The 65,131-nt window shown below is 47.9% G+C and overlaps 2 protein-coding genes across 3 annotated transcripts; one reads left to right on the top strand and one right to left on the bottom strand.

Moving 5' to 3' along the window:
• Window positions 1-4,528: 4,528 nt before the first annotated feature.
• Window positions 4,529-39,541, bottom strand: ABHD2 (abhydrolase domain containing 2, acylglycerol lipase). The gene is made up of 11 exons (XM_074155963.1): window positions 39,489-39,541; window positions 29,121-29,198; window positions 28,042-28,242; window positions 17,893-18,068; window positions 16,191-16,358; window positions 13,780-13,963; window positions 10,068-10,160; window positions 8,221-8,331; window positions 6,890-6,959; window positions 5,916-6,000; window positions 4,529-4,896 (listed from the first exon to the last, which is right to left on the bottom strand). The coding sequence occupies exons 3-11, from the start codon at window positions 28,233-28,235 to the stop codon at window positions 4,700-4,702; spliced, it is 1,278 nt and encodes a 425-aa protein (XP_074012064.1). The 5' UTR covers window positions 28,236-28,242; window positions 29,121-29,198; window positions 39,489-39,541; the 3' UTR covers window positions 4,529-4,699.
• Window positions 39,542-53,167: 13,626 nt separating this feature from the next.
• Window positions 53,168-64,113, top strand: MFGE8 (milk fat globule EGF and factor V/VIII domain containing). 2 transcript variants are annotated; one of them, XM_074155700.1, is made up of 10 exons: window positions 53,168-53,293; window positions 56,932-57,057; window positions 57,330-57,455; window positions 57,988-58,101; window positions 58,550-58,731; window positions 58,985-59,140; window positions 59,848-59,992; window positions 60,886-61,070; window positions 62,421-62,576; window positions 62,698-64,113. In XM_074155700.1, exons 1-10 carry the CDS (start codon window positions 53,221-53,223, stop codon window positions 62,839-62,841), a joined length of 1,407 nt encoding a protein of 468 aa, XP_074011801.1. In that variant the 5' UTR covers window positions 53,168-53,220; the 3' UTR covers window positions 62,842-64,113. The 2 variants fall into 2 exon arrangements, with proteins under 2 accessions (XP_074011801.1, XP_074011800.1); XM_074155699.1 differs by having other exon boundaries at window positions 60,868-61,070.
• The last annotated feature ends 1,018 nt before the right edge of the window (window positions 64,114-65,131 follow it).

Here is a 65,131-nt window from a genome sequence, read left to right as displayed (position 1 = left end):
GGCATAGTATTTCTAAAAGAAACGCGGAAGCAATCCTGGTGACTAAACTGTTTGGCAATTAAATCCTGAAGTTGCTACTCTCTGCTCACTCTTTTTAGATGTAGTCACTTAGGCAATCTACCTCCAGCTATGCTGCTGGAGAGTTAACAGACACAAAAACTTTGGGATTTTAAGGTAACAAGTCACATACTAAGCAAAGCAAAACGTCCTGTGACTCAATCCCTACTGCTAGAGGAGCAGAGAGCTGAAAATCATCCACTGCTTATATATGTTATTTTAAGCTTTGAAAAAGACCAGCTAGTTGTAGGCTGCCCACAGAGGTCCTTTAAGTCAGCACACGCTTGTACAGCGTACATCGCCAGAGCCGTCTCACTACTTAGTGTCTGAAAATTCACTGACTAAAACACAAAGCCCCCAAAGCTCGACAGAGCTGTTACTGAAGTCTCTAGATATGCTGATGTCAAAGGAAGAGGAGAAAAAGGGCAAGGCACCACGTGTCAAAGGGCTGTGGTCTAGGAACTTGTGACAGACCCAGGATAGATGACACAGCTTAGCTAAATTTAGTACTGGAGCTAATAGTTCCCAACATCTTTGCTTAATGCCCCATCTTTGTAACATATCTTCATGAACAGAAACTGCAGAAAAATGCTCAGGAGAAAGACTGCAGGGAAGCTAAAGTGTCTGTCTTTCCATTGCAACTACAACACCGCCAGACCCACCTGAAAACACCTTCAATTTAGAAGCTAACCAAGGGACCATTAAAAATGCTGGCAGATCTGATGTAGTGGAAGCTGCAAGTTCCTTGTGTTCAATAAGAGCAAGTCCTGGCTGCTCACCTACCATCTTCAGATCTCTCCAGACACTGACAAAAGTGATGGTTGGACCAGCCTAACCATCAAGGAGTAATAGTTCTGCAGCTTGATATCTGATTGAGAGTCATTGGGGTTTATGTTCAAGTGCTACTTGTATCCAATGAGGAGAAAGTAGTGTGTATACTGCGAGACTACCTGTGGAAGAGCTCTGCTCATGCTTTTTCTAATTCCAGTTTGAAACTAAACAGAGCACACGACAGACTCATCATGCTGTAATCTTGAACTGCACTATCAGACTATACCATAATGATCTACAAGTGCACACTTCAGCAGCCTCATGTGTCTTGACAAGCCATGAAAAAGATGACTTCACCTCTAAGACTTAGAAATTCAGATTGCATTTAAGGTTGAGTTCACTGGGCAAAAATAAAGACCACCTGCCCACATCACAAGATTGGTATTGCCTTATTTTGTGAGAGAAGAGATTTTCAGATTAGGATCAGACAAAGTCCCACACATATTGGGGTAATGGCACTAGGTATCAGCAGCTTAAACTTTCTCCTCTCCCACTTTCTCTTTAAGTTACCGCTGCAAGTCTGACACCATGAGTCTTGCTTTGAAAGCAGCATCAAATTGGGCAAGATGAAAAGAACAGTTTTTTCCCTCCACTGCTTCCACCTACAACAAGCTTGATAAGCTGAACCTCAGGCTCCAGAAACCTTGCAGAAACAGGCCACAACAAAAAATTCTTCTCCATAAGAGTCTACAATTAGTTGGTCAAGTCACAAGTGGTTTGAACAGCTGCAGATGCAAGTGCAAAAACAGGTCAAAGGAGCAAGACAGAGACTCATATTACTTCTGTAGTTGAGAGTTTCAGAAAGTCCACAGCATCAGTACTTCTGAAGTATGAAAGCTTGGGTTGTGAGGCAGGAAGGAGTATCCCTCAAAAATAACCTCCAACTTTAAAAATCTCTTTATTTGATTAGACAAAGCTACAGCTCCTGCTGCTTTGAAAATTGCCCAGTTGCTCACCTCATTTTAGAAGACTTGCTTAAAACTGGGTCTTTGATTGACTGGCCATCTGCTGTAGTGAAATCAGTTTGAAACAAAGGTACATTTGACAAGAAGGTATCTTCCTCATACCTCAGAAACAGAAAAACCCGTTTGAAAGCCTGGTCCATCAAGAATGATCTTCTTTACAACATGGAAGGAGGAAAGTTTTTTTTCAAGAAACAGATTCCCAGGACAAAGCTCTGCTTTCGGAGGGACTGACATGACTTGGCCAAAAAGCAGGGGCAAAACACTTGCTTTGCCTCAACATTAACCTTCCCAAAGAGAACCCAGGGAGTTCTCAGCCTCCTGCCAGTCTGGGGTCCTGGGGAGGAAGGCAGAGCTTCAGTCACCTGTGCAGCTAGGCAGAGCATCCCTGCTTTTGATAAAGCTCTCAAGTTGAGGAAAGCAGATATTTTGCTCTCAAAGGATGACAGACACACGCTGACCTTTCTTTCATAGGTATCCACATGTTGGGTCATATGATGGGCCCCTCGCTTCAACAGTGGTATTGGTACCAAGGGCAACTTCTGTTCCTCTAGAGCTATCTGAAGCTGATTCTCATCTCAGCACAGCAAAGGTGGATTGAGGAAAGACACATGAAGCACAGGAAGGGCAGTTGTGTTTCCTCAGGGCAGACAGCCATGACCTGTGTAAGCTACAGCTGCAGTACACTATGAAAGTCAAAACGCTTCTAAAGTTGTAACTCACTGGAGATAAAAACCATACCCCTCACACACCTAAATTTATACTATATCTATTTGATGTGTACAAGTGTTGTTTACGCTCCACTTCTGTTGAGGTGAGAAGATAATTTAAGTCATATCCAATGAATATTACATGAACAGTTAGTTAAGCAAAAATCTGAAATGTCTTATGACAGATTTTAGGGATATACAGATGCAGCATGAATAAGAAGATAACACAGAGACAAGATCTCCATCAGCTAAGAATATCCTTGCTAACTGATGCCCTAAAATAGTTCTTAAGGAACAGCCACAAGCATGGCCAAGTCTTGCTATAGCTTTACTTGGTCACATCTTTACCTTGAAGCAAAAAAAGGAAACCTGGATTTACTAAAGAGGAGGATGTGCAGATATCCACAGTTCATTGTAACAGGCCAAGGTGTCTGGCCTAAGGCAAATAAAAGGAATTTCCTGATATGATAATGCACCTTTGCTACAATAGTTAATTATTGCTTTATTAAAACAAAAACCCACCTCTCCAACCTACTGAAGTTCAGGGACAGGGCAGTCCAGAAGGCTTGTTCCCCTATATTACCAGACTGAAGTCTTGCAGCTTGTTTCACCCTTAAGCTATAAACTAAAGTGCCTGGAACACAGACCAAGGCTGAAGCAATAAAGTGCTAATTGATGTGGGAAGTATGACAGGAAAAGAACTTCACTGACACTGTGATAAAGAAGTCCTAAGGATGGATTAATGAAACTACAATATTGACAGAACAAACAGTAAAAAAAGAGTTTTGACCACAAACTTTGTCTTCAGATTGCCATGGGACAACTTTCCTTCCAGGGGAGAGACTAGAGTCTTTAATAACCATCTTGGCACAGGCTGTAACAGCCACTTGAGGGAAAAGCACAAGTGAGTAGGCATCTTTCCTGCAAACAGCTTTCACACTTTGCACATTAAAACTAGAAGAGACTGGGTGTGGAAAACGAATTCAAGCAAGGAAGGGCCCAGTGTCTTACTGGGGCCGGTAAGTCTACAGAGTTTACATAAGATATGGAAATAGCCATGCAAAGTTACCATTTTAGTTGCACAGGGCTAGAGACATCCAGGTCCCCATCAACTATAAGGCAAGTCATGTGTCTGAAAACCATCGGATGCTTTGAAAGCTCAAGGGAAGAATTTTGGTATAATTTACCCAACATAAAGGGACTAAGTCTAAATAGATACCTTTCCCCCTCCCAGCAAATTAATCCCTAATAGAGTACATCATTCGCTATTAAATATTCTTAAAAACAGACTGAGCTCACAGAAAGATCCTGCAGATTCTGAATCACTGGTTTCTGTTTGGAAACCAGAGCCAGCTTTAAAGAGCCCTGGGTCAAACAAAAAAAAAATCCAATACTAAAAAAAGATGACTATGTTTAAAAAAAAAGGCAAAAACGACAAGAAGGTGACTGATCTGGTCTTGGTACGAGAACATGTTCACATAGAAACATTAACTGATATTACCAGCCTGCAGCTTTACTCTACTTGGAGTCCCAGCACAAGGACACCCCAATCCACAGACAGCTGAAGCATGGAAAAATTAAGTATTTTTAAACTGATTCACTTGTGTAAGTGCATTCCTAGGAACTAAAAGGCTTCCCTTGAGATGGTGAAGGGCTGGAACTCCACTTGCAGTCAAGCATCTGTTTTTCCAAGCCATGTTTTAGAGACTTACAAGACTGAATCACTCACTGGCTTGTGGCTTGGTACAGGATTTTTCCAGCACCGGGACAGAAGATATTTACCCTGTCATCTACACCTAAACAAAAGCTGCAGATCAAGTTTTTGACCAGCAGGTGAAGAGATTTTGACATTTGAAACTTCTGCGAGCAGTCTTTAGCTCAATAGCCTTATAACAAGTCACAGTCAGCAACCTAATTCTTCAAGCAGAGCAGTAAGTTACAAACCCAAGTGACTATATATGCAAAGTTGCTCCAACCAGATATTAACCTCTGCTTTAATTCCAACTTTGGAAGAAAATATTGTGATCAAAACCCAACCATAGAATATCAAGGAGAATGGAAACCTGAAGCAGCAGGTGAGAGAACAAGATGTTCCCAAAGGGGGAGATATATTGAAATGATCCAGAGTCTTTGGGTCAATTACTCCTGGCCAGATACAGCCTGCTCTGTGTCTGAGCACTGAGACTTTGTCTTCTCCCACTGGCAGATGGCGTTGGCATACTGTACCACAAGCTTATCCATCCAGGTAAGAGGTTCCGGGAATAGTACAGACCCCTCAAAAAATCCCAGGTGGCCTCCATGAAGGGGCAGCACATGCATGACATTTTCCCTCTTCTCTGTAAAACAAAAGGAGGCAGAAAATTCCAGAAGGTTAACGTCTTGGAGCTGAGAATGAAACCATTTTAAGTTGTGATAATCAACTTGACCCTCAGCATAGCATCTAAACTACAGGAGTGTAGGAAGCAGAAATGCATTGACAAAGGGCACGGTTACTTTGAAGTCCAAAGCACATAACCCCAGAATTACAAGAAGGTTGCCCAAGAAATGCTGCTGACTGAGCCCCTACAGCAATATCTGTATTGCCATAATAAGCTCATTCTTTAATGAATGGGCATCTTTAACTCACATACACTGGAACTAGGACTATTAGCATCATATCGAGCTGCACTAAGCTCTGACAGTACATCAACCACCTTGTTATATGTACAGGGAGAAAATCCCTGTATTTGCTTCTGACTGGAAGCAGCTGTGGATAAATTCTCTGCTCACAGCTCTCAACCAGAAGAAGAATGAACCCTGCTTCCCTCCCTGTGCATCCAGTATCTGTGTGACAAAGCAGCAGCCAGCTCCCTCTTCTGAGCTTCTAAAGGTAATTTGCCTTATTTTTTTTTTCCTTAGCTGAAGATAGCCAGCTTGCAGAACTCCTTTTCTAGTCCAGTACCAAACACCACAGCCATGCATGTGCCCCCCACCCTTTTCATCAGCAAAGGGGGCTGTTCATCTGTACTTGATCAGGCTATCACTAGAATAGCCCACCTTTTTACTAAATCCCAGTGAGGAATGAAGACAGGAAGCAGCATTACTTCATTCAAGAATGTAACCTGAATGTACCCTGCTGGCTATAAACACAGGCCAAAACAGCAGAAGGTGCCTGAAAGGACTCAAGTTCTTCCTGCTCAAGGTTAACCCTTGTTAGTTCTAGCAACTGGTGATTTAAGGAGGCTTATTCCACCTCCCACAGGGCTACAGATATAAAGGAGAAAAGTCAAGCTGCTTTGAAGTCATGGATCATGATGTGATAAGAAATCTGCAGGTACACAAATATGCACAGCTGGAGGAGACTGCTTCAACATACCTGAAAGAGCTCTTGGAATTGATAGAAGACTCTCATGCACAAGAGGGTCATCAGCAGCATTAACCAGGAGAAGAGGAACATAGATCTGCATCAAGAAACATGGCATAAAAGGTAAAAAAAAAGCCCCCAAACCAGTAAAGGGTCTGTATTTGAATTTCAGTCTACCAATCGTAAAAGCATATTAGCATAACTCAATCAAAACATCTTATTTCAGATTTGCTGTGTATGTAGAGAAGCATCAGAAAAGCAGAAATAACTGGTGAAAAGCCACCAGTCTTAATTTTTGATTAAGTACTCTGCAGTGCTGGATTTTTTTAATTTTCTTTTGACTCAATTGTTTCAAAAGGGGCAGGGGTGCATCAGAGCAAATACAGATTGAGTCACAGATTTTTCCCATTCTCAGAATTCAAACAGCTACACCCTTTCTTGCTCTGCATTGCTTTGCACATGAGGCAGCTAATGCCAGCTCTGTTATGGACACCTTGGTTTAAGTCCAGGAAACTCCCTTGGAACATCTCCATCCTCTTGCTGAGTAGATCAAGTAGGAATTAATCTTCCAGTTCCACTTTTGCACAACTTTGGTCTGCTTAGCATCTGCCTGCCAGATAGCATCCTGAGTGTCTTCCACAGCACCTAGTAAGCCTTTCTTCCTTGAAACTGCAGGGCCTACACCACCACTCATTTTCCACCTTATCCTCATGCACTCAGAACAGCTCAGCTGAATGTGTGGATTTATCTAGATCACTTGGGTGCAACTTACCTGTCAGTTACAAGCTCTTAAGGGCCCAGAGCATTTAGCCCTAGTATTAGAGGTAGAAAGAAGTGAAATCCCACTCTGATGTACTGTGTCTGATTATTTCTGAAAATCCCAGTTAGGACAGTTGTGTCTAGGTATCAACAACAGAAAACATGGAGCATTTTCTCTCCAATAGGAAAATGAAGGTACAAGAGCAGTCTCTATTGCAAGAGCTTACCCTGTGCAAGTAATGCAGGCAGCTTTCTTCTTCATAGTATTCCTTCAGGGAATTATAGCCATGGAACTTCCTGAAATAGAGAAAACTGTCATTGGAATCATCTGCTTCCAGTACCAATGGGACTCTTACTTTCAAGTAAGGACGTATATGCAGAGATAGGAAAAATGCCTCAATTTTCACGGACAATGCTTTTTTTTCTGCCCAGTCTCTCTGCAAAACTCACCTTTGGCAGCACATCCCATTATGCTTTCTGTGCTTACTCGAACATTGTGAACAAGTTAAACACACATGTGGAAGTTTAGCAGCCTTCAGGGCATTTCTTTTAAAGTATCCCAGTTCACTTAACTAATTGTACTTATGGAAGAAAGAAAAAGTTACGATTTTGTTCATATTTACCTGAAAGCCTTTTCAAATACAAACCTACCAGTTTACAAACCTCAAACATACTGCACAAAGCCTGCTTACAAGCCACCCAGAATTCACTGTGGTTCCAGTTCTTTGCCAAATTCTTAGCACTCCATCCCATACCAAGAATTCAGTAAAGTTATACTCAAGTGCTGACTTTTTTTTTAATATAAAAGACAACGTAGCTGTTGGCCCAAACTAGGAAGGCTTCAGGGATGATGGACAAGTAGGGAGATTTCCCCAGGAATGGCTTTTAAGCAGCAGCCGGCAATACTCCCAGTCTGCCAAAAGTGTCATAGCTGTACAGCTAACAGTTACAGCTTCATTTCGGAAAAGTGTCAATGCCTGATACAGAACATGCCATGATATGAACACTACCACTGAAGAAAGTGCTATGTTGTTTTCAAGATCACAGGCAGTAACAAGCTACCACTGAATAAAGCAGAGAACTTAATTTAGGTGTTAGTATGACAAGTTAAAAAAGTTGTATTATCTCAGCCAACCATAATGTTTATTGAGAAGGCAGTAGTGTTTTTTGAGGAGAACTTTGTTTCCACAATTCAGGATGTTCGTGAATTGTTCACACTAAGGATGTTCATGAGCAGTTCTGAGCTGCTTTCCACATTCTGCACTGTTTTTCACTAGAGCTTGCAAGCAGAGTTGGCCTCTTCCTACATTTATTGAAGGCTGCAGGTTCAGATGTTACTGATAAATAAATGCCTCCTAGATGATTTTACAGGAAGCTGTAACTGTCAATAGTAAGTTGGTTTTTTTTCTGTTAAGTTTTATTGAATGTGAAGGTAAGGAATAATTTGTAGTTGTGGGCAATGTATTTCAGTAGATTGCTAGAGCCAGAGGAAGGAGCATGCAAGAGCAACACTTGAAAGAGAGGGTACTTCAGTTCCACAGAGGATCAGAGATCATACCTCATAACGTTATCATCAATCTGCATAAGGGATGTTGCTGTATAAAGTTTGCTCAGGTCAGCATCTGACAGGTTTTGTGGCTTCTTCATGTTATCTCCAAAAAGAACTTGTCTGAAAAAGTAACATCAAGAAAAACATCCAAATAACATAAGGGCAGCAAAGCCATGACCTGTTCAAGGACAACTGAGTTTACCAAGTCTGACAAGATAAGACTAGAAGTGGGCTACACATACTTGAGGCTTTCTTGGGAACAAGCACAGCCTACTTGTCCACCTCCCATTGCAGCAAGGCATAACAGAAACCTTAGCAGCCTCTTGATAGAAAAAAAAAAATAATAATGTTTTCCTGTTATAGCGAAAAACTGCATGAGAGGCCTCTAGAAAGAATCTTCCCAGAACAGACATCACTAACAATATTTGGAACAGAGGCTGCATGTTAGAGGGAGGGTCCTTTGGCTTCAGACCAAACCCGTGGGTGGCTTGGGCGAGACCACTAGGAGTCTGGGGCACAGCATCTCCTTCACCATCTGGTCCTAAAGTCTCCCCAGCACAGATATTAGGTTAGCTCACACAGCAGAAATTACTTGGGGCATTACCTCTGCAGAAAGCTATTTACTATGGACACTTGTCATAATTAGTTATTGCCCTCAGGAGAGGATGTGTTTCTTTACCAGAAGAAACCGCTCCCCTAACAAATAGAACAAAACCCACAAGTTGGAAAGGGTTTTTTTATTCCCTTTCAGAGGCAGCTGCGGGGCAGATTAGGAGGGAGGCTAGGTTCGATTTGGGGGAGTTGCCTTAGAGCACAAGTGATTATGGAAAAAAGTTTACTTAACAGACTTGCCTTCAAGCCAGCCCTGGCTTTCTCTGGGTTATGAATTTAAGTACCTTTTAATGAGGGTTTACCTAACTTCACATGTTAAATTTGGTCAAGTTGTCTAAATATTTATCAATCTGGAATGAATTATGTGGATCATCCTACACATCAGCTGCCCTAATTCCTTCTACTCCTTCTACAAGAGTTTCATACTGCACAGGAGTATAAACAATGAACCAAAAGTCAGTCTGCAAGCGGCACATGCCCTTAATGGAATGGGGTCTTAGATATTCCCCTCTTTTTCCCCCTTGAGTCAGTCAACTTCAAACATACACAAATGAGGTACTTACACAATTATTGCCCTAGAAAGAAGCACCTAGAGAACCTTTTGATGGACAAAACAACAACACTGAGCATGTCACCTGTTTAACACACACATTCCTTTGCTATGCGAGAGCCACTGATCCAAACTGAAGCACAGGGATCCTACAAGTACACTTGCACTCCAGGAAGAGTAACACTAAGTATTTTGCTGGCTACATGCTCTATTCTATAGGAACAGCTAGAAGCCAGAGCTACAGTTTGACTATTTGCTTATCTGATAAACAGCAGCCCCATACAGCAGATCTTGATGATTAGTCCTACCTCAGGTAGGTGGCAGAACAAGAGGCTCCTTGAATAGGGAATTCTTTGGCTAGAAATGAAACAGATGCAGAATACTCCACTTTGAAGTGTAATTGCAATATTTTTCTGTGCACCATCTTGTTTATTCATTAAGCAAGTTTCCTCAGAAGGCAAAAAGACAAAGCCTGCTTTCTTCTAAGATGACGACCAGAGCTTATTTGTATATTTTACATGGTATGAATGAGACTGACATGGGCTCCCCTTCTCTGTTGGTTCATCTAAAGACCACCGAACAAGGAACTGGTGCATAGTCTTTTAGGAATCCTATTTTAAAGGACCGAGAAGACAAATCCAATATTGCAATTGACCCAATCAATACTGTCAGTCTAAGTGATGTACTGCAGTACCTGTGAGAAAGGATGATCTTCTTCATGTTGTCTGCCATGAGAAAGTTATAAAATCTTCTACATTGATCCCACTGCATGAAGGTTTCCTGTGCCCTAGAAAAAAAAACAGCGCAGAACAAAGCTGTTAACGGGGATCTTGAAAGACCAGATTAATAAGCTGTAACATCTTATGGCAGCCTAGAGGCTATATAAAAAAAAAAAATGTCCAGGCCTTCCCCGCCACAGCTTAACCTTTTCCAGGAAATGACTTCCACTTTGATAAGTTTGGTAGTATCAGAAAACAGATCTGCAGTATCATTTTGCACAATGCAATTAGCAGTTTTGATCACCGCATTTAAAAGCCATCAATCAGGATCTGCAACACTGACAAGACGATTTTAGTCTCCCTTTGCTTAAGTTGAATGTAATTTACCTAATTGGACTACCAAGGAAAGGACTAAAACCTGTTGCTGAACGAAGTGCTGTCTATTTGTGCAGAGGAAATAATTTGTGCAGATGTTTGCAATATGTACAGACACTATTATTGTTTTAGCTCCATTGGCAGAAACTGCAGGAATAAATACTAGTTGTAGCTGCAAGTGGCATCTGAGTTGAAGTCATTACCTATTCTCAAAGCAGAATAGTACTTCACAGCTTATCTGTTGTTAAAACAGAATTAAAAGTCATGCAGACTTCTGTGAGCTCAGCCAGATACCAGCACTCCTTTGCTATGCAGGGTCATGGGCAGGTTATAGCTTTACTCTTAGCAGGGTTTGCTGTTACTGAGGAAACACACTATCATTTACTGAGCAACACAAGAATGCTGGGAGCAGTTTCAGCTACTGAAGTACTCCTACCATTTAAACATTAACATACCATGAGAACTACAGCATATTTAGCATGACCTCCCAAGCCACAGCCTGCAAGCCCCCCACCAGAGCAAAAGCAAGTGATGTTTTCTTGTAGTAAGCCAAGCTGGAGTATGGATTTTTAAAAAAAAAACCCACACTATTTTTTGTTGTCTAGCCAGACTATACCTACCGTGCTTATGCCAGGGCAGGGGAACGAAGGAAGACAAAGATGCATGTCTTGACAAAATATTTTCCAAGCAAACCTATTAAGTTACTACAAGCTGTTTGAAGTTAAAGCTACTACATTTCCCTGCAGTTCCTGTGCCGTACAGTAATAGTCCTAATATGAAGGGCTGTAAACACTGAAAAAAGGCAGCTTCCAGTATTTTGAGGACTGCACAGGTTTCAAAGCTGAGGTGTCTCCCCACAGCCTGTAGCTATGGTGAAGATGCATTCCACAAGATCAAGAAGCAGAATCAAGCCTGTGCAGGCAGAGATTAGGGAATAAGGAGCCGTGTCCCCTTTTAGCCTCAGGGAACACATTCCCCAGAGTCTTTGTTAATTCGTTAAACTAAGTCTCATACTCTTTTGGTAGATCCTAGTGCTACTTTATTATGGCCAGCTATGGGACTCATGCTTAATGCTCTGGAAAGGCTTTCATATTTCAGATCCCTGGTTCACCTTGCTCACCACCACTTTTCCTTTACTCCCTAAAGTTATTTAGAGATAAAGGCTGTACAAGCTAATACAAAAAGAAAGTGGATTTGTAAACTAACTGGTCCTGTCTACCACAATAATCCACTTTCATGTAGCCCAGAGGGATGAGGCCCATTATTTTTTCCTACCAGACCAAGCCCAGGAAGGCTAAGGCTTAACCATTCCACATGGAGGTGCTCTGTACCTCCTCCCTCACACTTCTATAGCCAGGCAATAAGGCCCTCCCCATCCTGTCTTTTGTTTAGTAGATATTTACCGATGTTGCTTTTCCAAAGCTCTTCAGCTAATTAGCGTTTACAGCAAAAGTAAATATTAGGTAGGGAGATGCAAGATCTTAAAAGCCTTCCTGTTGATCACCCAGTAATGCACAGCAGATGTTTTGAGACCGGAGATTTGCTAGTAGATGTTTACCCAGCAGGTGGAGTCAAGAGCTCAGTAATCCACACAACCCACTGAAGACCTGCATTAAACTCTGACAAGCAGCTGCTATTTCTCCACGCAAATATCCAAATGCAGTATTGTTAAACAGGTTGTTCTAGCCCTGCTATTCTACCAGCACATCATGACACTACTACAGAAATCGGCTTAGGGAACAGCATTACTCACAACATCGTTTTGGAGACCAGAAATACAATATTGCATAATTGCAGAAGATGAACCAAGTGGACGGCAGCCAGATGTGATCCTTGCAAACCCTTTCTGATGGCTGCAATTGAGGAGCTGGCTTCAAAAGCATGCTCTGTGCTCCACGCCAGAACCCTAACGCAACTAAGCACATTTTACTTGAAACAAAACAGAAAAACCCTTCCTGAAAGCATCCGTTCAGATTTTTAGGGTGTGAACTCATGGGGACCTTGCAGTTGATTATATGCTCTTTTAGCAGTAGTCACATTTGATCTCAAAAGGGATTAGGTATTCTGGAATATTACTGACATGCATATCAAGCTTTCAGTCACACCTTAATGCTTCCAGAAAAGGTCCTGTATTTCACCTGTAAGAGCTTAACTCATAAAAGGTGTCTTCAGACTACTGAATATCAAACTGGTCCCTACACAGGCAGAGCATCAGCAGCATCAAGAGTTCCAGCTACCTTGACCAGGCTGGAAGGACAAATTCCATAGCAAGCCCTTACAGGGCTGCCACAGCTTCACCTTTTTTTATCTGCCCAAAGGATCTTGACCCAAATACCCTAGTGTCAACAGCCCCTTTTGCCTTTCGAAGAGTCTCAGGGCTCAAAAGCGCAGTTAAATTACTGTAAAGCCAGCTACACCTTAGTAGTTGTCTATAAGTACAGACAGTAAAAAGTAAAAGCAGTGGCTTAGCCAGTTACATTGTTTTAATCATCATTAACTGTGCATACATGGGAAGTTACTGCACATTAGTTGAGCCACCAGTTTTCAACCGGCAGAGCTGTACCCAGACCCTCCATCAGTAAATGCAAGTGTTAGCAGTAGGTGGAGCTGTTACAGCTCGTGTGAAGCACGAAGTTTTAGGTAGACTTTAGGGCTAAGCCTTCTCCTCCCCACCTTCCAAACCATACAGCGTGGTTGCAAGTGCTTGTCCATCTCATCAGCCCACAGCACTGCTGTTTTGGTGACACACACTAAGCAGTGAGCATGGACTGTATGGGCGTATGAGCCGTGCATCTCTTTCCAGTCTCCCCGGCTAAGAGCCACCAGATGAAACTGCACACTGAAGCCAGAAAAATCGATTACAAACCAAGGGATACTTCTCAGAGCAATGAGAAAGTGTAAACTATTGCTTGCAAAGCTGGCATCATCTCAGCAGTTTTTCACGCTGCCCAGCCTGCCTGGTTAATTATACCAGGACTTGACAGGGAATGTATCCTCTTAGGACACTGTAGTAACGAGACAGAGTTAGGCCAGCTCACACACACACAGACCAGAAGCTGCCAGCATGTACCTGGCCAGGTACCGAAAACTTATTTGCATTGTTGACAGAAAGCTTATTTGCGCTGCCAAATCAACCAAGCTTTGGCTGTTCCTCCAGGAAGGTGGCATCCCACACACTGCAGTCTGTCAGACCAGTTCAATGCAAGGGAAGCAACACGCTCGTCACCTTGCCCTTCCACACGCAGCCTGCCAAAGCTCTGTCCCCTCCTGCACCCCCAGAGCAGACCAGCGTGGAGAAGCCTCTAGACCTACCTCAGCGCGCTGTACCCCTGGCACACGCTGACGCAGCAAAGGACACGCTCCTGGTTGGCCTGGTTCTCTCCCAAGTATTTGCACACAATGTTTCCACCCAGGCTGAAGCCCACGACAACCAGTTGGGTCTGAGGGTAGGTCTTCTTGATGTAATTAACCATGGCACCGAATTCCCAGGTGCAACCTGAAAATAAGGACAAAGTCAAGAATCATCTTCAAACATACCTAGATTCCCACTTCACCCTTCAGTTGTATGCTTTAAATTCAGTTTCTTACCCTTTCTGACTTTTCAATAACCTTGAGGTTTTAAGAGCTCCGACTCACACATGTGCTCATGTATCTGTTTTATGAGTCCTGTGGACCTTAGCTCACGCCTAGTTCAGACTGACCACCAAAGTAAGGTAAAATTAACTTGCTTAAAAATCATAGCAACAGCTAATCTGACAATCCAAACTCTTCTTTCTAAAGCAGCTTAAAAAGAAGAGTCCAACAACTCTGGCCTTGACTTTACTATCTAAGAAAGGCACACACATCATTACCTTCCCCAGGCAGTTTGCCACTTCTGAACTTAAGTGGGGTGGTCTCAAAAGCAGCTTGCTCCTTTGCTTTTAGCAAGGCTGCCATGGATCCTTAAATCCATGCTGATGCAGGGACACGATGGAAATTCAGAGGTGGCTCGTCAGGACAGAGCTCTCCATGGACTCAGGTTTTGGCCTGCTCAGGAATAGACAGGGTTTGCTTTTACTTCAGTGAAACAGCAGGCTTCTGGCCAAGCATTTCAGCAGGGCTTGGGCACTTCCTTGTGAACATTCTTAATGAGCAGTTTTCCTCAAGATGACAAATGCTGCGTTGCTCTAGTTTCCTGCAGAAGCAGCCAGCAGTCAAAATACTGTGGTGTTTGACCTTCATGATTTGAGGGCAGCTGGCAACTATTTCAGAAATCTTAAACTAGAACAGCAACAGGTCAAGCTTGATGTAAAGACAGGAGGATTCAGCAAATCCCAAATTTAGGCTATTTGCTCCTCAACAAATATGTCAGGAGTCCAGCAAAAGCTAGAAGGCCACTAGGATATTTGGGTTGGAGGCAAAGTCTGCTTATGGTCTTGCTGGCACTTCATTTCACAAGCAACTCTGCCAAGTGATTTACTGTCTTACTCAAAGGAAGTGCCAGGCATTCCTTGCCCTTTCCAAGGCTATAAAAGACTCAGAAAGGTATGTCTCAAGAGCTGCAGGACAGAACAACTCCCTAAGGCCTAAAGCAAAGCTCCATGGACAAAAGCTCTTGATTTTTATAAAAAAAAAAAGCAAATTCTTTTAGGAGGCCAAGCTTAGTTCCCAAGACATGGAAGGCTTGAAGCCATTAAAAGCCTACGACCTCAACACAAGTTGATGCACTTGGTATTCCTGAAGTGTTTTCCACTGATGAGTGGATTTAATAACTATAAAACAAGCAACAAAGCATTACAGCCCGTTTGCCTGCCAGAACCAGAATTTCAAAGCACAATATTTCTATTTTGGCAATTCAGCTGTTCAAGATAAACATTGTTAATCCAAACTCTTAGCAGTAAGTATCTATCTTATCTTAAAAAAAAAAAGAAAAAGAAACCTAACACCAGTCTGCTAAACCCACAATTTACTCATGACATAATGTACCTACAGGTGTTCACAGTAAAGAGGGACATGAGGGCTCAAGAGAACTTGGGAACGAGCGGATCAGGTCATCGGCAAGAAGGCCACGTTCTACCAAGATCACATTACTCACTAGCAGGGCAGTTAAGAATAGCTAGAGTCACCCCTTAACACAGTTCCAAATCTTTTATTCCTTTTAATTTCTAGGTTAAGAAACATTTCCTTATACTCAAGAAGAAAGCCCAAAATCATGGCAGTTAAGCACTACCATTTCTGTAGCTGCACTGTCACATTGTAGAGTTGTTTCTGTTCCTTGACGTTTGTCTTGCATCCAGGGATTGATCCTCATGTGTCCCTCATAGGATAGAAATGTACTTTCTGCATAGGCTGATACAAACTCCTCTCGTATGATATTTTACAAAGCCTCAGAAGTAGTTATTTATCCTTCAGAGCCAGTTTCGCTTCACATCCCACTAAACTGACATTTCAGCATCTCTAAAATAATTTGAGCAGACTCTTAGTAGCCACAAGAGCTTTTTTCAAAACTGCCTCCTTGATTAGGATACACGTGTAAGAGCTGGGAGAAGAGACAAGGAAAAGTGAATGCCAGTATTAGCTTCCCCCTCTTCCTCACATGTAAGTTCTGTACTGTTTCTTAGGAACTAAACTAAGTTATTATCCTCGTTCAGATATTGCAGTTGTGTTATTCTGAAGGAGGCTGATCAAGCCCTAGGAATTCCACAAACTTGAAAATAAGTCCCCCGTTGCCATAAAGTACCTACCGTATGTGAACATTCGTGGAGAAGTGAGCTCAATATTTGGTAAGGCTCCCAAGTGATTCAGGACAGCACACCTGTACCCATTTTTCTGCGCATAGTCAACAAAAGTGCGGATATACTGCTTTTCACTGTGGTTAGCAATCCCAGGGCAGATTACCATCGTGACATCCTCTGTGCACAGAAAAGAGAGGGAAGTTAAGTAAATGTCACTTCATGCAAATTAAAGAGATTCAGAAGGTTTCCATTTCAGATCCGTGGGAAACCATCTACCAGAAGCAAGCTAAAAATCCTACCAGCGTGCCAAAAATCCAGAATGGGACAGGAGACTAGCAGCTCTAGTGCTACAGATGTGAGAGAGTAATTCATGTTACAGGAGATGAACAGTTTTCTAACTTCAGGGAAAGCTGCCCAAACAGTTCTACAGGCACTGCCTAGAGACCAAGAGTAAATTTTTCTCTTTGAAGGATGTTTTTGACATTACACACGCTCTGCCTTCTGACAGCTTGTTGTGACCGCAAAGTGTGTGGAAGCTCTGGAGCCCACTGCTTGTTCATGCACTAACTAGACTGGCTACGCTATTTCCCCCCTCATTTCCCTTCCAGAATTGGGTGTAACAAATCTTCAAAATGAAGCTTTGTTAAGCACAGACATTCTGATCAACTGACATTAGCCACAAAGCAGATGATGGCTAATCTAATGATATTTGATCTACTGACACTGATCACTAGTTTAACAAGATTATAGTTTCATCAACTAAGAAAGTAATTGTTGTAATTCAAGTAAGCACCATAAATTACATTCAGGATTAGCATATGCGTTTGGAATGAGCCATCAGACTCTCTGCACTTATGTGCAAAGCTCTGACACTTAGCAGCTCTAGCCATTGATTTTTTTGCCTCATTAGGAAAACACTGCTCAAATTCTCTTCAGTGATAGAGACAACAGTAACTGTTCTAGTGCAGTGTTACACTATGAGGATCTCAATATTGACATACTGAAGAACTCTTTCTGAAGGCCAAATAGGAATCATGGGCTTACAATGAAGTCGACTACTGCAGGGGTAAACTGTATTTCTGAAGTCAAGCCACAGTAAGTCAGTTTTAAGTGTTGCTGTCGCTAGTAGTAACAGTGAGTTTGAAAGCTGACATTCACTCTGAATATACAACCATAATATTGTAAGGAATCACTGATTTTTTACTTTTTCCATGGAGTTCTTGTTATATCTGGACTCCTTCATGTAGTGTGCACATAGAATTTGTTTTCATACAGATCTTTAGATGGTTAGTAAAGACTACCAAGAATCTGTCTCCATAAGGTCTAGGTTCTTTTCCATACACACCAGGCTACAAAGAACCCAATACTGCTACCCTCTGTTTTATTATCCCACAACCTTAAGAGGTAAAGGACACTCCAAACACAAGGCTTACCACCAGCTTCTCTTTGCCAGCCTCTACTTGAAGGGCAGGTTACGGAACATTTCTTCTGCTCCTTAGCCCCCCATCCCTTGCCACAAACAGTTCATTAGTCTAGTATGGTCTCTCCTGCTGTCTGAAATACAGGTATATGGCAAGATGGCCTTGCAACCTCCACACGTTGGTTAGTATTGCTTAGCAGCTCCCTCCCTTTGCCAGAACTAACATCAAATAGCAGTGTCCTCATCCATCCCCCAGCGCACAGAATCAAGGCCAGCAGCTGTCTGACTGACCTCCGATGCAGTGCTCGGACCGCGGCTCAAAGAGATCAAAGGTGGCTGTTGCTCCATCTGGCATCGTGAGGTACTTGCGAAGTCCGTACGGATGTGGCGATCTCACTCTCCCCATTTTTCCATAAAGGGCAGTCTGGATATGTCCACTTTTCCCCCAGATCAGGGGTGGAATGTACCTGAAAGAAGCAGTCATTTAATTGCTTACCCCTGCTGTGTTAACAAGCCTCAGAGAGCAGATAAGCACTCCCGTAACAAATCTCCCTCTTGCTACCAAACACAGTAACAAATGCAAAATTGTTTTTTGCAAAATTGTTTTTTGCTATGACTGAACTGGCAGTACTTGTGCAAGGCTGAAAAGATCAGAAAAGAGACTGATACACTTTCAAAGCTGAGAAATCAGCACCCGCGGCAGCAGCAGAAGCCAAAATCCAGACATTCCTCTATATTGAAACATTATATCCACAAATGCTTCTCACCAAACGTACAGAGGCCTTGTGCCTCAGTGAGAGTGGGACAGCATGTTGCTAGCCAACCAAACTGACTGCCAAAACCTGTAAAATGTTGTAAATCTGTTTTAATTGAAACATTGAAGCCTGCTGGGTTGAGCCGCATGAACTGGTGTAAGCGCTTGACCGTACAAGCCAGTGGCAGAAACCATAGGAATCTTAAAAAGTTCCAGAAGACCGAAAGCCCAAGACTTGCTGGTTGGGATGATTTGACACAAAACTGCTTTTCTCAGTTAAGTGAGGAGCAGAGTACAAGGAGATTTTGCCTCTCAGAGTTAGGTAAAGCTAGGACAGTTTTAGAAGAACCCATCAGAGCTGGCCAAACTCCACTAAATAGTAAATCCCTTTCACATAAGAGGGGGGACTCTACCGATTACGTTTGTTGATTAAAAGCTAGGTGACAAAGCAGATTTTCTTCCATTTCCTGGCTTACTGGCCCTCAAAAAAAGATATAGGGGAACAACAGCTATTAGCTGGAAGGTGTTAAAGGCTTAGTTACCAGGGTTTTTTTTAGTACAAGCAGAGCTGGAAGTGGTTTAACAGGAGACATACTGTTGCCCACGTGGTGGTGGTGGGACAGTCACCGGGCCACTCTGGGAAGGACAGACTAAGCCTATGCCTTGAAAAAGATACTTACATCAGCTCTCATCAGGAAAGCATAAATGATTTAGTGTTTAGGAGAATAGCAGTCCCAGGAGACATGATTCCAGTTAAGGAGCTATGGTCTCTGCTACACAGAGCAGAGTATCCAGAAGAAGCTTGAGAGCTGTTGACACCACCTTGGATATTAAGTGGCTCCCTCCCTGTTGTGTTTTTTAGGGCTTCCTGCAATTATTCCTTCCAGCTTTTTGAGACCACATGAAGCAGAGATTATATTCTTTCATGCTTTTTCCCTGTTCACAGAAAACTAGGCAGCTCGGGGCCCGGATTTACTACTTAAGCCCATAATCCACTAGAATGTGACAGAACCCTTGCCTTTGTGCTCTGACACTACCTACTTGCACAGCTGGACCTTCTTTCCCATGCCAGCTCTTAGATGTCATATCCACAACTCCCTATTCCCCCTACACACTCCTCAAAACAACAACTTTGTATAAAAATAAGAACTATCTAGGCTTGTTTATCAAGACAAGAGGAGCAATATGCTCTTTCTCCCTGTTCTCTTCCCTTATCCATGACGGAGATTTCTTACAGTCACCGCAACACAGTAGTTCATTGTACAGTTTCACTCAGTTTTTGCAAGCGCACTTCCCAGACCCACAATAGATTTCCATAGAAGTAGACAGCACTTCAGTAAAGGCTACAAAAGCTGCCAACTGATGCTTGTAACCCTGAAAATTAGCCCTCGGTCCACCGTGAATTCGATCACTCCCATTATAAAGCTTTTCAAAGGAATCCATGTGAGGCTAGTAGCGCTATCTATCTGTTATCAGCCCAGCATCTCTGCCCTGGGAGGTATGTACTGCAGGTGGCTCGTGCCATGTGCATCATGCCAGCTGCACAGAGATTCCCAGCAGCGATGGGGACTATACAAGCTCATCCTCTGCAGTTGCTGTTAAGAGATGGAAAGTAGTCAGCGGATGCATTCTCACAAACCAAAGTAGACACATGCATCAGGATAGTGCAGTCAATGTAAACAAGACTGCACAAGAAGAACTGCAGATGGTTCTGCTCAAGTCACAGCTCACTGCAGAGGGTTTTGAACAGCAACTATTATGCCAGATGGAAGAGACACTGCTCTTCCAGCATAAGAAAAAGCAGCTAGCTTCACGCCCAGCCATTTACTTTACAACCAGTTCAGGTCAGTAGCCATACCCCACACTAGATGGTGCTTGACTGGCTTTTTGTCTTCTTTCACAGAAGTCATTTGCAGATGGGTTTTGCTAGCAACTTTAAGGGGAGAAGTCAAATACAACCTATAATAAGAATTTGCAGCTCTTTTAGAAGAGACTCAGACATCAACATTATTGCATGGTTTCTAATCTTAGGTTAAGCACTACGCATTGGAAAGTTTTGGTGATTCTGTTTCTATAAAGTACTTTTTAAATCAAAGATTATCCCAGGTAAAACCCAAAGTCTTACCCCTTAGGCTAACAGGAAAGCAATTTCTCCAGGTACAGCAGATAAGATATACAGCTGTGACTGATTACTGCTACCACCTTGATAAAAAAATAAGCAAGTTTGTCTGCAAGCACCAATCCTTCCCTCATGTTTACCTACAGTTCAGTTTCCAGCTATAAGTTAGTCATCCAGTGAAACAGATGCAGCAGCACATAGCACGGGATGTTGTTAGAGAGGAAATTAGAAGAGTCTTCAAAGCTTCACCACTACCACTGGAGTTTAAGTGAAGACAGATGGCTTGAAGCACACTGCTTAGCAAGAGCACACCACTTACCCCAGCGTGCCTCCTCTCAAGTCACAGCTAGTTTCATTTGGGAAAAAAACCAAACACCCAAACCTGTCTTCAAATAACCTGACTGGAAGTTACCTGAACTACTGATCTTCAGTAAGTCAAACCTTTACACCGCTTTTACATAGGCAAACAGAACATGCAGTTTCATTGAGATGTTCTTCATTAAAGGAAAGACTAAAAGCAAGGCAGGAATCCCTGTGACTCAATCCGTAATGGTGGACTAATGCTACCTGCGGGTTCCACCCTTCCATCTGAAGGCTAGAACTGTGTGACATCCTGCAGACAAAGGTGCATTCACTGCTTGCTCCCTTCAGAGAGCGCAGGCTAGTGTTTCTGAGGATCCTGTGGATCAAGCAAGTAAAACAGCTTGCCTTTTACGTTAACTCCAGTCAGTTCTTCAAGCACCACACTGCCTGCAGCAAAGATGTGTTAGTCACTCTGCATGTAACTACGCTCTTCTAGATAAATATTCAAAGGTCAAGTTCCAGCATGAGTAATGAGCATAGGACAGTACTCTGATGCAGACATTTGTTACTTCCACTTAGTCAGACTTAAGCACATTAAGTATGTTTATGAGTGCAAACTGCAGAAATAAAGCAATTAAAGCTCTGAAATACATGCAAATGTTAGAGCAGCAGCTTGTTATCTCACTTTTCTTTTACTACTGCCCATCAGCCTTTAAGCAGTAAGCTTATGGTGAGATAGATATCCTAAAATCCCTTAAGTATCCAGGCTCCAGAAGACCGAACATCATAAGACTTCAACAGGGAGGGGGAAAGAAGTTGCCCAGATTGTAGAGATCTTGCATAGGCAGTCAAAAACTAAAACAGATTAAAACTCACAGTACCAGACTGATGCAAAAGCAGGCAGCTTTTAATTTACCAAGACAAGTTGCCAATCTAACCCACTGCAAAGTCGTGACAGTAAAAAAGTGATGCCTCTGTATCACTGTGTTCCAGTAAAAGCTGTCCTCAGCTGATTAAGTTTGACTTTGCATCCTTATAACCTACAGCAGAACTGGGCACATGATCTAACAAATTATTTCTGTTGACCCTCCATTCTGGCAATGGACAAATCTGTTTTTGAAAGTCTTCATATGAGTGACTTCTATCTACATTTTTGAGACAAAGCCTACAAGAACTTCTAAGACCAAGTACTGAGCATAACAGAGCTAAACTGTACAGGTCTGAAGGACAAGATGTATTTTTATCCAGGGTTTGTGTGGACCTTCAGCTTGCTTTTACTGAAACCATGCAAAGAGGAAGACATAAAAAAACCTCTTCAGTCATGAAGGTGCGTGATACCACACTGGTGAGACAAAAAAAACTAGCCAGGAATTATGCAAGAGCCCTCACCATCTGAAAGCCCAGAACAGATAAGCTAAATTTTAAGCCGTATTATGTGAAAAACAATTCCAGAGACATTTTTATACTCAATCCAGCTGAAAAACGTAACTATCCAGTGCTGACAGCAATAGCTAGCACAGATTATTTTGCAATGAAGCCAACATTCCTCATGGCAAACAACTGAAAAGAGATGCTCCTCTCAACCAACCATCCCGTAGGCAGAAGAACATGTACTCAGGCTATTTTTCTTACGGCTTACCTTAGCAAAACAAGCTCAGCAGGGTGTGACACATGGAAACATGAGCTAGATATCATGCAGACTGAGCAACTAAGTAGTATCCAGTTTAAGGAGCATTCAAGCATTGCCGTTTAGATTTTATGCTAAAACTATCACTACTGCTAAGTTTAACCATGTCTTAAAAACAAGGACCCCCACTCATAAAGCAGGTGGCTTCCCTCTGGCATTAAGTAGAAACAAGGAAAGTGTTTAAAGACATGGCAGACTTCAAGTTCTCTATAATGCCTGCTATAAACCAAAGTGGTTTTGAAAAGCAGTGTACTGTAGAGATTATTCCAGTGCAGCAAGTTTCACTGTATGGAGATGATTCACTACGCATTCCTTGGTGTGCTCTGTTCCAGCGAAGCTGCTCACAGATGTACGAAAGCCCAGGCACAGACACCATGTCTACAAGCAGCGTTTCCAGCATTCTGCCATAGCAGTGTAGAGATGACAGGAGCTAAGCAGCCAGCTGGGTGGTGAACAGCAGTCAGGAAGACCTTTTGCCAAAGAGGTATATGTACGCCCACACAAGGATGAAGATGGTGTACCACAATAGCACAGACAAGCAAGTACTGATTAACATAGGAGATCTGAAGGCAAAGTTGTGTTGTGCTGGAAATAAAAATCTCAAGTTCTGTGAAACAAGAATGTCTTCCCATTTTGCTCCAGACCCAGAGGCTTTTAACTGACTCACTTCCCTGTTTTGATTTGGTCAGCCGTAATAGATACCAGGCACCCTGTGTAACGACAAATATTTGAGGCAGTTAGTGATGGCTTCCAGTAGCCAGTCCTGTAACTTCCAGTAACAGGATTCTGCAACTGAAGGCAGACAGGATAACAGGTCTGCGGGTGCCAGTTACTTATTATGGAAGCTGACTTATACGGCACAAGTATAGAGTTCATCAGTCTTAACTGGCTAAGTGAATTCACAGCCAGTTACATAAATCTGTTCACAAATGCTAATGTTTTAGCTCCAAACACTGTGTTTCAGCTGTGCAGCACAGCTCCACATCTCGATCAGTGGCTGTCCACAACAGTGCCTGAGAGAAAGAGAATTCCTAGGTGTTTCACAAACATTTGCCTAGCATTTTAATATTAAAAACAATTCCAACATGTGATCGTAGATTAAGTTTTAGTGGCTCTCAGGCAGCAGATTATGATTTTAGAGCACGTACATCACCCAGTATGCAGAAATTTAGGAAAGCAGCAGCTGTATAAGCAGCTCACACAAAGCACATAAAAACTGTGCTATTTTTATTAGCAAGCATCAGCATTCAGGTCCTCAAAGATCTGAAGTGGAAGTTCAGCCACAGGCTTATTTCTGGAGCATTACTTCATTTCATTTGAGGAGATTAACACTTTAAACATTAACTCTTCCATCAGCTTTGATGTGCTGTAGTACACTGGGTACTGATGGCAAGAAGACAGTCTACAATTTGTCCATGTCAGCAGACACGCTGGGAACTGCCACCTGCATTACAACAGGTTATTTTTTCCCCCTTTACAGAGCAGTTTGTAAGTATTTAAAGGATACTTTACAAATCAAACTTTGTCTCTTATTCGATGCTGGAGGATGTAATTTGAATTCCAATCAAGAAAGCTCATCTAAAAGTCCACAGGTTTCAACCTTCTCCCCCCCAAATATGTAGAAAGCAGCTGGTTTTGCATCAGCTCAGCTAGATTGTTCAGTGTGATGAAGTCACAGCAAACACGTAAGAGCAGAATTTTAAAGCATCTTACAGAGCTTCCATGTCCCCTGAGCCTCTGAAAAAGAAACTAACATAAGTGGAGTAGAAGCCTTTGCTGCCCATAGAGGCTGTATGGAATACAGACTGGCCTCCTCTGTTAAACAACCTCCTTCCCAATTTAGGTAGCTTTTATTTAGTAAAGTTCTTATCACACCCTCCCCAACCTTCAGTGACTACAAGAAGTATTCTAGTCAAAAGAAGGCATGCGTATTACAGGACGTCTTCCTGCTGATGGGAGCTGGAGAACACAAGACTGCTGCCAGTGCCACAGCAGAGCACTTACCAAGGACTCTGATACCCCTGAGGCTGCTTCTCTCCCCAAGGTCAATGCTTCAACTTACCGACAGGGACCTGCCATTCTTCTCTACCTCTTAACATGTTCACCTGCCAAAGCTCCATGAGTAACATTGTTCTTCTAGTTTTTTATTCTCCTGGAAGTGTTTCTCCCAGGGTAAAATACTAAGGAGTTGACAGGAATCAAACACTGTTTGCTATTAGATGGAAGAAAAGAACACTGAAAAGCTTGAAGCCTGCTTTTCTGACTACTTGTCTCCTTGCATCTGGGAGAAGAGCAATGACAGTGCAAAAGAGTCTTCTGGTACCAGGCAGCTTTATCCAGCATAGGTTACTGTGCAAACAAAGGATGAGAAGGATCTAGGGTGGATCTTTGACAGTGTTTACTAACAGGCTTGACAGTCATTTGCCTCAATCTTTGAGGAGCTTGACTTTATTGACATTAAAAGTGTGCAGACAGCAAGAATAATTATTTTCAATAAGGATGACACTTGTGCCATGACTCTACAGGAAGATACACATGCACACCTGATGGCAGAAGAAATTGGGAACAGCCAAAAAAAAAAAAAAGTCTAGCCTAGTACAGCAAGCTCTGGCCAAATTTCTTTTCATGAATCAAAGAGCCAATGCTGCATTTCTCCAGGAATAAGAGAGCAGATGGCAGACTTTCCGTACCAATTTGAAAGCCAGGAAAAGGAGACAGCTGGGGTCAGGCCCAAGTGCTTGAGGGCACCAATAGCTGTGCTGATTTGCAAGAGCCTCCATGCAAGAAACAGGTTAGTTTTTTTTTTTTTTTAAGCGAAAAAGGGTCTGATTATGCTACTCCACTTGGTAAACCAAAGTAGAGAGCTGGACAGGATAACGGAAGGGAAGTAAAGAGGTTAGACAACGTGAGCTCTATGGTAAGCAATAAGACTGTCTTCAGTGCTTGATCGATATGTAGAAAGCTTATAGCAGTTTAGAGAATTGTAAAAAGCAGTACTAACATCTGCAAGTACAAGGTACCTGGCACACAGCCATCTCAGGCAGTTTTACCATCCAAAGCTCTTTAATTATTCACCCACCACCACTTGGCTTACTGAATGACACTATGGGTACAATGTATTGAATAAGTCTATAGGTGAGGGTAGTACCATGAGGGGGAAATAAAGTCCAAAAACATTTTTACCAAGCATTTTTTTTTTTTTAATAGCTGCACAGATGAAGTAACTTCACTTATTTCTGCTTTCTCCCTGCTACCCCGTTTTTCCCAGCAATAGCCTCACCCCTTCCTCCCTTAAAAATAAGGGAGCTGAGCAAACCAGGTCTGAAAGCCAGTTCACAGCTGTACAGAAGGATTGGTCTCATAACAGACCTTACAACACCCCCAGTACTGATATAACAGAAGGGATTGCTGGGCTACTTATTTTGCTTTCATGGTAGAGTTTGAAAAAAGCTGCTTAATCAGCTTTCCTAACACTCTGAATAATTAGCAAGTAATCAAAGCCTTACAAGATTTTTCAGTGGAGTATGGCAAAAACTGCTTTCACATAGCTTTTTGCTAATTAGTCCTACAAACTATTTCATGCAAATTGCAGGAATTTAAGTATATTTGTTCCCCTTTAGTCTCCAGGTGACTTTCATGCCTAAAGACAGGATTTCTTTGATTTTTCTTTAATTTCTGTATTGAAAAGAGTGTGATAACGTCAACAGCATAGCAAAAAAAGAAATCAGATATGCATCATCTTAAAGAGTTGTCTTTCCTGTAAGCCCATTCAATGTCCAACAGCAATTATATTCCTGTCTACCCCAATATAAGTATAGAGGTTATAAGACTGAAAAACTACCTATTGATACACTTTGTTCTAGTTTGTTTCAGCTAAGTTTGTTTCCTGGGGTCATGCAAACCCTTCAGGCAGTGTTCTGCCCAAGAACCATGTATTGGAAATCACTACTACGGTTTTCAGAGAAGCTGGCAAGCCTGAGCTCTGAGCTGGTCCAGAGAAAGCAGAAATCCTGCGATTGCACGCTCTTAACACAACACTGAGGTTCTGCAAGAAGCTCTTCGCTCCTGCAGTTAATGCACAACAGATGTATTGCAGTTTTTAGACATGTTCTGCATTTTCACTCCTTCGGGAATGCTTTGTTCTCCAACTGAGTGAAAGTCAAAAACATGGCTGTAATACAGTAGTGCTAGGAGCTTGTGCCATGAGAACAGAGCTGAAACAGGAGTAAAACAGACTCTCAATTAGGTTACAGTCTGTTTCCAAAGATTAGCTTCATGCTAATATGCCTTCAAGGCTGGTAATCAGCACAGCTTCATACTTGCTCTTTCAGTGACTAGGGACATGTCAATCTGGAGTGCCAACACTGATACAAAAAGTGTTTGAGACACACTAAGGTTCTAGTTACTCAGTATTTTTTAGAGAAGCAACTGCTTTGCAGTTAAGTCACTGGCCATAATCAAGAATCCAATTTCAATGCTCAGCCTCAACACAAACTTACATTACTACCAAACTCAGAATGCATCAGGGAACCCTCTTTGGGTTCCAATTTAAAACAGATAATGCTTTGTTTCCTCTAAGCATTTACAGATCCTATGTCCTAAGGTCTTACCCCTTATGTAATCAAGGCACCTAACGCAGCACTGCTAAAAGCCTCTCATCTCCCCTAGAATCTCATCTCCCACTATCATTAAGTCAGCTTGACTTTTGAGATCCAAAAGGAAGGTTCATGCAGCTGCACTGAGTGCTTACTAGATAATTGATGTATTTAGGGCTTCTAAATAGGACTTGCAAGTTTTCAAAGTGATTGCAGAAGAGAAATACTGTAATCAAAGTCCTTGTCCCTCCAAAGCCTCCTGAAATTGTAGTAAATGCTCATATTATTGGTGAAAGGAAGGGCAGCTGCACTGATTCTGGAGGTCCTGGAACAGAAGGTCAAGGATCAGCCTGCTCAAACACACAGTTGACATAAGGTGAATTCAAAAGTGGATTCAACAGGCTCAGAGCTAGCCAGTACATCATTACTTTATTAAACTAGCTATGGTAATGTGGTCTACCCAGTAATAGATTTCATTAGTCTTCAATCAGCTTAAGGCACTTCAAATAAGAGTAGGCACTTTAAAACTAATAGCCATCCCTGTGTTCATTATAAGTGCCCAGACACACCATAAGAACATTTCCTTTCTGTGAACCCTGATAGATTTCTTCCCTAATAGAAGGGGAGTACATGAACAGGAACAAGTGCTGACCACATCTCTCTCCCCCCATTTCCCCAGACAGTGGGCTATATAGTGCTGGTATAGCACAGTATCAGCATACAGCTACTACACAGAGGGGCTGGGATGACCTTTTCCATACATCCACAGAGAGTCTTGCACAATAAGACTTGGTCTTAACCCCAGGTACCTGGGACACTAACAGTAAATAAATGCTTCACTTGGAACATGTTTATTTTCTCAAGACAATACCCTGACATTCACTCACACTCAGGTTTAAGAAACGCACTGGGCAGAAGAATGGTTAAGTGCAGCCCTTCTCTCTACAACACAGGTCAACATGGAAAAAGTTATACTACTTACTCTTTGGTCAGAAGCGGGCAGGATTTGAGTAGAAAGCGGGCCAAAGCAGAGTCCTGGTAAATGAGTTCAGGGGGGGCAGTTGGGCTTTTTAAATTCAAACAGCGAACAATAACATAAAGAACAGCAGCAACTGCAGCTAGCTTCACCCCATCAAACACTGCCGGCAGCTCAGGGGTTTCCAACATTGTACTCATTTTGAACCTGGAGATAAAAAACCCACAATATTAAAGCCTTTTGCAATATACTGTTGGTTATTAATAACAATTGCCATGGTAAATACAAGACTGCGCCAAACAACTAAATTTGTCAGTTAACACTGATACAAATATCCTTGCCTATCAACTCACACTAGCAAATTTTAAGATGAAAGGAAGTTTATTTTGTACTGCTCCAAAAAACCTGACCAGCACAAGAAATAGAAACTGGATGATCAGTTGGAAAGGAGATTTATTCCTAATCAGTGCTGCACTAGAATTGCAACAGGATCTCAGGTGTCAAACCCTACTATCTGCAGCCAGTTGATACTCTCAGGATCTTGGCCAAGACTACCCAGCTCAAATAGAAGCTGAATGAAAAGCCAGGCTATAAAGGCACATCAGCAGCTTTGGATGTGTGCTTCATACCAGATGTACAAGCCAGGCTTGAAAAGGAGAACTTGAAAGAATTACTGTGCTAGTTCCTCAACCTGAATTTTGCAACTCCACAAGAACAGTGGTACTAACTCCTGCATCTATTTAAGGTGGTCACTTTATGTATCACACAGTTCAGCATTTCTTTTAATTCACTGTAGTTCTGCAGCTGAAGGAGAACTAGATTAATATCTAGTCTTTCAAAGGCTTCAGAGTAAAGGCAGTAAAGGAAGGGAGAAAATTAAAAACCCCACAATATAACAATATCCTTGCACCTTGAAATCAAGTTCTTAAACTGATCCAGCTTCTTTTGAACACATGGTTCAAATAGCTGCTTGCAGTTATTACAGGGACATTTCATCCATGCTGAAGGGGCAGGTTTTTCCCCTGGGTCTTTCCTCAGCCAAGTGGGTAACCCAAGTAACAGAGTGAGTGACAAATCAGTCTTACCAATTTCACTTTTTCTTCAAACTAGAAATAATTGCCAGACCTCAGTAGAATGGTTACTGTCTGGATCCACGTGCTACCCTGTGAGGAGAGAAGAAGCAAATTGATTATTACTTCTAAGGCTGCATCTCTCAGCTGGAAGGAAAGAACACAAGTTTATACAGAGATCCCATTGCAAACGATTTGTATATTCAGTCACAACCGCTTCAACTCTGATCCATCTGCATCACAAACCTTTTGCCTATGGACAGATTCCAAACTACATCAGTTGCCTACAGCATATTAATTTATCTGCAGTATGCAAATACACCTTCATGAATAGAGATAGACAGAAAGCAATGATGAAAACCACTGCAACTTGAGAGGAAAGCCACACAATGAACTTCCAGAAGACCACAGAATTACCACCGTTGCAAGACAGTGACATTGTCCTCAGTTGTAAGCACTACCCAAATCCCTCTGTATTTAAAAGGCTAGAAGTGAAAGGCCACTGTTCTTCCCAACTTCATGCAGTTATCTACGCTGTTACTGAAGTGTGAAGCCAGTCTGAAAGAAGTTTCCTGCTACTTTTACTCAGGCTTAGCAAGGCAGCTCTCTCCTACAGATGGAAGCTTGTAAACAGTCTCTGCTTGTTCCCACACTTGCTTTTTTGACAAGTTACAAAATACCACACTTCAGGATGGTGAGAGCCACCAGGAAGCTCAGATACAGACACCTAATTAACACTAGCGCACACACACCAAGGCTTGTTACAAGAATTTGATGATGCCAATAACGGAGAGATAGCTTTCAGCCCCTAACCATAAAAAAAGCAAGCGATATCTACAATCAGAACTGGATCCCCTACAGGCACAACAAAGCAATGGGGAACTGGAGCTTCCAGGAAAAAGCTCCAGAACAGTTTGCTCTCTACCACAGCTGCTGCTTCCAACTCACAACACCACCAACAGCACAGGCCATACCAAAGCCTTAATCGTCTTCCTAGCAGGAAGGCAAAACCCCAGAAGTACTTTTTGTACTCAGTGCAGCTACACCAAAATCCCTTGGAAGGCTGACATCAGCTATTGATTAGCAGAGTGCTGGAAAGCTAGAAGTTTCTGCCACCATAACTGTCTGCATTGCAGGAGAACAGAGGGTGAGGGAAGCAGAGACATTTAATATCGGACAACTCTGAAGCATTTATTTTCTGATTCTGAGTAGCAGGGACAGAGAAGTGGGTTACAAAAAGCCATTTATTCCTCTAATCAGAAAATTACATTGGCATCATGTGTCTCAATGAAGAGTTCAAGTACAACGATCAGCTGTAGTATGTTAGCTCACTTCCACGCTTGGTAGACTTTCACCAACACTACCACCAACTGCGTAGGAGACAACATGCAAACTACAGCAACAGCTTCTCCAGGGAAGGTACCATCAGCAAAAGAGTGGATTGAGTTCCTGAACAATTGCTGACTCAAGGACAATCAGGTGCTTGAGTAAGACTTGTCCAGCTAAATCTCCCAGAAGTTCTTCTCTTGGCACCTTCCCTTCCTTATTTAGAAAATAAATAGATACAGAAGTTACCTAAGACCTTCCTGCCACCTGGATTTTAAGCTAGTTTGCTGTTTACAGCTTTCACAGTATTAGTGAATGTTAAAAATAAAACTGGACATGATTAGTGATTAGCATTTTGTACTAATGACTCAGTATAACTGATCCAACTAAGCTGTATCTCACTGAGAGTCTTCTTTCCCACATAATCTTCAGATCACAAACATACCGTATCTTTCTGATACTTCTATATCTAGTTTTTGCCTGTCACTACCTTAAAAAAAGCATACTGGCTTGGACTCTTTCAGAAGAAACAGCTCTTGGCAGGCAGGATTATGCTTTGACACTTGTGAACTAGTATTCTTCCCTTTTAGACAGTCTAAATACACATTCACTGAACATACACACTTTAAACATGTGCTAGAGGTTCATGTATTTGTCAGGATCTTCACCTAAAAGCTCAGATCAGCCTTTGCACAGCTAACACGAAGCTGGCACTCCTGTTACTCTCACAGCTGTCTGTAGTGATTAACTAAGCAGTGGGTCTAGTCCAAAAAGGCCAGATTGGTAAACTCCATGCCCTATGCATCCAGCTGTGACACTTCAGGGTCATCCTCAAGAGTCTGGTATTTCTGAAGACCTAAATAGACCTGTCTCAGCCAGGGCAGATTTGCAGGGGCTGAGCCAGAGCACTCTGCTCTGAAGTTTTATGTGTTTAGCTTACCAAAATTAATTTGAGAGCTCTGCCTCTAATCACATAGGACAAATGCCTCCCCCCTATTTACAAGCAGGGATGAGGTCACCTTGCTTCTGTTATGTTAGATCTTTATTGCGTTGACCCAATAAACTTGTCTGTTTACAAAAAAGGACAAATAACCAGTGTTGAGCCAGTCAAATTTTAATCTAGAATCTCTTCTAAATGGGTCAGCACTAATATAAACAGATAAACATTTGTTCTTTTCTGTATACAGAACACTAGATTCACTTTTAGCAGGCTAGACAAAATTAGTGAGAGGCAGTAAGTATATCACTGGGAGCAATTAAGCCTGCCTTTTCGTCCATCACAGGGTTTCAGATCCACATCCAGGAACACAAAGAAGTTGAAGCTCTTGGGGCCAAGGATGTTACTTTGAAGCACCTTAAGTATACAATTCCTTTTTTAAAAAAAAAAAAAAAAAATCACTTAAAGGCATGACAGCCCCAAAGACTGACAGTTTTTTCAAGCAATATTCTAGAGTCCCATTTGTGACTGAGGAGTAACTTTAAAATCAGTCACTGGAGGGCAAATGCTGGATTTGTGGAGTCTTTTCATTTGCCCTTTCATCACAGAATAAAAAGCTGAAAATCATGTTACAAGAAACACTTCAGCACTGCTGTTAACAGAGCACACCTCACCCTTGCAAGTACAAGAAAAAACCCCATGTCTCCCCTTTCCAGACAGGAATAGAAACAAGTACAACAAAAGCCAGTAGAGCCACAGCAAATTCCTTACGTACCCTTTCAAAGACACTGGGTTTTGGGAAAGCCATCACCAAGATCTTTACTTGTACAATAGGATTTATTGTCAGTCATGACTTCACCGAGACCTGTACACACTTCTGTTCCAGCTTGCCTGGGGAGAGGAGACTCTTGCAGGGACAGGAGTCACTTCACCCTGTGAGTCAACATGGCACACACAGGATTTGGTAGCCAAGCACTACAGCTCCTCCACCCATGCCAAAGCTGACCCTGACTCTGCATACTGGGAAGCCAACATTAAAAAAAAAACAAAGACATTAAAGGAAGCCACTCCCATAGGGTACTTCCCTCAGGCCTTTTAATGAGCAGCTGAAAGCCTGGGAGACTCATTTCACTGAAGCACTGGAAATGCTCTGGGCTAAAGTGAAGATGCAGCTGTATGGAACAGCCTCTTTAAAAGGGGCTCCACAAGCAAGATATTTATGCTCCGTTATGATCACTGAAGAATCTTGAAGGAAACCTGTTTCCAGGAATGGCAAATACAGAAGCCTCCTAGATACCCTCCCACCAGTCAGTGTTCTGGATCACTAGTGCTTTCAGAGCTCAGCTGGACACCAAAACACTGGAGCATACCTGGCCAACACTGAAAGCATTTAAAATTCCCTTTCCTGTCCTTTTACAGCTTCCACCAAGTAATGTAATACCCTCTCTCCTCCCCACTAAGATTCAGAAGAGCCAAAGAGGCCATTTCTAGACAGACTTTGTTAACGAATTTCTCAGACATTTCTTGAACTGGTTTCACTTTTTTGTAGTGCCTGCTTGGGGAATAAAACTCTGCAAAGTTTGTTAGACTAAAGGAAAAATAGAAACTTCTACTTGAAAGAGTTGTGCCTAGGCAGATTCCAATCAGAAATAAGGGGGTTCCCCTCCCCCCCCCCCTTTGAGGGGGGAAGGAAGAAAGTTCTTTTACTGAACTTAGTTCTTCAAGGAATGCTTCCAGGAAATTTATCATCTTTAATATCAGCCAAAGCTAATGCCTCTTCCAGAAGACATGCTGCAAACCCAAAAGTTACAGGCCTGTTACTATCAGGTAAGTTACTTAGAACCACATTATGGAGAAGGGAACTTTATCAAGGAAATGGTGGAATGTCAGAGTGCTACAAAGGTTTTTAAACAAAGCTGAGTTTTATGCCATCATATTATTTGAATCTCACCCCAGGAAGTGTGCAAGAAGTGTCCACTGCTGAGCTCTCAATGGTCTAAATACAGAGGAAGATGTTTAGAGACCATCCAGATGAAAATGTATCTAGGGAACGTATACATCTAGGAAAGACTCTGAAGCAATGTGATTGATAGGAAAGGCTGCCAGACTAAGGTTTTATAAAGCACTGGAGGACAGTCCGAGGTCACACAAGCTACATGAGTACAAGAATCTGTGCAAGAGGAATCATGAAAAAACTCAAGCTTTATTGCACCATCCTGTATCCTGCCTTTTACCCAGCACTTTTGGTGTAAAAGATGCTCTCATTTTTACAGAAAAAGTGTTAAGCTTAAACACTACTTTAAGGTCTCCAAAGAATTACATAGATAAGTGTTTTTTAGGGCCACACCAGTACTATGCCTCATCAGTTTTGGCACATAAAGCAAGGCATCACAGTGCTTATTTCAAGCCTGGCATCTAACCAAGCTTACCCCATGCAGAACCTCCTATTATCTTCAGTGGTAGTTCAGAAGCAAACACGTCAGAAGCAAAACGCTGAGATCACCTTGATGTACCACTTGGTACTTCTGGCCATTTAAAACAGCCAATTAAGTCTCAGATCTCAAAGCATAGAGGGTATAATTAAGAATCAACTGAGCACTTCAAGCACTTAAGCTTAGTTTTTCAGGAGATGTGGCCATGAGAGATAAAGTGCAGTCCTCACCAGAGTCATCAAGAGTCTGACAAAGACTGCCGCAGTTTTGTTGTCAAACCTCTGACAGATTTTTATCTCCAAATAAAGAGGGCACCATGACATGTCCCATCACAAGGATGCTTAAAAGAACATTACCTGGACAGCACACAGAAGTCCTTGGTGCAAATCCCTCCACCTTGTGCCAGAGCCAGCACCCAGGACAGGATTTGGCTGGTCTCTAAGTATACAAAGCAGCAGGTTCTGTTTACACCATGTTCTGACAAGAATTTCTTGGCTGGTGCCTTCATTGGAGTCTGACCTTTCCATCAGATGCATTACTTGGCTCATATACTGAATTTAGAGGTACTCTGAGGTTACAGGGACAAAGTTCATAGCATAAGGTACCATGAGCACAGCCAGAAAGACAGGTGTCCTTAACTGGAGCTTTTTCTTCTTTTTTCACTTTGAAAAGCCCTACACCCTCAGAGCAGAAGCTGAGCACCAAAGAGGGCTGGGTGTATGTGCCAAGGCAGGTTGCTTAAGAAAGCACCTGAGAATCATTCTACAGGGCCAAAGACTCTTTAGGTCTTTCACTTCCCCAAGAAGGCTAATTTAGTCAACTAAGCCTTGAATCTCACTTCCTTCCAACTACAGGAACTGCTTTTGTTTCTTCACAATATTAACTACTCAAAATGGCTCTACTGCATGACAGGCAGCTTTTGTATATTATCCAAGAAGGTTGCTATGTAGACTCCCTGTATGTCACCTTATCTGGTTCCTGTTTGTCACAGATGGATTGAAAAAACACTGCATTAGCTTTTATTGCACACACCTGATATACAATATTAACTAAGAAAAAGACAAGGCTAGAATGACTCCACAGAAATCAATTAACTGCATCTTATCTTAAAGAAAAGGCTCATGTTATTTAAGCAAACATAATTATTCAATTACTGCAGAGACTTAGGACTTTGTCACACGCTAACCACTGCCTTGTGGAACTACAGGGCAGAGCTTCAGCTCCTTGTAGAAGAAGTCAAGCTTACTTTTAGGTACTGAGAGAAAATAAATCCTGGCTGACATCTTTCCACCATCTTACAGCATTAGCAGATGCCACTCGCCTACCACATAACCCTGTGTGCCAGCAGGCAGCATTACGGTCAAGGGAAAAAGTTAAGTAAACACACTGCAGACAACTCAACAATCCATGCTCAGTAGTTGAGGGAACATTACTAGCACCAAGCCACAGACAGCTAAATGAGCTAAGACAAACCACATGACAGATTAAACCCCCCTGAAGGAGTCGGCTCTATTTCTTCACTATATTTTGAAAAACAGTATCATACTGTTAAAGTCTCATTGACCCTCAGACTCCAACCCCTCCATTGCCACACTGTCACAGAGCTCAGGTGTACGTATCAGAAGAGCAGCCCAAAGTCCAAGCCCCTCACAGCTGTTTGCTCAGCTACAGGGTACACAGCTGACTAAGTGGGGAGTACACACCGCACCAGACTGGCTGCACAGCAGGGAAAGACCTTCTATCACCAAAGCACACATTAAGACAGCTAAGAGGACTTTATTCAAGACCAGTTCGGTTCAAGCAGTCGGAAAACACCTAGATCTGGACATGGTCAAAAGCTGAGGTGGCACTTTAAGGTCTTCAAACACCTTATGTATTTTCTTTCCCCTGAGAAGCAGCTCCACTCCACAGCGGTACAGAAGATTTGCAGAGTCATTCTCTCAGAGTCTGCCCATGATAGATAGAAGGCTCACACTAGAGAAGTTTAATTCACATGATTACATTAAAAATGAAGCAACAACATTTCAAGACAAAAGAACCAAATCCCAAGAGACAGGACCTGACCAACACACAGCTACCACTACTGCAGAATACTCAATTTTTAGCAAATGCCGATTAACACAGAGGTTTTCGAGCACTACAGCAGTCACTAGCAACTCAAAGTTCCAAGAACTACGTGGCCCACTCTCCTGCTGAATCTGAGTGGGAGGTTAGGGATATTACAGGCACATCTTAGGACGTTTTCTCCTTACCTCTTACAAGAACGTTCACTGTAAATGACTCTGCATCTGCTTATTTCACTTAGTACAATCTTTCATATTCACATATGCCCAACCAACACTTCACAGAACTGGGTGTTCCAGTTCAGGGATGGCCAGGCTTGAACACCCTGAGCAGAATTTTTCTGGAACCTCCACCCATGCAAAAAGCATCTTTGAAGATGTAAATGAGTTTAGAAGCAGGACAGATTGTTGAACAGTGAACCCCTCACTAGCAGCCAGTCACTTGTCCAAGCTGACCCTTTCCATGAGGAGCCCGTATTATGCTGTTTGAGTACTCAATACCCTGAATAGGGCTGTAGCTCAATTATTAGCAGCTAGTACATTGGAAGTTTCAGAAGGGTTTGGTGTTTGCAGGAGCTCAGTCCTCAGGAAGTTGTCATTGCCATTTATTTCAGTCAGACTGAACCCACGATGAAAAACTCAAGTATTTCTCAACAGTAGAGTAAGTGGTAGGCAACTGCACCTTCTGATCAATCTAGAGATACAGATGAAAATCTTCCATATGTGGCCAAGTATGACACTTCCTTCCACTGCCGTTACCTCTAACGGAGCACGGGCACAAAGATGTTTCAGACACCTGGTTTGTACAGAGCTGCTTTGCAAAGCATTTTGAATCCCTGCTGCTGACAGAATAAGGCTGGCAGTCAAAGACAATCTTTATTATCAACTGATACAGGTGGAGAAAAGACAAGCCCTTGGGCACAGAAGGCTTCCTAGAGCTAAAAGCGGCTAAGATAGCTGCCTGACTTGCCACCCACATATGTTGGGCAAGTGGGACTTTGCTTCTCTATAAGAAGAACAGATTGCCCTTGCACATTGAAATTAAATTGATTGTTTGGTACTGAACTCAATCAGCTGAGTTTGATCAGGTTTTTTTAAAGTGCATATAACCTTATCTTCACAAGCTATTTAGGCCGAAGAATGGTAAACACTTGCACAGAAGTTCAGTTGATCTATAGAGTACACATTAAGAACAGCAATTCAGAGCTATACCACATCATGAGATACGATCTTCCAGAGAAACCCAAAAGTGTAGATGAAGATTCCAATATAGTAGCATAACTATGATGATTTAAGCTTTTGCTGAAAAATCCCAAGCCACCAGTTTTAGGCTGGCGTCAGCACCTCTCAATAGGAATTGAGAGCACCAAAGACCCCAGCACCTACACATCTACTAGAGAATTTGCTAAATTCCGGGGTTTTTTTGTTAAATTAATCCAAGTTGTGGCACTTCCAGAGCTGGCAGCATGAAAATAAGGATGAAGAGGCTGAAGAGCAAGAAAGGGGAGTAACAGGGCAATGTGAATCCAGCAGCACCCAGGACATTTCCATTATCAAGTGAGGTTAAACTACAGAAGGTCAGAATCACTGCTCTAAAACCACCATTTTCTATAGTACATCAAATTACATCTAAAAGTACAGTTGGAATGATAGATTTGGGTATCCTCTCCATATGCCTGTGTCAAGGACAAATGATGTTATTCTGCCAGCTTTCCTTCCCAATACCACATCCCAGATCAGTGACTATTTCAGCGCGTTAATCTCTGGGTTTTCACATGACAAGTTTAATAATGCAGCTTTATGAAACACTTAAAACCTAAGCTGCTATTCATTCCCCAAATAGAAAAATATAGCTTTTACAAGAAGAGTAGAACAAATTAATTCTTAAGTTTAACTTCTTCAGAAACAGTTTTGCAAGATGGAAGGTTTTATCCCCAACCTCCACATTTTTTCCACCCCTAGAAAAGGCACAATCTTAGGTGAGCCTCATTCTCTATGCAGCTAATTCACTCAGTAACAGAAAGGATCTCCCATGCAAAAGCTGAAATATAACTATTTTTAAGAATAAGGCAAGAGAATAGAAGAACCCAAACATTAGCTCTTAGCTCTTTTTGAACAGCCTTCCTGTTCTCACTCTTGACTTTGAGACCAAAATAAACGATGGCTAGAATAACAAGAAAGGTGTCCACTGATCTAAGAAGAAACAAGAGAATTTATTCAAACTTCTCTTGTGATATGAGAGGTAAGAAGGTGAAATAGATGAACCAAGAAGAGGTAACAAGAGAACAACTACAGACTAGTTGTCAGTAACACAACTCCCTGCACAGGAAATAAACATTATCACAGAAGGTCTGAAAATGAGATTTCACGAATGCAAATGGCTGAACTGTGTGTTCTATGCACACCGTATCAGTGGGAACAAGAACATGTCAACCTAAGCAATATTACAAACATAGCAGACCATGATAATAATTGATAAACAAGGTAAGTAAGATGAACACACTGTATCAGTCAGCTGATTAATAAGCCACAAACATTTGTTACAAAAGCAGTTCCCAGCGCTGTAGAAGCCAAACAGTAATCTGTAAGAGGCGGACGGGAATTTTTAGTACTTACCACACCAGTGACAACTGCACATCAACAATAAGAGGAAGCTGTTACGAATTCTCTGAAGACGCTTGCATGAGAATGCTACTACAGAATGCTATCCCTCCAGCCATAACTGTGGGAATAAAGCTGCTGCTAACATACTTCTTTAAAAGAGTTAGTGTCAGGTGAAGGGATTTCACCAGCTGTCATACATCCACTGTGATAGATACATCTACCCATCATGTACTGGAGTAAATCACAAGTTAGACATGAAGCTGTCGAATGGAGTGGACAGCATCCTGTCACTCAGGCTAACAAGCATCAACAAAAGGAAGTCTAAAGTTGTTGCAAAACACTAGTAGCAGTGTCAGGACCTAGGAGCATGAGTAACAGAGGAGAAGAGCCTTATTTAGGGGAAGCAGTGCAACCTGACAGACGTCAGCCAGAACTCACCTGGCTCTAACTCACCCAAGCATCATCCCCTCAGGACTGCACTGGGCTCCCCATCACTTCCCACCTCAGCCTTCATCCCCTGCCAGCACAGGATGCCCTTGCACCACTGCTTTTCTCACCCTGCACGACCTCACACCTCCACGAAGCCACGGGGAAGGCCGTCGCCGCACCACCCTCTGCGCGGCCCTTCAGCCCCAGCAAGAACCGAGCAGAGCGGCACCGGGAGGGGAGCGGACCACAGACCGCCACAGCCAGGCCAGGCCGAACCCCACCGCAGGGTTACCCCGCCTCCACCCCAGGAAATAAGCACATAAGGCAAGCCTGCTGCGGACAATAAATAGGAAGAGGGCTGCTGGGCGGGCAGGGGGAGTCTGAGGAGCACCGCTGACTGCCCGGCGCCTGACAGACCCGGCCGCGGCCAGACCCCCCGCGTCCCCTCAGGCCCCGTGCCCCTGAGAAGCGGGCAGGGAAGCAGCCCCGGCTGCCGCTGCCCCCTTAGCCCGGCAGGGAAGTGGTTCCCGGAGGGCTGCCGCTGCCCCCTTAGCCCGGCAGGGAAGTGGTTCCCGGAGCGCCGCCGCCTCACCTGCGGGCCCGGCCGAACACCTCGGCCGCCAACAGCTCCCACCCGTCTGCACCGGCCCCGCTACCCGCGGCCCCTTAGTGACCGCCCTCGACTTCCCATTGGCCGCCCCGCCCCGCCGCTCCCGCCCAAACACGCGCGCGGATTGGCCGAGAGGCAAGATGAGGGTGGGAGCGGGCTGCGCGGTCGCCATTGGCTGATGGAGCCGCAGCGGGGCGGGACGGCGTTGTTCCGTTGGCTTGGTCACCTCTCAGTCAGGCGGAGGGCGGTGATTGGCGGCGGCGGGCGGGGCGGGGCGGGGCTGCCGCCGCCCGTGGGGAGTCGCGGCTGCAGGCGCCATGACAGAGCGGGGCAGCAACGGGGCGGGAGGCGGCGTGTGGGGAGCGGCGGTAGGATCGGTGGTAGGATCGGTGACGTGAGAGTGAAGCACCAGCCGCATCCTGCTGCCGGGGCCAACACCCCTGCCCCGGGGAGGGGAGGCAGCCTGGGGAGCCGCTCCAGCGGAGGTGCACGTTCACCCCTTAGTGATGTTGGGCTTGGTGGTTCTGAGGGCCCGATGGGCCAGAAGCCTCTCCAGCGTGGTACAAACTGGTGATAATCCATCTGAGTGTGCCCAGGTGCTGAATACTGGTCATGTAATGCTACGTTGTAGTTAAAATTCATTTAGGAACAATGAACCTTGTTGGAACCTTAAAAATGGTGGCTGAGCCTTCAACAGGCGGGTTTTGTCTCCCGTGCGCCACCTCCCTGTGGCAAACGTGGCACTGGGGTGCAGTGTGGGACCACCTCCTGGGCCTTGCCAAGCAGGAGTGAAGGGGTCTTGCAGCCCCTCAGAGGCACTGTAGTGCCCACCTGGATGCCTCCCACCAAGTGCGATGTGTGATGGAGACAATGAAATCTGCCCAGAGGTAGACAGAGGCTGTCATCTGGAAGGCACTGAAGGAAAGCCAGTAATACAATAAAAAATGTCTGCAATGCGATGTTTATAAACTTGCTTTTCTTGTAGCCTCCCAAAAGAGCCGCGTTACGTTGCTAGTAACATCAACTGTTCCTAGCTATGGTAATGGTTGCTTTATATAACTGGATGGAAAAATCCTTTCCCTGATTTCAGACATTTTGTTTCCTCTGTTTACTGGGAGTTGGAGCTTCCTACGTAGCGAAAGCTCTCAAGGAGCAAGTCACATTTTCCAGAGAGTTATGTATCTGGAGAGATGACTAACTGCTACAGACTGAGTCACAGCGAAGCAGGGAGCTCTGAGGGAGGGCGGAGAGGGGACTGCTGGGATGATGGTGGCCGAGCAGAAACAGCGGCAGCCCCAATGTGGGCGCTTCTCACTTGGTACGGATGTGATCCCGCACTGCTCAGATGAGAGCCGGCTTGCTTATCTCCAGCTTTTAATTAACCTTGTGAAGATACCCAGGGTTTATGGTGATTGCTAAACTTGTCAGCGACTCAGCGGGGCTGAGGTTTCGTATGTCTGAAGGCAGCTGAGTTATGCTTGTGATCAAGCTTCAAGATGGGCTTAGTAGATAAACTTCCGGTATCAGCCTCTTAACTAAGTATTTGAAGAATGTGTTTGAATTTGATTACGGAAAATTGCAGTCCAATTGATTCCAGGTGTACCTTGGCTCCTCACCATGGATCCGGCCAGGAAAACACACCACTGAAGTGGAGCTGAGCCTCCAGGCAAGGCTTTTACTTCAAATCCCTGTTCTGTGAGCTGAGAGAAGCTCAGCTATTAGTTCTTAAGCACACCGTCACAAAGCAGACCAAACTCGTAGCTGCCCACTTCTTGCTGAGGAGAAGTAAAGCATAGGGCAGTCTTTTATACTGGGGGTGCTCTGATACATCATTGAGGAGTGAGAGCTGAGAACCAGAGGGGACGAACGCTGCAGAGGTGGCAGCACAAATTCACAGGTGGCTGTGGCAGTGGGAGCCAAACTTCTCAGCTGTGCTTATTGCAAGAAGAAGGGATGTGGTGGAAAAGGCGCTGTGTCTCCAGAAAGGGAAGGAGGAATAGGTACAAAGTCAGTTGACGTTTTGCACTGGACAATATTGGAGGGTTCCAGCTGCACTTGCTGTTGTGGGAGCAGAGATGGCTGGGGGGGAGCGAGCGTTTGGTGAATACAAACCTGGCTTTGGGCTATTAAAACAGCCTGCGAGCCGTGGCTCATAAAGGAAGCTGCCCTGCCTCTGCATGTGTGCGGGGAGCTGACGTCGCTGCGGCCGAGCCGGTGCGATGGTGAGCGCTGCTGCGCTGGTCGGTGTTGGGAGCAGAGGTGTGTGTGTGTAGCTCAGAGGTGGAGCGCTCTGGCTGGCGGCCAGCGGCGAGGTGGTACCACTCACAGCAAACAGCTCACGCTCAGGAAATGCCATCTGAGCAGTAGCCCAAACCATCCCATGAAGGAAGGGTGCTGGGAAGAGCTGAGCTTCATTCCAGCCTTCTAGGGAGGGATTTGGCAGCTCCAGCCCAGCAGGTGCTTCTGTCTGATGTTCCTGCAGAGAAGTGGGGTGGAGGTGTCCAGGAACACCCTCATGCTTCGGAGGCAGGAGGATTCCTTTTGGAGTAGTGTGGCTACTGCAAAAGAGGCCAAAAGTACGTGCTGGGAGCTGTGGGCACAGGAGGAACACACGGCTTTGCCTTGTGCTTTGGGCAGGCACTTACCTCTGTACAGTGAGGCCAAAAAAAGCCTGAGGATAATTTCATCTATTTAAACCCAGCAACTGGAAAGCTACCAGGCAGAGAGAACTCAATGCGGTGCTGAGCCAGCCCGAGACACCCCCGTACAACACCGTGGTGACAGTCACCTTTTGTTCTTCGCATCCCTCTCTCTTTTGGCTGTTGCTGCCACAAGGAACTCGGACTATTTTCTGCTTCATTTCCCCCGGCCCAGCTTTTTTCCTGCTCAGCAAACTCGCCGTGTGCTGAAGGACTCCCGGGGACTTTGCAACTCTGAGGAAACCTTTCTGCTGGAGGAAATATCGGGGTGCTGGTCTCTGCCAGTGGAGCAGGAGCAAAAAGGAAAACATCTCTTACGAGAGGGTTTGATTGCCAGCTGAAAATAAACGAAGTGCCTGTCAGTGACATGTGAGCACAAAAAAGCTTTGCAGATGCAGATGGAAATAAAGGCAGTGCTTTTTCCTCTTCCCCGGCTCTGCCTTCCCTGCGGTGCCAGCGAGGCATTGGCTCGCAGGCTGCAGCGCCGTGCTGCTTGAGAGCCTGTTGGATCTGGATGCACAGCGCTCTTTGGACTCTTACGTATTTTCTGCAAATGGTGCCTAAAAGCGTAATGGGCACTTTGCAGATCTCTAAATAGACCAGCCTCTGTCCCGAGGAGCTGACAACGTAAGGAGACAAGTGCCAGGGACGGGAGAACGGCTGCATCACATAAACTGGGGCTGGGGAGGTGGCACGTGGCCCACCTGCTCAGTATTTTTCCATCACATTCTCGTTCAGCTGTTCCTTGCCAACTTCCAGCTCTGTCACCCTCCTCAGGAGCTTCTGCTCAGGGTTTATTTAGCACGCTATTTATTTCCTAATTATAGCACTTACTGACTAACCTCAGCCCTACAGGGCTACTGCTGCCCACCTTTTTCTGCCCTGTAGACTAGAGGCTTCTTATGGCTGAAGGCATTTCTTCTGCCGGCCTGTTGCTAGAGACTTTCTGCCTCTTTTTTTTTTTCTGTTTTTCTACCAAACCAAGAACGCTCCCGACTGCTAATAGAGGAAACATCACTGTTCATTTCGGGGCAGATGGACTATTGCATTCCCAAATTCTTTAGGCCAGAAGAGAAATGCCACTGAGCTGAGCACTTTACCAGGCTGTGCTCCGCCGCTTCTGTCTGTGAATTCCCGACAGCCAGCTCACTCCTTTTACCCCACGTCCAGCCACAGCTGCTGGCTGGAGGAAGAGGTTTTGAAAACCACTCCCCAGCATCAGCACTGCCGCTGGTCCTGAGTGCTCCATGACACTCGAACACTGCCTGGCTCCACAACCAGCGACAGTGCTCTAGGGAAAGGATCTATCTACATGTCCCTGAGATGAATCTATGCCACAACACTCCTGAATTTCCCAGGGAGTCCGGTTAAGTTAAATTCCTACCCCCTGCACCAAAAGCTGCCAGGCTAAGCAGACCTGTTCTCAACAGCAGCCACCTCTTGTTCACACAGGGCTATTTCAGAACCATTCCTGTCCCTTTATCACACATTTTGGTAAATCAAGACACAGCTGCAGGGGCTAAGCAGGGCTTTGGTGTAGCACTTGTCCCTAAAGCCACCTGCACAAGCAGGGGGGTTACATGCAGGGGAGGCTGCGTGAGAGCAGCAGGCACCTGGCAGTGAGAGGAGGTATCTCTGGGGGAAAGTAGGATGGATTGGTACAAATGAATGTAGTAAAGCCAGGAGGATGTATGAGCTTCTCCTGGAATGTTTCCAAGATGTCATACTGAATAAAGGAAACTATTTGTCTTCTGTTTAATTCTGAGTGGTCTGCCTGACATTTGCCATTATACTGTGTTCCTGAGGTTGGAGTTTGGAAAGACTATGATTATCCAGCCTCAGAAAGCCAGCCAGGGAGACTGCTAAAGCCACATTTTTTTCAGTGGCTGCTTGTGAAATACTTTCTGTGGAAAAGTTGCTGTATAAGAGAATTGCCATAGTGGAGAATAAGCTCCAATCTTGCAAACTGAAATGCTCAGTGAACCAAACAGTGGGATTATAAACCCCCTGTAAAAATCCAAATTTTAATAGTGCCTAAGGAATAGAGAAGAGGCTCTTCCTAGAGAGCAATATTTATGGAAATAAAGTGAGCGGAGGCGAAAGCTACTGCCTCGTGCCAAAATAGTGGGAATTGGGATATGTCTGAGAGGTAGGGAGCATACAACTCTGTTTGGATGAGGGTGAGTACGAAGGAAATGGTTACGGTTGTGATTAGGGGAAAGGGTGATGGTGTTCGGGAGCAGAGAGCCAGAGCTCTGTTCCCTGGAGGTGTAGAAGGAAAGTGAGAGAAGAAACAAGCTTGATTGTGGTGTGGGAAGGTGGGTTCTGGGTGAGGCTGGTGGGAACCACAGGAGTATGGTTTGGGGGGTCGGCAGGTGGGGAGGAGGCAGCAAGGAGCAGTGGGATGGTTGGTATGAAGGGGTAATCCGGAGTATCCCCATCTGCTGGATTCTTTCCTGGAGCAGTCACAGCCAAGTGGAGGAGGTCTGCTGCCATGTCCAGAGGTGAGCTGGGGGTGACCACCCTCTTCCACACACAGGGACCTGGCAGGTTGTAGAACAACCTCCCAAGAAAACACAGCAACTGCAGCGCTATAGCCATCACTGACCCCACACCATTCCTCCAGCTGACCTCACCTGGCTTTGCAGGAGCAGCACTACCCTTTTGAAAACCCTGCCTGTACCACCATCGAGTTAAATTATTGTATGGGCTGGAGGAAATAAACAGTGCTGCTGACACTGTGTAATGATCACTTCTCCGGGCTGACACCACCTTGGCTGACTGCAGGCTCCACCTTGCAGAGTTGGTGTCTCAGCCTTTTGGAAATGACGTCTAACTTACCATGCGTCTGCTCAGAACAGACCAGCTTTAGGATCCTGATCCTCGAAGTTCCCATGGAATCCATCCTTGGATTTTGGCAGTAATGCTGCAGGAGGAGTTACATGGGGCTGGATGTGTAGGAAGCGGTGCAGGACTGGGAGGATGCATGGCTGAATGGTGGTGATGGAGGTCCTCCTTCCAGATCATCAAAGAGCTGCTGCCCCGGCAGAGGCTAGAGGGTGCTGTGCTGCAGGGAATGGGTGTCCTCCTCCCTCCCCGCCCAGGGAATGGGTGTCCTCCTCCCTCCCTGCTCAGCATCCCTTCAAAGGCAGGTAAAAATTTGCAGGAAGTGCTGCCTTTGAGCTGAGGTGAAGACCAAGGTGCTGGCTGTAGTTACTAACAACCTCCAAGGCTTTTTAAGACTAAAAGATCAGCCTTGTTTAGCTCATTAGTTAGCACCCAGAAGGTGACATACAGAAAGGGTGGCTTTCCTCAGGTGGGTGAAAAGCAAAAAGGAGGGGAGAGAGACAGGAGGGGGGGAAAGGAGCGGGAGAATGAGGAACAGATCAGAAGATAAGGAAGCTGAGCGGAACAAAACCTGAGAATAGAGGAATAAAGAAAGAAAATAGAAGATGAAACCAATGGAGAGGATCACATCGGCTGCTGTGTCCAATTAAGAGCTTCAGACCTGCTGAGTGATGAAAAAAGGAGATTTGCTTGGGAGAAAAATCAAGCAGCCCTTCTTGCTCTCGGCCGCCGAGGCTGAAAAGCCGTCGGCTGATGGGGCAGGATCAGCCGCTGTTTACCCAGCTGAGGTGCGGCTAATCCTGAGCCCAGCAAAGAGCAGAGCTGAGGAGAGACAGAACAGGCGAAGGGGGTGGAGGGGGACACACACACACACACAGAGGAGACAGGGCTGTGTTTGTACAGCGGCTGACAGGCAGCTGCAAGACTGGGCAAAACCACGACATGCTCCCGAACAAGCAGCTCTCTGAGCAGCTCGCTGCTCCCTGGAAAGCCTGCCAGCGAACCGCAGGCAGCCAGGGCGGACGTGCCTCCTGCGCGGGGGCTGCACGTGCTCTGCCAAACACAGCCCTGCCACCCCGAACCTGCCGTTTTGGGGTCACTGTCCTCGCTGCCGGCAAATCTGCTCTGCCCGGCTGCCTGGAGCAGGCCAGGCAAATGTACAGGTGTAGCTAAAAGAGAAGGAAGCACAGGTAGATGTTTCCTTGCTTTCTTAGGTCATGCAGAAGACAATCTGCCAAAAAGGAGGAGATGCAGACATTACAAAGGAGGAAGACCACAAATGAGTCCCATTTCACAGCTGCCCTAAAGGGACTGCACCTTCCTCCGGGTCATAGTAGGTTCTGGGGTTCTTTTAGATGAGCAGCATCCATACAGTGGTGTGTCTGTGAAGCCAGCCCTGCTCATGGAAATGAGCCACATCAGGTCTCCATGTAGGTGACCTCCCTCCTCTTTTCCACCTCAAGCTAGAGGTGGGATAGCAAGGAATGGAAGGGAGCATCCTAAACTGGACGCGTGGGGTTGCCACCCAAGCCCCTGATAACTGCCCGGGCCCTACTATGTGCACCAAAGGAGGTGCTGGGGCTGAGTCTGTAGGTCCCTAGGGAACATCTACAGGAGGCACAAACGAACTTGGCCCAGAACATGGACCGAAGGGAAAGCCCTGTTAGGAGATAAGAGCAGCTGTGAAATCCTCACATTTTCTCTTGCTGTATCTACTTTGGATGTCTCCAGCAAGAGCCACTGGTTTTGCTGCTAGGGCCGCCAGAGCAGCAGCCCGTTGCCAGCTGGGGACAAGTGGGGACTCGGCACTGGAGCCAGGGCCGTTTAGCTCCTCCAAGAGCCACTGGGAGGATGCAGAATAGGTGGGATTTGCATTCAGTATGAACTGGGCTGTGGGGCAGGAGAAAGAGGCAAGATGGAACAATAACATGAAAATGCCTGGTGGGGGATTGATGGCAGGAGGCAAATTGGTTCATGCCATAATAAGGCTTTGGTGGAAGCTGGAGAAGGTAATTGGTGTGGTGGGAGATCCCACAGAGAAGGAGGGGTGATTGCAGAGGACGTATGGGGTATGACTAACAGAATGGATGTCTTAAAAACATGTTAGTATAAACTTCCTGGCAGGGAGGGAAAAACACTTGGGAGACTTTACAGGGGTCCGACACAAAACTGAGCTCTAGGAGATCTCCTTTGGAGGAAATTTATGAAGCAGCCACAGGATGGGTGGATACCCCTGCCACTCAGGACACTCGTGTTCCTGCCAAGGAGGTCTTCACCGCTCCAAGCAATGTGTATGGAAACTGTGTGGAGATGTCTGTAGATGTGCAGGGCTATCGGCTGGCTTCTTGCCCGGGAGTTGTTGTCGCTGCTGAGAAAGGAGGTAGTACAGCCCTAGGCAGAGCGCTGGGGGAGGACACAGCTGCCCCAGCAGTCCCGTGGCGTCCCCTGCTCTGGCCTCGTGTCCCCTTGGGTGCGTGCTGCCCCTGGGACTGTATACGTGCGCTCCTCCATGGCGGATCTGGACACCCTGACCAGGCAGCAGCCCCTGTCCGGGCCGTTGCCGTGGCTTTCACAGATGGGTTTCATTGAGGACACATGTCTGGCTTGGAGTTGTTTTCATTTCCTTTTGAGGAAAGGAGGAGCCATGGGAGAGGAGTAACTGAGCGGCTGAGCCGGCTCTCCTGGACACGGACCACAGTGCCAAACGAGCTCCTGCTGCGGTTTCCGCTGCGGCTCTGGAGGCTGCAGCCCAAGGGGCAGGAAGCGGTGGAGAGGGAGCTTCAACTGGTGTGCCGGTGGCGCAGGATCCGTCCAGGATGGGAGAGCAGCTTGTAATCACAGGGGGAGGCTCTGACGGGTCTCGGGGTAAGGGGGATGTATGTCTCTTTGCCAGCACGGGAGCTCCTGCAGCAGCTCCAGCTGAAGACACTGGGTGCCAGGAGCTTGCCTCCAGAGAAGATGTCATTCAGGAGCCAACGTCTTGCATTGGCAGTCCCCAGCCACCCCACACAGGGGCACAACTGGCTCTAGGTGGCCTCTGAGAGCCACTTTGGGCTGCAGGAACCAAAGGCATAAGGAGGTGTGTTGGAGGTGTGATCACCTCGGGTGCCCCTGTGGGGTTGCATGTCTGTGTGAGGGAGGGAGGTGTGCAGGGACCTGTGCTTTCCTGCTACAACCAGCCATAGATGTGGCTACTGAAGTGTTTCTTAAAAGGCCCCAAATCTGCCTTTCTTCAGGAAGAAATAAATCCCAGAGTTGTGGCAGATCTGTGGCCTTGCCTGCCAGGCTCTGGGGGATCAGAGCCAGTGGGAGGCACGGAGGATGGGGGGCGGGCAGAGTTCAAACCTTCTCATTATGCTCTGAGGTACAGAGATCAAAAGGCAACTTCACAAATTAATGAGGCCCTGGCCTGGGCAGAGCCTCTCCCCAGCATGGATGGGTGGGAGGGGAACGTGCCGTAATGAGCAAACTGCTTCTTCTTCACCAGCCGGTAAGACAGGTTCTGGGCTTCTTGCAAACCCCGTGGCCCAGCTCGTTAGAGTTCATTAGTGTTGTTACATATTCATATAGCATTAGTGCCATCAGGCCCCTGATGTTTAATCAGGCAGCAAGCTTGCCTTGAGCCCTACAAGTCTTGGAGGACCTTCCATCAAGCGTATGCCAGAAGCACACGCACCAAATCAATGGCTTGTAAGGAGGGGTCTTGCGAGCATGATAACAGGGTGAGGATCTGTCCCTTGCCACAGAAACCTGGGTTATCAGAGCAACTTCGATGATAAAGTTATCAAGTACACAATTTAGCGCTTTGTGTCAAGGCAGGAGCTTGCCAAGAGCTTCCTGAAAAAGAACAAAAGAGCCACAGCTTATCTGCCTGTAGGATCTGCTCACTGCTTGCGCACAGTCAGGCTGCTTGTTGCTGCTAATCCATAAGCGGTTTCGATTGTGCATCATGGAATACCACGGAGTGTCAGTTCCTGTTACTGGATGGGTGCTTTCAACCGACAGGCTAGAGAGGGGCAAGGTGACTCTGGGATGTGGGCTCTGCTCCATCCTTCCTGGGCAGTCCGTAGGGAGCAGCCACCACCACGCAGGGGTTTAGTCCTGGCCAGTGGTTGGTGCTGATCCATCCTCTGCTGTCTCCCAGGGAGATTCCTCCTGTAGCAGATCTGAATGACCTTTTGTTTACCACCAACTGCTGAGGAGGTGTGTGTAAGAGGCCAAGCCCACACGCCTACCTCGTAGATGGACAAAATAAAGGGAGACGTCCTCTCCTCAAGCCCCTCCAGCCCTTGGTTTCCCATCTGTCAAGCGAAGATGAAGGCAACACCTTTTCTGTTGGAGATATACGTGGATAAATCCTTAAAGACTGCAAAGCATTCAATTCAGAGAAGGGGGTTATATAAAGGTGCTTATATTAAGCACCTTACACACACACACCAGCTCTAAGCTGGATATAATCTTGTTTACTGAGCTTAGAGCAAAGGACTTGAAGTTAAACTGGCTGGGATCTCATCAGACCTCTGACACGATCAGCAGTGGGAATGGAGCAAAACTGGGGGACAGTGCTGCCCTTTGCCTTCTTCCTTTTAAATCACAAAGTTTTACGTACCCTGAAGGGCACTCAGTAGCTGTACAGAGCTTTCCATGCCCTGAGGATATTCAGTATCTGGGTTTCTTCAGATAGTCCTGAAATTCCTGGTACCTACACATTAGCATCCCTAAACGTAAAGCCTTAAAGAAGCTGTTGCCCTTTTGATACAAAGGGCAGAGAGTGTGGAAAGCTTTTTTTTTTTTTTTTTCCTCTAGAAAATAAACAGAGAAATCCAGCCACATGCAAGGATTGTCCTGGCCAGTGGATGTTTTCTGCAGCCGTCGGAAACCAGGCGCTGGCTCGCTGGCAGGCACTGACGCTGGCCGGGGCTGTAGGAGGCTAGAGATGCTGGCGCTGAGCACTTGGTTATCCTGTTAGAGGGATTAGGAGCAGACTGGGGCTTAATCCTCTCTGATGGTGCTGTGTATGGCTTCTCCTTCACACTCAGAGCAGTTCGCATGTGTAGCAGGACGGGGTGTTGATCCCACGGGGCAGGAAACCTTCCCAGGACCTGTGCTGTGGCCTGAACCACAACTTCGGGTGCTAGGAAAGAGCCGTGCCTGCCAGGGATGGGGCTGGCTACCTCTGCTAGGGGGTTTTCTGGGCCCTTGATGCTGGGCTGAGGGGAGAAAACCATGTTGCAGGGAGGGTTGTGGGAGCGTTTCGGGTGGGGAGTCCCTTCGGGGTGTAACGGCCGCCTTTCTTTTGAGATAAACCTAAGCCAGTGAACTTCTTTATAGAACAGATAGCTGAAACAATAGGGGCTGCTGCCCAAAAAAAAGATCCATGCAGGAGGTAAGTAGGATTTTGCTGGGGTTGGGGGGGGTGTTATTGCTATCTGATGGCGGGGGGAGAGGTCCTCTGGGTCAGAGGTGAGTGTCTGAGAGGGAGTGGAGAGGAGGAACCTGAAACTATGGTGATACCAGAGTCATCACCGCAAACTCATTGGCTGTGCGACGCACCCTGGCCAGTTTTATGGCGGATGGGGGCTTTATGCTTGAGCAAGGGCCAGGCTGTGTATTGTTCGTCTCTCTTTTTAACAGGAAAACACCTTTGTAGAGGCTTGGAAATGCAGAGAATTGCATCAGAGAAACATGCAACCCCATCACTTCTTTTCCTCTTTATCACCCCAGCTATGGGAACCAGGATATTGGCTATCTGTACGGCTCAGAAAGGGTTACGGCACAGCAAAGCCTGGCAGATCTCCATGCAGAAGAAACCAAACCCAGTGGTAAATCCTGCTATAACAAGGCCTAAGTAATCCCTGCAGAAGGGAGTGAAATTATGCCTGACCTTCGACCTACCCAACTCTTTCAAGTAGAGCCATCCTTTGTGAAAACTTGGCAGCTGAACGAACCCGGGGTGTGGTGTACGCCTGTGGGGGCTGTCTCCATTCCTCGCTGCTTCCCTGTCCTTGACAGGTTACTCCTCTCTCTTCTCTGTCTCCCATAGCCAGAGCTTCCCTCTTCCAGCTGGGACAGCACAGGCTCTTCCCAACCCCGCTTTCTCATTGGGATCCCCTGCTTCATCGCAGGTCTCCATTCCAAGAGCCACTGGTGTCTCCAGGAAGCGCTGTCTCTATGGAGAGCGTAACTCCGCCTGGCCTCCACCACTCATTTTTTAATATCCTTTCTCATGCATGTTCCTTGGGACATCGGCATTCGTGCCCCCAGGGACAGGACGAAAACATTTTGCTTTCTGTTTTTAGAGAGGCTGATGATTTTTCCGCAGCTCCCTTTGGGTCTTGCATCCTCTCCGAGACCAGTCCTGGCAGTAGCCCCTCAAGAAGCAGAACAAACACCCTTGTCCTAGTTGCTTGTGCAGCGGCCTGGGAATCTTGCCCTGCGCTTTCCTCCTCCTGACCTTGTTTTCCTCCGAACACCACAGCAGTAATTACCCTGAGGTTGAAGGGTTATTCGAAAGCAAGTACTTTTTCTTGTCCTCTCCCTCCTTTCCAGCCACTGTTTCTCCCTACCCTGGACTTAATCTCTGCCTGGAGCTTCCTTCACGTTACTATTAATTGAAGGAAACACCACCTGCGAGGGTGGTGGGTCTGAGTGGGAATATGTGGCCAGCTCCCTGTGTTCCTCATGCCCTGGTGCTCCAGCAACGCCACCAACAGCCGAGCAAACTGCCTTCACGCCGGGGCAGCTGGGCCTGCTGGTGGGTCTGTCCCCAGGGTGTCGCTCCCAGTCTGGGTGCTCTCACGGGCACTGGTTGACCACAGTGGCTGGATGCTGGAGTGGGGATGGAAAATGAGGTGGAAAGACTGGCCAAAGCTGGTCAAAGTGCACGGCGCGCGGCTGGGCTGCCCGGCTGGCTGCCGGCTGAGGTGGCCGCGTTGCCAAAGCCAGAAGTGTAGCAACACTTGGGCAGCGTCAACATGTAAATATGAGCAGCCGGAGTGTCTGAGGTGGGTTAGTTAATGCTGAAATGCAGAGTTTTGCAAGAAGAGATAAAATCAACTTCATGTTTAGGAAGGCTTAAGGGTGGATTTTCGGGGCAAATGATCCAGCTTTCCCGTAATGTGCAGTTCCCTGTGCCGTCTTCTTAAGTGTTTGCTGCTGAATATGAATTTAGCCTGAATATGCTCTAGCCCCGCAGTTTCTGCCTTCCAGGGCAGAGCTCCCCACATGGCACCAGCTCCTCTCGAGAGCATGGCTGGGCTTCTCCAGACCTCGAGGGCCGGGCACAGCTCGAAGAGGAGCTTGTTTGTGACTGAACCAACAGTCCAGTGGTGTGGTGCGTTGGGCACAGAGCTATTTTTCCCCTCAGCCCCTTTCCTGTGCACACCCAGACCTGGCTGCGAGCTGTTTTCCTTGATGATGGTGAGGAGGAGCTTGGGAAAACCCCACAACGCGGGCATGCTGGGTGCGAGGGTGGCGTGGGGTGCTCATGGGTGCCCCGTCCCAGCGGAGGGGAAGCCCTCTCCAGCTTTCATCTCACCCAGGGAGAGAAAAGGGGGATTTGTGCTGCAAAACAGCTCTTCCTCCTGCCAAGTGCTGGCAGCCCCCAGTGTATCCCGGTCCAGCTCTGCTCCCCTCTGCCTGCCAGCCAGGGCCGGGAGCCACGGGCACTGCCAGGCTCAGGAAGTCTAAGAGCCAAGGTCTGGCGTGGGGTGAGCCGATGGACCCGGAGCATCACCAGTTCAAGCTGCTAATTAAGCACCTTCGGCTACCAGGCCCGTCTCCCAACACTGCCTCTCGCCCTCCCGCCGTGGGGTGGCTGGGGTACCCCCCCCTGCTGCCTGCACCCCGCACCCCGGGGTGGCTGGGGTACCCCCCCGCACCCTGCAATCCTCTGCTGCCCGCACCCCCCATGCTGCCGGCACCCCCCGCCTGCTCAGCCCGCATCCCCCCCTCCCCGCTCCCCAGCGGGGGCTCTCGGGGCGGGGGGGGTGGGACCCGCGGGTCACCCTGTGCCCGGCGCGGCGGGGGCCGGTCCCCGCCCCGGGGGCGGGCGGCGGAGCACGTGGGGCCGCGCCGGGCCGGGCTGAGTCACTCCCCGCCCCGAGCCCCGCGGCGGAGCGGCGCGGAGCGGAGCGGCGCGGAGCCATCGGTGCGGATCGGGAGGCAGCATGAAGGCGGAGAGGCCGTGGCGGGCGCTGCTCTTCCTGGGGCTGGGGCTGTCGCTGCTGCTGGTGGTGGCCGGTGAGTGCCGGGGTGCCGGGGTGCCGGGGTGCAGGAGATCCGGAGTGCAGGGGATACAGCGTGCCAAGGAGCCCGGGGTGCTGGGGAATCGGGAGTGCAGGGGATGCGGGGTGCAGGGTTGTCCGGTGTGACGGGGATCCGGGGTGCCAGGCAGCCCGGGGTGACGGGGAGCCAGGATGCAGGGGACGTGGAGTGCTGGGATTCTGGAGTGCAGGGGATCCAGGGTGCAGAGTTGTCCGGTGTGCAGGGGATCTGGGGTGCAGGGGAACACGAGGTGGACAGAAGATGGGGATCAGAGGTCCCAGGGAGCCCGGGGTAATGGGGGTACATGGGATCCAGGGTGCAGGGTTGTTTGGTGCGTAGGAGATCCGGGGTGCAGAGGCACCTGAGGTGCAGGGGGGCCAGAGTGCTTGGCATCAGGGGTGCCAGGGAGCCTGAGAAGCTGCGGTGCCAGGGATCAGGGGTGCCAGGGAGCCCAGGGTGATGAGGAGCCAGGATGCAGGGGATACAGGGTGCAGGGGAACCCAAGGTGGAGGGGATCTGGGGTGCAGAGCGAGAGGATCTGGGGTGCAGGGTAAGAGGGTCCAGGCTGCCATGTGTGGGCTGCAGGGGTGGCGAGTGAGAGGGTGTGCAGCCCCCAGAGCTGCTGCTGCAAGCAAGACCTGTCCTTGCTCCCGAGCCGGGAATAGCTCAGCTGGGCTGTCCCGTGCTTTCAGGCTTAGATAACCGTGCCCACGATGTAAACAGCTTCCCTGGGACCGCCTGGCACAGCACGCTGGGCTGACTTGGCCAGGGGAACCCCGGGGAGAAGTAGCTCCATCATCATCCTGTGGATCATGCCTGGGGTGGTTGACTCCAAAAGGGGTGTGTGAGACCAGGAAAAAGGGGAGCAAAGCCCAAGTGCAGGCTCCGGGCCAGGGGACAAAGGGCAGCAGGAAGATGTGCTGTGAGGAAGGCCCTGTTTCTGCTCGCTCTCCCTCTGCAGAAGTGCCCATTTTGCCCTCCCGAGACAGGCTTGACCTGACCTCCCCCAGCCCCGCTGGAATGAGCCGTCCCAGTTTTTGGAGGATGTTATTTTTGCCTTCCAGCCAGCCTGTGGGTTCGTATAAGCAAACATTTCCAAAAGTGGTGGCTGATCTTTGTTGCCTTGGTTCCTGACTGTCCAGCCTGTGATAGTTCTGTCCTTGACCGGAGAAAAATGTGTGTGGGGAGGATGGAGATGCTGAACTTCTCCGAAACCAGGCCTGAAACAGACGAGAAATAGGAGCATCCAAAACTACTTGCCACAGTGGAAAATGTGACCCATATGCCTCTCTGCTGGGCAGGGGGCTGGCTAGTGAGATCCACCTTGTAAGGGAGTATTCCTGGGAGGGGATAAAAGGGAGTCCAGTTACTTGGGATAATTAAAAGTATAAAAATGGGAACCCCTCCTGTCCTGACCCTGGGAGGAACCCTTGCTCCTTTGCTGCTGTGTCCCACCCTGGACACTCCTGCGTCGGAGGCAGCGCGGATGCCGGGGAGCACACGTTCCTTGGCGCTCCGTGCCTGGGGAAGCAGCTGGCCCCCACTGCTGAACAGAAGTAGCTCTGTCTCCGGCGCCTTGGCCGGCTGCCGGGAGAAATCCTTGGGATGGGGAGGCTGGATGCGCCCGAGACCTGCGGAGGGGCGTGGGGCAAAGGCATCCCCACATATCAGCACGAGCGCTCTCCTCCCATGCTGTAGCTCATGGCAGCGCATTGATGGAGCATGAGGTCATGCAGAACAGGCTGGGCAGCGCAGGCAGCGACTTGAACCAGTGCCCAAGTTTTTCTGCCTCCTGAGGCTGGGCTAAGGGAGCTACGGCATCTTTTCGGAAACCTTCACGTAGCGCTGCCACTGTCTGCCACCAGTGTGTACCCTACAGATGCAGAGTGTCAGGAAGAGTAGGATTAACTCAAAGGAGCCCTGCTATTAAAAGACTAATGAGTAGGAGCTCGCTGAGTAGTAGCTTAGGCTAATGAGAGCTGTGCTGTTTGGTGTGGGTCCAGGCAGCGAGCCCACAGCTCATTAACTTCCACCTTCTCCAGGGCATGCAGGTAGTGAGGGGGGTTATTCCCGGGTCTCCACCTGAGTTCAGCCCTTGCTCTGACTCCTGTAGTGTGGCAGAGAAGAACCTGGCATCAAGGGATGTGCTGTCCCAGCGCTTGGCGAGGAGTTATTGAGGCTTTCAGCCAGATCTGTAGGAATCTGGTCTAGGTTTATGGATGGTCTATGGTTGCTGTCTTGCAGCTCTTGGGCCATAAATTGAGGGTGGGAGGAATTTCAGCCTGGCTCTTGCAGTCTGATTGAGCACTGCAATGGGGAGCTGAAGGTTGATGGGTGCAGTGGGTTGACCTCGGCTGGCTGCCGGGTGCCCACCCAGCCACTCCCTCACTCTGCCTCCTCAGCAGGACATGGGGGAGAAGAGAAGATGAAAAATCTCCAGTGTGGGTCCTTCCCACGGGCTGCAGTTCTTTGAGAGCTGGTCCAGTGTGGGTCCTTTCTATGGAGTACAGCTTATCAGGAACAGACTGCTCCAGTGTGGGGTTCTCCATGGGCTGCAGGGAGACAACCTGCTCCACTGTGGTCTTCTCCACAGGTTGCAGGGGGACAACCTGCTTTTCCATGATATTCACCAGGAGCTGCAGGGCCCTGCTACCATGCCTGGAGCACCTTCTCCCCTTCCTTTTTCTCTTCCCAGGGTGTCTGCAGGGCTGTTTCTCTCACATTTTTCTCACTCCTCTCTCCCACAGCTGCTGTGCAGCGGTTTTTTACCTTATCTTGCATATATTGTCGCAGAGGCAACGCCAGTGTTGTGGTGGCTTAGCTTTGGGCAGCAGTGGATCTCTTTTGGAGTGGTCTGGGATTGACTGTCCCCAGCCTGGGGGCAGCTCCTGGTGTCTTCTCACAGAAGCCACCTCTGCAGTCCCCCAGCTACCACCGCCTTGCCAAGTAAACCCAATACCATAGGAGATGCTGGAAGTGGATGGACACACAGGGAGGACAGTGCAGCCCCACCAGCTGCCCAGGGGGACCTGCCTGTGGGCTGGGGCTGCCTGGTGGGAGCTGCTTGGAGAGTGGTCGGAGTGAACGGAGTTCAGGCAGACATTGTGCAGGCATGGACCTTATGTTCCCTCCTCGCATGTCTTCAGCATCTGAGAACCAAGGCATGCGGGCTCCCCCTATGAAGATTTTTTTCAGTCTTGCGAGTACTAACTTTCATTAGCAAAACCCAGCCATGGGACCAGCTCCGTTCCCTTGAATAATCCTGTTCTGCTCACGCCTGAGCGAGCCCCAGCCTGGCCACCTTCCCAACTGAGCAGTGGAAACATTTGATGCACCAAAGACCTGGGTTTCCCCTGGCTTTGGTTTGACGTGTAAGCTCTGTTAAAGCCCTTTTTCACTGCGCCAGGGCAGGGCAGGTCCTGGCCACCCTCTCATACTCCTGGTCTCAACCATCGCTCTTGAACGCCATCAGCCCTGTGTGGGATCTGGCAGCTGGTCCCACCGGCCCCTGCTGGGTGCTCCCCTCCCTGCGGCATGCTGTGGGGATTCCTCTGTGTGCATCCATGGGGCTCTGGTGGGTGACCGCCTTTGAGATGATGTGGCTTCGCTTTCAGGTGACTTCTGCGAAGTGAACCACTGTCAGAATGGGGGCACCTGCCTGACTGGGATTAATGAGGCCCCCTTCTTCTGCATCTGCCCCGAGGGCTACGTTGGAATTGACTGCAATGAGACAGAGAAAGGTGAGGTGCTGACCCCATCACGGGGGCTCCGTGAAGACCAGGAGCCTTGCAGCGTGGCATCATGCCCTCATTGTGGCCCTGCACCACTGGCCCTGGGATCTGGTTCTGGGGTCCAGCCCTGCTGATGAGCATATAGAATGGAGATCCAACCAGGGGTGTAGTGACCTCCATCACTTGGGGGTGTGTGTGCGATGTCTTCAGGAAGCAATATCCCACTGGATGGTCTTATTTTCCACCTGTGCCTGTATTACAACCATTTTTCCCCTTCCCAGGCCCCTGCCACCCCAATCCTTGCCATAACAATGGTGAGTGCCAGCTGGTCCCAAACCGGGGGGACGTCTTCACTGACTACATCTGCAAGTGCCCCGCAGGGTACGATGGGGTGCACTGCCAGAACAGTGAGTACAGTGGGGTCTGGGAGGACTGGGGGAGGCTACTCTGCTGCTAAGGGCTTGGGGACCCCCTGGGCAGCACCGTGGTGACACCTGGGGGGTGTTTGCAGCTGTGGCTGAGTTGGGCTCTGGGCTCTATTGGGGACCATGTGCTGGTTTGGACCTCGTAGATTTGAGGGAAGGACCACGGTACAGGGACACAGATGTGTCTGAGCCTTGCTCTGCATCTCTGGAGGGACACGGTGTCTCAAGTAATGGGACAAGGGCTGCCTGGAGGCTCAGCCCGCTCCACATGAGCTCCCAGCCTTGCTGTGGCTGCATGTCCTGATGCATCCGTGCAGCTGCAGTCAGCGGGGACATGGCTTAGGTAGCTCCTTGAAGTTAGAACTTCAACCTGTGCCACTGTATCAGCAGGGAAGCTGCTGTGGTCCTTGCTCAGGGGATGCCTCTCCCCTGTTATTGCTGCACTGAATGAGGGGTCTCCTCCCTGGGACTGGTTTTGGGGCCACCTCCTGAGCTCCCCCACTCTGTCTCCTAGACAAGAACGACTGCCATTCCCAGCCTTGCAAAAATGGAGGTACTTGCCTGGATCTGGATGGCGACTATGCCTGCAAGTGTCCTTCTCCGTTTTTGGGGAAGACCTGCCACGTCCGTAAGTACCTGGCACCAACTGTACAGAATTCTCTTTCCCTCCCTCTTCCCCACTGCCCTGTCGCCCATTGCTAACGCACCCAGGAGAGATCTCACCAGCTAGTTTAGGGGATCTGGAGGGCAGCCACAGGCGCCTGTGTGCCAGCTGTGCTTGGTACCAGCAAGCCTGGTCCTGATGGGGGAGCATCCCCGGGAAGATACCATCTCCTCTCTAGAGGGGCCCCAGAGTGGCCCTTTCCTCATCCAGAGAGGAGCTGATGAATGGTGTGGTTTGGGCTGAAGGCTGAGGAGGGGGGAACACATAAGGGACAAGCAGGTCCTAGCACTGGCCTCCATCTCCTGCCCTGTCCCCAGGCAAGAGGCAGATGACCCCCTGGTTTTGCTCCCTGGTCACCATCTCTCTTTGGTGCTGATGTTTCCACTCTGTCCTCTCTTGCCCACACCCCCAGGCTGTGCAGTTCTCCTGGGCATGGAAGGAGGAGCCATCTCCGACGCCCAGCTCTCGGCATCCTCTGTCTACTACGGCTTCCTCGGCCTCCAGCGCTGGGGACCAGAGCTTGCCCGCCTCAACAACCAGGGCATCGTCAATGCCTGGACCTCCAGCAACTACGACAAGAGCCCCTGGATTCAGGTACCTGCTCAGGACTGGGAGCACCGGTGTAGCGGGCAGCCCTGGTACCCCAGCTGATCTTGCTGGGCTGCTGTCATGGGATTTTTCTGCTTCTGGTGGCAATGGCAGGGCTAAATTGCTGCTGCAAGGTGCCGCCCAAGGACATCTTGTGGCGTGCCTGGAGAAGATGAGGTCCCTGGGGGGGTGATGGGGACCTGGGGTGGCACAGGAGCTGTGCACCCTATCCAAGCTCACGTTGTCTTCTCCTGCCCAGGCCAACCTGCTGCGGAAGATGCGGCTGACTGGGATCATCACGCAAGGCGCTCGCCGCGTGGGCCAGCCGGAGTACGTCCGCGCCTACAAAGTCGCTTACAGTCTGGATGGGCGGGAGTTCACCTTCTTCAAGGATGAGAAGCAGGACATAGACAAGGTGGGCTGCGATGCTCTGTGAGGGGGCCATGCGGGATCCCCCCACCCAGGGGTGCTGCGGGTGCCGTCGTGGCTGTGAGCTGCATCTCAGACTCTCCCCATGTTTGGGAAAGTGCTTTTAACCTGGGTCAAAGGCATGTTGGGAACCATCCTAGCAGCGAGATGGCACAGATGGTTCCAGCGCCAGGCAGCACTCTCTGGCTCTGTTTAATTGACCATAATAAGCACAACCAAAGAAGCAGCGCTGACTTATTTAGGTCATTCAGATAACATCTTTATCGCTGACACACTGTGGGAACCGGGCATGGTCGGGAAGTGCCAGCAAATGGTTTACATGGCTCGGTGCTGTGTCTGCACCCAGCATGAGCTGACAGCGTCTCTCACTCTCGAAGCAGGAATAGCCATGGAATGCAGCACTCCCCGCTCTCAGTTTTTATGGCAAGCGTCTCATGCTTGATTTTTGAGCATCCAGGGAATGGCTGGGAATATCTGCCTTGCTTGAAAAAAAAAAGAAAAGTTTATCTTGTTTCTGCAGCGGTGGAAAAAATGTATGAAAACATGACCTGACTGTTTTTATTGTGTTAAAAAGAAAGAAACAAGCCACCTCTCTCTGCTTGTTGCAATTTGGGGAGCATTGCTGTAACGGGAAGGGCTTTGTGCACAAGGCTGCGGGAGGGCTGGGGCACTCAGCCCTGCTCGCCCTTGCAGGTTTTCCAGGGGAACACGGACTATGGCACCATGCAGACCAACATGTTCAACCCTCCCATCACCGCCCAGTTCATCCGTATCTACCCCGTGATGTGCCGCCGTGCCTGCACGCTGCGCTTTGAACTCATCGGCTGCGAGATGAACGGTAAATGTCGGTGGCTCTCCCCTCCCCAGGGACCGCAGGGCAGGGGGTGACACAGGGCAGGACATCACCTCTTGTACCGGTTCTGACCCCCTGGGGCAGGGGCTTTGTCAGCTTTTGTTTTTTCTCATGCCGGCTACGTGATGCCTGGAAATACCCACGGGTGCTTTTGGGGACCACAAGCCGTTAATCCCACCAGCTCAGCCAGGCTTGAGCTGCGTTCTCACGCTGCTAACACCTTCCCAAGCTGTCCCAGTTCCCAGCTGAGGGGTTTTTATTGTGTCCCTTTCCCGTCCGAGCTGCGAACTAGCTCCTTTTCCTGCTGGAGAGCTTGGAAAGCACCAAGGATCAAAGTCCTCTGGGAAACATGAGGGATGATTAGTCTGAGCCCTTTCCCTGTGCCTCCCTCATTCCTACCCTGCGGCATGTCCCCGGCAGCCGAGCGGGACCTGTGCGGGTGCAAGGCTCCGCGGGGGCTTGGGTCGTGTCCTGCTGCTGCTGGGTGCAGTGCCGGCCAAGCTGTGGGCTGGAGATGGCTTTGCCTTGCTCTCTTCACCCGTGAAAGCGTCCTCCTCTGCCTCCTGCCGAAACTCTCTGTCCTCTCGGGCCGGGCTGTGCTGCAGGGACATCCATGCATCCTTGCAGCAGGAGGCACTGTGAGCCAGGGAATAGCTGGGAGCTAAAAATCCCAGGGAAAGGCCAGCGAGCTGCAACTCTGTGCTTCTGCTGAGCCTTTCCCTGCCCGGCCTTTCCTGCCGCTCCGGGCTGTGGAAACGTGGGGACATCGGGATGGCTTCTGCTGGGTCCGCGGGGTTTTGCTTGCGACGGTGCCGTGGACTCTTTCCTTTTCACCTCCTGTGTAAACCATTGTGTTACAGTGTATTTCAACACGGCAGGTTGCTCGGAGCCTTTGGGCATGAAATCCCGCCTGATCTCCGACCAGCAGATCACAGCCTCCAGCGTCTTCAAGACCTGGGGCATCGACGCCCTTACCTGGCACCCCCATTATGCTCGCCTGGACAAGACGGGCAAAACCAACGCCTGGACGGCGCTCCACAATGGCCAGTCCGAGTGGCTGCAGGTGGGTCTCAGTTCCTTCCCTCTGCAACCTGATTTCTCCTCCCCAGCTCCTCCAGCTGTGCCCAGGGCCACCTCCTCTGCCTGGGGCCACCTCCTGTACCACGGTGGTTGGAAGCAGGACTGGCACGGTGGGAGAGACTGGGCAGAGCCACTGGGATGGTGCAGCCGTGGGGCATGCAGCACAGCATGGCTCTCCCAGAGCTGGGATTGCAGGGACAAGTTGGGATGGGGCTGCAGCCACCGTTTTTAGCAGTGATGTTGGAGCGCTGGGTCAGAAACATCAGTGTCCACAGGGACAGGGACAGGGTGGTGCCCTCTCTGCAGACCTTCTTGTGGGGTGCACTGAGCCCACAGCACCCCAGCTCTGCATCGCACCCTGGGGAAATGCCATCCCAGCCTGGTGTGACCGTCCCACGACCCTCCGGCTGCCCAGAACACCACGTTTCTATTTTGCAGGAAAAAAATCAGGTTTGCTTTTCTCTTCCCAATCTGGAATGGGAACAAATAGTTTTGAAATTTCCTTCTCAGCTTCCTTTCCTCCCCTGTTTTTGTACTTTTCACATGATTTCATGACATAATGCGACAAAGCAGTTTAGATATTTGTCCCGCTTTTTATTTGGGAAATGATTAAAAGCAGCTGCTCCATGGCCCTAAATAAACGAGCTTATCAAGACGTCTGCTGATGGGGTCGGGATGACACGCTGAGTTGGGCTGTCACACCACAGGCTGCCTGTGTACGTGTACATAGATTTACATGTATACTCGTATATAGACATATATATGTGTATACGTATAGCTAGTACTGCCCTTGATGAGCATAAAATGGGAAATAAATTAAGGAGTAAATCATCTCATTTGCTGGGTTACCCTGTAGTGTGCCAGCAGCAGTAGCCCAGTGTGGCAGAGTAAAGAGAATAGAAACCATCTCACAACCCAAATGTCAGACCGCGCTGAATTGCATATTTTCTCAGCCAGAATGACTTTCCAGTGGATTCCTCTGGGAATCCTTTATTATTTTTTTTTGTATTGAGATTTTTTTGCCATCATTCCTACATTGACCTTTTCAGCAAAAAATGTTGAGGCGGCAGCGATGGGGAATGGAGCTGAGGTGGCAGGGTTTGCGTCCTGCTTTGGGTTGCTTTGAGGGATGCTGCAAGTGTTAAAGGGTCAAATATTTCGTGGTAGTGTTTTATTAGTCACTTTGGCACTGGGGCAGGGGTCGAGTGGTGTTTTCTCCACTCTCGACCCCTGAGGGTCAGTGCATCCCGGCTGCCTCTGGGACATACGGGATGCTCTGGGGTGGGAGCACTGCTCCTGTGGGGAGCCTCGACGAGCCTTGTCTCTGTGCCAGATCGATCTCCGGGACCAGAAGAAGGTGACGGGCATCATCACGCAAGGAGCCCGCGACTTTGGGCATATCCAATACGTGGCAGCCTACAAGGTGGCCTACAGCGACAATGGCACGTCCTGGACCCTCTACCGGGATGGTCAGACAAACAGCACCAAGGTGTGTGGGACTGGGCAAGGTGGCCAGTGACCTCCTGGGGCTCAGGGATGCTGCTGTAGAGAGGGATGGGATGGTGGTGGGGAGATCCTGGCGGTGCTGACACCCACCTTTTTCCCTTTAGATCTTCCACGGTAACAGCGACAACTACTCACACAAGAAGAACGTGTTTGATGTGCCCTTCTACGCTCGCTTCGTCCGCATCCTGCCTGTGGCCTGGCACAACCGCATCACCCTGCGCGTGGAGCTGCTGGGCTGTGACGAGTAGGAGCCCGGGGGAGGAAGGACGGGGCTCCTCTTCCCTGCCGCCTGGCCTGCACCCTGCCCACCCCTGCCTGCTCCTGCTCTGACCTCACACCCCCCTTCTCCATGTCCCCAAACTCAGGAGGCAGCTGGGAGGGCTGCCCTGCCCCAGGTTGGTGCTGGGGCTGCAGCACTGCACTTTACGGGGCCCTTGCAGGTGGGATGTGGGGATGGCTTCAGCCCTTTTGCCCCGCTAGCCAGGGATGAGACCCCCTCCTGCAACTGGGGCTTGGCTGGGGGACCCCATCCTTTGAATGGGGCTTTGCGGGGGGACCCTCTCCTGCAACCAGGGCTTGGCTGCATCCTCCCAGCTAAGCCTGGAGACAAATTTTCTCCCCTTTTTGCTTCTGCTTCCAGCAGAGAGGCTGCAGCCAGCAGCAGTCCCTTGCCTGCACTGGGGCTCGGGGCTCAGCAGTTCTGGGGGGCTTAGGGCAGGCACCCCGGGCTCGCAGCCTCCGACGTCCCTCTGGCTCCCTGCACAGCTGCAAGCAAGGGCTCTGAAAAACCGACTCAGCTGTTGTCCCTTGCCCATTTTGCCAGGCCCTGGGTCTCCTTGCCTGTGGTGTCAGCACCGCATAGTGCGAGGGGAGTGATGAGATGGCTCCTATCAAGAGGCACTGGGTCCCCATTGCTGGTGGCTCTACTCGCTGGGCGTTCCCGGCTGGCGCCACGGCTGGCATTCTGGCAGGCGCTGCCCATTCCCCTTCCCGGGACACCGGCTCCAGTGTCCTCCAACTCTCAGCATTCCCGCCATCCCCACCTTACTACAGTTTGGGGTGCCTGGACGTCCCTTGTCCCTGGAACAAAGCAGTGACCAGGGGGGCTGCGATCTGGTAGCGGGGGAAAGACGGTTTGTAGCCACAAGGGTGCAGAGAAAGGTGGTGGTTAAACTACCCAAATGCAGTAGGCAGAGACCTGTGCCATGACCCTTTTTGTAACCTGAATTTTTCCCTTTCCGTGGGCTGGAGGGGAGCCTCTTGCATTGCTCGAGCCCTTGGGATTAGCAGTAGGAGATGAGCGAGACCCAGCGCTGGCAAGCGGGAGCGCAGGCAGGGTGTCCAGCAGCAGCACTGGTGGCGATGCTTCCCCTCCTGCTGGGATGTGAAGCGGCCGTGGGGCTGGGCTGGCGGTGGGTTTGCTTTGGCAAGTGCCGAGGGAGCCCAGGTGGGATGGTGGGGGTGGCGATGGCCCCACTCCAGGATGTCTCTGACAGTATTAAAACCAGCTGAAACTTTGGAGCTGTTGGCTTGGCTGCTCTGTGCCTCCCCGAGAGCCGCCTCCCAAAGCTCGGCAGGTCTGGTGAGCCCCCGAGATCCCTTCTAAGCCCCCGGCCTCCTCCATCCTGGGGGGCTACTGGCTGCTCTGCTGACCCTGCACCTCTCCTGCTTTCACAGACCCTCCTAGCTCCATTTTCTGCCCCAAAACAGGGTACCAGGGCTTTGTGCGTCTTCCCTGCTGTCTCCACCCCATCACAGCTGCTGGAGCCTGTGCTTGCAGCTGGCCAGCGGGATGGGACCTGGGGAGGGAAGCCGCTATCAGCACCCCACACCCTGTGTCTCCTCCTTTGGCTTTGATCCTGGAGCAAATCCTCCAGCTTAGAGCAAAACTGGCTCTTACACCCCAGTGCGCTCCCAGGGTGGGCAGGAGCTGTGGTTTTTGCCAGGGTGCCTGCAGGGATGCTCCCAGCAGAACCCCCCTGGGCAGGGTCAGGGGATGGATGCTGCTGGAGCAGAATCCCCCGGCATTGAGGACAGGGAAGGAGCACTGGGGTGAATGAGACATAGGAGCTTTGCTCCTCTCCAGAGCCTTCTGCCATATTGGAAAAGGACCCCTGAGGTGGGCATGAATGGCCCAGGTCCACCGGCATCCCACTACAGCTCCCGCAGCTCCAGACAACCTCCATGCACCTTCCCACTGCCAGCAGTGCCGTGCTTGGCCATGTATCCTCTCCCCAGGCCCTGCCTGCAGGAGGTGGGCTCCTGCCTGGCCCTGTGGGTGCCAGCCCTGGGCATCAGAGGGGCTGGGGGGGGGCTGCCGCCACAGACCGGGCTGAATTCATTGTGGCTGCGGCTACTTGGTGACAAATAGCAGCCACAGCTAGAGCTGCAGACGGGAGGGACAGTCAGCCCCATTCACCTCCAGACATGCCACCCTTATCGCCGGGAAGCTGGGGTAGAGATAAGAGCAGCTCTGAGTCCGGCCAAGACAACCCTGAACCGGGGGCACAGCAGAGGCTCCGTGGGGAGGGTGGAGGG

This window comes from Numenius arquata, chromosome 11 (assembly GCF_964106895.1).
Source record: "Numenius arquata chromosome 11, bNumArq3.hap1.1, whole genome shotgun sequence".
NCBI classification, from domain to species: Eukaryota; Metazoa; Chordata; class Aves; order Charadriiformes; family Scolopacidae; genus Numenius; species Numenius arquata.
The sequence above is the reverse complement of the archived record's forward strand: the minus strand, read 5'-3'. Positions and strand labels throughout refer to the sequence as shown.

What these genes read in the sequence shown, in the direction of transcription:
- ABHD2 (XM_074155963.1), bottom strand. Translation starts at nt 28,235, where the DNA reads ATGAGTACAATGTTGGAAACCCCTGAGCTGCCGGCAGTGTTTGATGGG. An exon ending in TCCACGAATGTTCACATACG is followed by an intron (nt 13,964 to 16,190) that starts GTAGGTACTTTA and finishes CCTTATTTTCAG; the next exon opens with GTTGCACCTGGGAATTCGGT. An exon ending in ATTGATGATAACGTTATGAG is followed by an intron (nt 6,960 to 8,220) that starts GTATGATCTCTG and finishes TCTCTATTTCAG; the next exon opens with GAAGTTCCATGGCTATAATT.
- MFGE8 (XM_074155699.1), top strand. Translation starts at nt 53,221, where the DNA reads ATGAAGGCGGAGAGGCCGTGGCGGGCGCTGCTCTTCCTGGGGCTGGGG. An exon ending in TGGGGTGCACTGCCAGAACA is followed by an intron (nt 57,456 to 57,987) that starts GTGAGTACAGTG and finishes TCTGTCTCCTAG; the next exon opens with ACAAGAACGACTGCCATTCC. An exon ending in GCCAGTCCGAGTGGCTGCAG is followed by an intron (nt 61,071 to 62,420) that starts GTGGGTCTCAGT and finishes TCTCTGTGCCAG; the next exon opens with ATCGATCTCCGGGACCAGAA.